Raw genomic sequence first — 72,089 nt, forward strand, 5'->3', positions numbered from 1 at the left:
ACTTCTAAGGTAGAAAGCCCTGATAAGATATATTAATGTAATTTTTATATGGAGCATTTAGGCAAAGATAAATTTCTAATTAGGTAGTTGGGAAAAATCAAACCAGAATTATATATAATTGACAGAACATCCTGATACTTTAGCATTCTGGCTAAGTGAAGTTTGAAATTTGTAATTTACTTTTCACATTAAAAAAGAAGAGGGTGACGAGAGTGTCAGAGGGCCAATGACCTGGGTGTGTGTCTTTAACACTAAAATAAGACAACTATCTTACCCTCACTTGCAAAATGCCTAGAAACACTTTGGATTTAAGAAATATGATCATCTGTAAAACCACAGTGCAACTTGGTTTTTCTTTTTTCAATATTTATTTTTTTAGTTGTAGCTGGACCAAATACCTTATTTTATTTATTTTTATGTGGTACTGAGGATCGAACCCAGGACCTTGCACATGCTAGGCAAACACTCTACTGCTGAGCCACAATTCTAGCCCTGCAACTTGGTTTCTGATTGACTACACTGAAGAAAAAAAAAATCTTCTTGTTTGTGAATAGTAATGGACCAAAATACCTGTTTCAAGTTATTCAGAGTCAAAAATCTAATAATAACGATAGCTACCATTTGTTAAATATTTACAGTACTCCAGGCAGTCTTCTGTGGTTAATAATTAATGGATTCTAGTATTCATGTGTTTAAATTCCACAGTAACTCTGCCAGCTAGACTTGCGCATGCTCACTTTCAGTGGAGGATACTGAGGCTTGGAGACATTGAGTACCTTGCTGCCGTCACTCACCTGGTAGTTATCGGTGGTGAGCTCTAAACCCAGAGCATTTTGCTTCCAAGTGCTTTCCATGACACTGTTCCTTAAGATTTGTTATAGAGATTGATTTTAAAAAGTACATGTTCCTATTCTGTGAAGAAATTGGGCAACCTGTTTCTTTATGTTTAACTTTTCCAAGTAAAAAGAGAGTTTCAGTCCCCACCCTCACCCCTTCTAGTTCTCTCACCGATTGGAATCCTTTATTAAACACTCTTATGAATGAAAAGCTGTTCTTAATGGATTTAAGTGTTTCAGTGATCTTTATCACTTATCTTGGAAGGTTGCTGCCTTAATCCATCCTCACTGTTAAACATTCTTTCTTGGTATTTAGCCTAAATTTACTTCTCTTGATTATACTCATTATTCCTAGTTACCTCCCTTATTGTATGTGTCAGTAATGATCTATCTTTAGCCAACTGGCCTTGTTTACAGTCCTTCCCGCAAGATTGAGGCTGATGCTGTAATGATGCTTAGAGATGATATAATATAGATGTGGGTAATTTGGCAATCAAATTCAAAGTACATTCTAAACCTAGAATTAGTAGGAAAGTAATAAATGGCACTCAGTGTTGGTTTTCTGCATCATCTGTACTTGGGTTTGCATTTAAAGACATCTGTATTTGATGCTTTAAGATTATTCACATACAGTTACTTTATATGGCTTGTAATATTAGAGTGTACGAGCTTAATGAATAGCTTAAAAGTTTATTAATTATATATACTTTATTTGATATGACACCACTTTGTTTTTATTATTTTGCACTAAATCAGCATCTCATACAGTATAATCTTTGATCATATTTGCTTATTGCTTCCTGCCCCCAAGTCCTTGATTTCCATTTCCTTTTCAGTAGTAATGAGACAAATTATCAAACAAGCTCATTTGAGGAGACTCCAATTGTAATCAGTTAGCCTGATGGAGGAAAGAGTTTTGGTATGAAGCCTTCATCCTCCCTGTGGATACACAGTATAGTAATTTAAAGCTTATTGTAGTTTATTGGGCACTCACCAAGTGAACCTTACAAAGTAAAACCAGATTTCTTCGTTCCTCAGAGAATAGATATCTATTCATAAGTTGTGTGGGTTTGGGGATTTCTGTTTTGTTTTGTTGTTTATCATTCTCATAAAGAGCTAACCTGGGGCATTGCAGAGGGTGGTTCATTTTGTTTTTTTTGTACAGACTTGAAGCTCCAAAGGCTCAAGTTAAATAAAAAGACTCACAAAGTTGTAAATCTAGATGATACGAGTGCAGAAGGGGGAGAAACCCAAATATATAAGCCAGGTAGAGGACCCTGGAATGTGACTCAGTAACCAAAGATGAAAATAATGGAAGGGAAGTTTCAAGAACAAAATTCAAGGTGGAAATAGACATGATGGTGTTCAAATCAGAAACAATTTGTCTCTTTTGAAAATGTCAAAGAATCCCTGAAGGTCAAGAAAATATAAATATGAGGCAAGAAATATGGATATTTTCAAATAAGACATTTAAAAGTTGTCGAGTTTACAATTTATGAAATAAGCATTGAAAGATGAGACACGGCACATGTAAAAACTAATACAAAACTTAAGAAGAGAACTAGAAGTGAACACCTAAAGAACTGCCTTTTGGGGGCTTTTTGATGAAATCCTCTTAACTTGTGAGCATGTGGGGAAGTTCTGGATTCTCTGAGGCCTAGGGTCCATCTTCAGTGTTTCTAATGCTGGTGCTGTAAGCTGGCACTATTCTCTAAGTACTGTTCTTTACACTTTACCTATTGTTTCTGAGCTAATTTTATCCTCATAACGACCTTAGGAGGAAGGAATACCACTGTTGCCTCCCTGTTTTACAGATGCTGTGGCAGACACACAGATTAAATAATTTGCCAAGTTCATACAGCAAGACAAGGGCAGAGAAGGCTTTGACTCTAAGTAACCCTGCAAAGTGCCATGCTATCTTACTCCTTTCCAGAACCTTGGAAGGCCCAGGATGTCTTGTTGCTTTTCTATACTCCTTCTAATCAGTCCAAGTCCTGACAACTCAAGTTTTTTAGTGTCTAGAAAATCTCCTTCCTCATTTCCCAGTGTCACGATCTACCACTCCAGTGCCCTTTTCCTGCAGTGTCACCTCTTTCAAAACCTGCTACTTACTCTTGATGAGATGTCTCTAAATGTATATCTGAGCATATAACACTCTCCATTAAAATTGTCCCAGGATTCTCCATTATATCCAGGATAAAATCCAAACTTGCCAACTGTGATGGAAAAGACCCTGGTGATCTGATCCCAGGCCCATTCCCCTCATTTACCCCAACAAACTTCTGCTCCAGAAAGAGTTCATTGTTTTTGGTTCTCATACATATGATTTTTTTTTTCTCGGCCTCTCTGCATTTTGCACCTGTTGTTTTATCTGCCCACAGTTTCCTTCCTCCTTTCTTGGTCAGGCTAAGTGAGACCCATTCTTAAAGATTCAGCAGAAGCCACACATATTCCAGGAAGTTCTCCCTGATCCTGCAGGAGTGTTCAGTCCCTGCCTCTGTATTCTCATTGTGTTCTGTGCACAGCTTCAGCATAACACAAACACTGAGTTGTGTTCATTGGCTTCTGCCAAAGTGTGCTCTGCTCAAGTGTTGGGCTCATGTGTTCATTGCTGAATCTTTCCTGGCTCTCACAGGGACTGACACAGAGTAGGTGCTCAATCAAAGCTTATTGAATGAAGGGCCAAAAAAAAAAAAAAAAACAAAAGAAAAGAAAAGAAAAAAGAAAAAAAAGTGAATGGATATATCTGATGGTGCTAATACTTTTGTCTTTGGAGTGCTTTCTTTTGGATTGTGGGAAAAAACTGTCAGATATTCTGGAGCAGAGTCTCCTTCTGATTGTGTGTCTTATTACATGGGCAGCTTTAAAATGTATAGTTCCTTGGTCTCCATCATTAAATATTCAAATAAGTTACACATCGCATTTTTGGGGACAGGAGTAGATCTGAGTAACTCTGATGTCTGGCTATGGTGGAGCTTGTCTTCAGAAAGTGTGGTGGGCTAGCTGTCTGCTGTTCGGTGCAGTAGGAAGGTCTTTAGGATGTAATACTGGGTTTTTTAAACCTATGGCCACATTGGACCACAGATGCTACTTCTGCTCTCTGCCAACCAGTGGGCTGCGCCATGGCATCTGGATCCCAGGAAGAAACTCACCAGTGTGTTTTACTAACTTGTGCCTATGTCAGGATCCTTAGAGGATCAAGCTAATGTGTTAAGTAATGAGAATTTCACGAGGGAAGTATTCCAAATGCTCATGTAGAGATTTGTGCTATTGCGATGTGATCTCTTAATTACTATGTGTTCTCTCCCTCCCTCTTTTTCTTACTTCTTTCCTTTCTTTCTCCCTTCCAAGGTATGGAAAAGGTATGGGGAAAAAAAAGATGATGCAAGGCTTAAATACACTTATGTACACAGAAACATTTGCCTGGTGTGTGGTACAGTATTAAATGTGTTATGATGTCTTAGTAGCATTAGTAGAGGAAGGAAGTAACCTAAGAGGATGTTTCCTATCTGTGACAAAGTGTTGTTGCACATGCCTCTGGTCTTCAATAGTTCTTTGTATTGGAGGAACTTGTGAAAACTCTTTGGATCTTTTGTGGAGCTGGTATGGCAGACTAGGAATGATCTGTGTTTCACACTTACCTGTTTTTACCAGAATTCTTGGTCCTATTTGCCAAGTTGATCTGTATCTTAAATTTATTTGGCCCCTGACTGATAAAATTTCATTTTGCTGTTGAATTCTTTGCCTAGGCTTTCCTACACTCTTGTGACAATGATATAGATATGTAAAAAAGAAATACAATTTGAATTTTGCCTGAGTTTAGATCTCCTATATGCCAGTCAGCTGTTTTGTGACTGGGTAGGCTGACTCTCCCTGCTGGCCTTTATGACACACTTGATTGTTAGCACCATGGGGCAAGAACCTAGTCTGTCTTTTCTCACTATTCTGTCTTTAGCATTCCAAACAGAACCTGCATTGCCTGTGCTCAGTGAAATGGTTGATGGAAGGAATAAGTGAAACTGAATTTTCAATATAGTACAGTTTATTTCATAGTTGTGAATAAGAAAATGAAATAATGTGTAAAGACACTTGGAACAATATATGACACACATAAATATTCAGTATTAGGTATTTTTAATAATTCAAAGGCAACACACCATAACCATTAGGAGCAAAGGCACTAAAGTTAGAGAGTTGGTGTTTAATTCTTGCTCTGTCATTTATTAATTGGGTGACTTTGGGTCAGCTGTTCATATTAACTGAACTTCAATTTTTCCCTTTACCTCCCAGAGTTGTTGGGTCCTGAATGAGCTATAAAGCCCACATCACAATTACTCATATGTGGTATTCATTTAATAGCAGATATTATCATATTTATCATCAGCAGCACCATCAACACATCTCTATCAATATCACCACACTACCTGCCACTTTTACTGTCATGCAGCTCCTGCGTTTATAGCAGAACGCTTGCAGAATGCTCTTATCTAACTGTTTGTCCATACAAAGTCAGAAACCATATTTTCTATACACTCCTTATTGCAGGGTTCTCTTTGAAAGAACCTACATTACTAACCCCTTTACTAGCTGTGGGACTTTGACGAGTGATTTAAATTCTTTGTGCCTCAGTTTCTTCATCTTGGGGCTAATAATAGTTTCTGTTGCATGGGTTTTTATTAATACATCTAAAGTGCTTAAAGAGTGCCTGTACTAGGAAGTTATCAAAAACATTAATGCTAGCTAGAAGCAGTATTACTAGTAAAAGATAAAATAGTAGGCACATTTTTAAAACCCTGAGTATTAGTGCCTATGTACTTATATTAACACATCATATAAATACACATAAACAGACATACTTAGGTATATTTTTTATAGTCACTGACTTTTTTCCTCATCATTTCCCAGGGTCCAAATTTCAAATCCCACCACAGGGAGGCCCAAAACTGCAATATGTCTGAATTACCCCTTAATGAATGCATGACTACTAAGTAGGTAACCCCTATTTGCTAACATACTTTTAAACTTAGGAAAATTCAGAATAGTTACTAAGATTTTATTTCTTTAAAAAAGTCAGCAAACACAGAAGCACATTTAAAGAGAAGAATTCCTTTCAGAGGAGTGAATGAGGACAGAAAGGTTTGTGTTTCTTGTCATGTAAGGAAAAAATAGCTGAGAGTATAGATTTCAGTGTTCCAAAATAAAAAATTACGTCTGACCAGGATTGGAAGCTTCAGATCAAAAGGGCAATTTTAGAAAATTGTGGTGAGTGAATGAGAGCACTAGTTTATTGAAGAAATCAATTTGCTATCTTAACCAATGGCACCAGTTCCATCCCTATAATCTCTGAAAATAGATAGGCACTTTGCGGTTCACCAATCCGTAGATCGCATCTGCTTCCTTACACCTGGCAAGCTCACACCCTTTTCAAATAAGATAGTATCGCGGGAGCTTTGTGGGTTTATGAAGCCACAAGTTTATTAGTTAGATAAAATCTCTAAGCGTTTAGAAGTTTAAAACTGTGCTGTCAAACTGTATTTCAGTTATAATGGCAATTTCCAAAGTAAATATGACACAGTAACTTTTAAATCTTGTCATTCTGTTTCCTTGATAGTGTGTGATTTGTGATCATCCCTGGCAGTCCTTCCTGTCTTTGTTTTCAAATTCAGCTGCACATAGAGAGTAGCAATTGAAATACTGAAACATAGAATCTCATGTCAATGAAATACCTCCATTTTTCCCCAAATGCTTCCTTGGATAAAGGTGAGACAGAATTTCTAAAAGGAAAACAAATGGCTTTGGATGTGTATAATGCAGTAGTGAAAGGAGAAGGCAGTCCTGGGGGTAGGGGGTCCTTGGGAGTAGGGGTCTGTCTCACTTAAATTGTCAAAAAGATAGAATACGATAAAAACTTACTGAATTTACTATTAAACTTAGGCTTTTCCTAAGTTTAAATTTCCTAAGTTTAAAGACCTACATAAAACCATTTTTTTTCTCTCCTAACATCCAACTCTTTAGGAATAGGTGCAAATCCTAAGGAGATAACCTAATATGAAGTAATTATTTTGGGAAAGCAAATTTCAGGATGTTCATTTATGTCATTGTATTTTCTAACAAATCTTATATAAAAATTGTTTATTGAGAATTAATTTTCACTAGGAACTACAGGTAAAGAGTTAGGAAAGTTGAAGCCTTTGAGTTAATCCAATGTTTACTATATTACCAAAGTATTTAGTATATTTAGCTATCTTCTTAACATGACAAAAAAATGTTCTCTCTGAAATAACAATGTCTTTTCAATATAATTCTGATGGCATTATGGTGCATATTGCTGGAACCTGTCCAGAGCTCTTCCATATATGTTATATTCTTGCTTTCACAAATAATTCTGTGAGGTGAGAAGGACCAGTAGAATTAGCTTCATTTTGCAGTGGAGGATATTGGCAAGAGAGAGGTAAATAACTAGCCCAAAATGCTATTAATAAATAACATGGTTGGGATTACAGTTGGCAGGACCAGAGCATATTCCATTATATTAAACTGAAGTATAATTTTATGGGATGGTAATATGAAGCAGAATGCTTTTGTGGTTATTATAAACCTTAAAATATGGGTGCTATAAGGAGTAAGATGTCTCAAATAACATCAGGTTGTTATTTTGAACAGCCATCATCACTGCCAGAGTTATTTTGAAAAATTACTAAACATGACACCCAAATCAAAGTAATTAGGAGTACTGAAAAAAATAGTGATAATTTGTGATATATTTTTGGTAAAGGATGCTTGTTAACTTTGGGGAACAAGGTTATTAATGTTTTCACCATTTAAAGGGATGAGTTCTCTCTAGACATGAATTCACTGGTGTGCATTGGAATTTAAAGCAGAGTGGAGTATATGACCTATGATTTTATGCATTTGAGAAAAGACATATCAAATTGTCACCCTTCCATTTCTCTCACATAAAATACAATAGTTGATAACAGTTGGTATCTTTCATATTTCATATTGATATTTGTTGAAATGTTTTCACATTGACAACATCACTAGCAAAATTCAAATCTAATATGTTACTCATAGAAATATGATCTAAATGATTGGTTCAGAGCATGTCAAACGATGTGAAGAATTGTCCTAAGAAACAGCATTTCTTCTTGTTCAGCTCAAATGGTAAATGCAGGATCTATTACTAGGTGAGCCTGGCAGATGTTTATCTTTATTGTTTCTTCTGTAAATGTCCCATCACTTAGTAGAGGACACCCAAACCACAGGACACACATATATAAAATCCTGGGAATTTATGCTCTTATTGGAGAGCAAGTCCCTAATGGTTATTTAATTACAAGGGAAGTGTGTTTGGTCCTATCAGTTTACTTTCTCCAACAAAATAGTGTTTACAAGAGTCACAGTTACCCAAGTTTGGATTACCTATGTGTAACAATAGAATGTCGAAAAACATGAGTTAGGGGCTTCTGGAAGAGTCTGTGTGGGGGAAACTACCAGAAAAGAGCTATTACCACTGCTGCTATCTTGCCATTACAGTTCAGTGCTGCATTCTCAGAACCCTACAATCCTTCTGTTCTTAACACACCCTTACAAAAGGGGGAAATGTATCTCTGATGGAGTGTTCGAGAAAAGAAACCTGAATGGTCAGTTACAACTCCCTACAAATGATTCCTTATGATGTGAAAAGGCTTTTACAGGGAATGGGGAGATTTCTGAACTGAATAAGTCCAAGTAAAAACAATTCTGGAAAACATTGCAGTTTGAACCTAATCCACTTAGCTGAATCTGTCCTTGAGTTGCCCACTTATTTAGCGTTCATTCTTTCAGAAGTTGAGCATCTCTGTTGTTGAGTAGTGGGCAGATGAACTGTGCTGTTCTGCTTACTCGCTAGCAGAAGTCCTTTTTGTTACTTCTGGTGTAAGCTTTTAGAAAGCTACAAAGTACAGTGACAGACACTATCATATTCAATTGGACATGCTTTCTGCAGATTTGTTAAGGATTTACTCTACACTTTTGTAGCATTTAGTTACCATGGAGATGACCTCAGTGGTAAGAGGAACAGCCTTTAGGTTGGACCTCAGATTTTCCTTTCATTTCCATTTAATTTGATTTGACTGCAAAATGTCACTTCCATTGCATTGATTAAGCTTCATTGCTGCCACCGGCACTGTTAGAGAGGTGAAAGGGCAGGCCAGCTGCTGTCATTTTGCACCCCTACCCTTTTCTGATATCAATACAGATAGGCTTTTGAGATGAGAAACTCCTTCACTACATTGATGCAGATGCAATTTTCTCTTGCTCACTTCATGAAATATAATAAAACTGAAATTATGCTCAGAAATCTTTATTCACAAGATTCACTCTATAAGCCTCAATTTTTCTCTACTTTAGTTCTATGCTCTCCTTGTAAGGTATGATATATAATGTATGAAAACTAAAAATTAGTATGCCTTAATGTTTTCCTCTAAAATTTTTTTTCTCTTAGAAAACTCAGCAGTTAGCTACTTTCTTGAAATAGTTCTTTTATGGTTCACATGTATTAGAAATTGCAAGATGATGTTGATATACAACTATGAAGCATTAGCTCTTGCAAATGTGGTTTGGAAGAGCCATCTTCAGGTATTAATCAAGGGAGGATGAAAGTTATATGATGTTGTAAACAAAGTTTTTCTTTGGTAACCTCTACTGCTCTGTCCACTACATTTCTTTATTACCTTCTCTGACTCTTAATGTCTTGAGGGACCAGAATTCATCCATATTTCCTTTTATGTTAATAGTAACAATAATAATAATGCAATTTATAAATTAATTCAACACTAAGATTTGAGAAAATAAACACACTAACTTTTTAGTAGCATAGCAATTACCAAGTAGAGAAGTAAAGGGTTGGGATTAGGGGGAAAAAGAAAGCAGTATTTGCTACATGAGTGTTGGTTTCTTGGTTTTAGAGGTTTTGGCCAGGATCAGATGTGTTGTCTTTTGGGGATTGATATCAGCATTCCATCCAGGACTGCTTTAGATAGTTCGTATTATTTGGGTTAGAAGTCTAAAGTAATGTACATTGGGAGAATATTATTGTACTTAATTTGACAAGTTTTGCTGAGTTAGAATGCTCTAGAATTCCAGTTAATAATGCAATGAAAGTCACAGCATGGCTCCATTTAGTTGTTATTTCTAAATGACATAGAATGTGCATGTGAATCACTTAGATATGTTGCTGAAATGCATGTTTAGATTGATAAGGCCTAGGGTAGGGCCTGAGATTCTGTGTTTCTAACAAGTTGCCAACTGAGGCTGTTGTTGCTGCTTCCTGGGCTCCACTTTGTCAGTAAGGACTTAGGGAGAGTTCTCAATCTTGGCTAAACATTGGAATCTCTTGATGCTATAGTTGGGATCTTGAATGCCCCCCGATGTTCATGTGTTGAAGGCTTGGTCCCCAGCCTGTGGTGCTAGTGAGAGGTGGTAGAACTTTAGGAGTAGGTGCCAATGGGGAGGAAGTTAGTCCCTGGAGGATGGCCTTGAAGGTGATATTGGGACTCTGCCCTCCTTTTTCTCTCCTTTGCTTTCCTAGCCGCCTTGAGGGGAACAACTTTTGTTCTATCACACACCCTAACATGATGTTCTACCTCACCCACAGACTCCAAAGCAAAGGGGCCAACTAACCATGGATCGAAACCTCTGAAACTGTGAGCCCAGATAAAATTTTCCACTTTTTAAGTTGACTTATCTCATCTCAGGTGTCACCCCCCACCCCACCCCCAGTATCAGAAAGCTGATTTAACACATTTGGAAAGATGAAAACCACCTATGTCTGGGTCCCAGTCTACCCTAAAGTTTTGTATTTAATTGAGAGAAATGTGACTGGTATCAGCATTTTGTCAGCTCTCTTGAGGATCTCAGAATGCTATGATGGATTAGAGAATGAATCCATAAAGATGGAGGGGAAAAATAGCCAAAGATGATAATTTTATCAATAAAACTCAGCTCAGTGTTTTTATTTTGCTATCTTCCTGGAATTTTTCAAGAATATAGTGAACCAAATATGGAAATAAAAACCAATTCATCATTCCACTCATTAATAGCAAATATTAGTTCACTAATTGAACATTTAATGATATTATCTTTAGCACTTTCTGCTTTTAAAAATAATGTGGGACAGGGTGCCAGAATAGCAAATAAGACCCAAAATCTTGAAGTATCATCCAGTCCTGCAGAATCAGACTCACCATTTTATTAATATATTCAGGTGATATGCACAATGCAAATAGAGCTTGGGACATACTTACACTAGAAAAGGTGTTTTTGAACATTGGAATTTACACCCAAGTAAACTCAAATTGACTTGGGTGTCCTGTATTCTAGCTCAAAACACTAGGAAAGAATTAATTTAATCAAAAATAAAAATACAATGTAGTATTATGAATTTATATAATACTTTCAATATCTTACCTATTATATTACCTCTTCTTCTTATGTCTTTAATATCCACTGATTTTTAACCTAAACTAAAATAAGAACTGCTAATAGCCCTTAAGATATCATGTTGTTTATTAAAAATAAATAAGATACTTTTGTTCTTTGCAAGGATGAGAGACAACTCTATCACTTTTAGGGCAATAATCAGCTTATGTGAAATTTCTTTTACATTTTTTTCTTAAATTTATTTATTTAGAAAGTTGTCATATATTTTTAAATCCTTGAATTTATGGAGTCTAGAAGCTGTCTTGTTATAACTCAAGTGTGACAATTGGTGCTCATAAAACTATAAATTACCAGAATTGGCCTGAAAGAGAATTATCCAAAGGCTTATCTGACTATGAAAACATAGTCCCACAAGGCTGGCAATGTTATGTCTATATACCCAAATAAGAAATGCTAATCTTTTAAAAAAATTACTTAGATTAACTAAAATGTCAAAGTGTAGCATTGGTTAAAGCAACACCCATTGTTGTAAGCTCACATGTCACTCTGCCTCCTGCTGACTGGTCTCCAACAAACCACAGACATCTAAAAACAAGTTATGAAAGTTTAGTCACAAAAATTAATTTTCAGGTTAAGGTAAAAAATACACCATTGACATTATGAGATTTTTCTTTTAACGGTCTCCCCTTTTGGAGTCTTTGTCACACCTCTGGTACTCTATTAAGACAACGACATTCTTATGCTGGTATTGAATACAGTGATTTGCGCTTTAAAATGGAGTGTTGAGAACTCTATTTGGAATGTGTTGCTGTATATAAGATCGAGCTTTAATAGTGTTATATTTCAATCTATAAATAACTTTTGCTTCCTATTTGACATTAAAACAATGTATGGCATTTGGCAAAAAGTAAACTGCCAAATGATTTCTTAAGTGCCCAGTTAAGGGATGTCATTGTAAATTTTTTATACTGGCTAAACCACTGTAAAAGTGTGTCTTAGGTTTACTAATCCTTCTAAATAAATGATTTATTTGGGCACTATGAAATCATAAATGTTAATCACATTCTGAAAAAGTGTGGCATTGTTGATTTTTATTTATAGTGAGGCAAGTTAACGGGTATATTATGTAGCGAAGCTGTATTTAATTAGTGAGAATCAGGAAGGTAAATGATAATGAAGCTCTCCCATGTGCAAACATGATGAGGAAAGAGTGTTTCTTTGTAGTCCCAGTGAGTCACGGAGGCTTTGTTGTCAGAGCCCACATGACCTAACTGAAACAGAGTTCCTTCATTTGTTAAATGAAGATAGGAATATTGTCTTTGTTGAGTTCTAGTGAAGAATAAATAAGCTAACGTTTAAAGATCCTGGCCCAGTACCAAAAGATATTTAGAAAAAATTTAGTTTCTACCTGTTGTGGTTTGGATCTTGAATGTCCCCCAAAGTCCATGTGTTGAAGCCTTGGTCCTCAGTCTGTGGTACTGTTGGGAGGCGATGGAACCTTTAAGAGGTGGGGCCTAGTTAGAGGAAGTGTGGGTGTGTCTTGAAGACAATATAAGAACCCTGACCCCCTTTGCTTTGTTTCCTGTCTGTGATGAGGTGAGCAGCTTTGCTCCTTGCCATGGTGTCCTGCCTCACTACAGTCACAAGAGCAACAGAACCACCTGACCATGGACTGAAATCATGAGCCCGAATAAATATCTCCTTATTGGTTGTTTGTCTGGTAATTTGTCACAGTAATGAAAAACTGACTCACATGTCACCTCCACCACTCTGATTCCTTAACTCCCTCAAATCCACACCCACCATTCTCCTTCCTTAGTAGAGTTTCAAGAAATATATGTGGGAAAAGAGGAACCATTAACTGTTAATTAGCCAGATTTAAACTCAATTGTGATTTTGTTATATTTAAGCAAAGTCCCATGAAATAAACAATTGCCAAATAAATAAATAAGAACACCCATCTGTAAAACTATGGACAGAGGGTTTGTTCTTGGGACAAACCAGGCATTTCATTCTGTGGAAATTATTGAATTGTTCTTGGCTGAAGTATTTTTCTACTTTGACAAAAGAAAAGTCACTAATTGTTTTGCATTGCCTTCTATTCTTTGTATTGTCTCCTTTCAGCAGTGTTCTGAGGTGCTGAAAAGGTTGGGAGTGCTCTGAGGATTAACACCCATGGGACCTGGGAATAAAGGCCCCAGGACCAGGTAGAGGGCAGAATTGGTCTGAGATGTAACCACAATCAGTCAATATTGTGGGGGCAGGTGCTTTAGGGCTGCCTGGTCTTTCCAAGAGGCAAGACTGCTGGACCTCTTTGCCCCTGCCTCCCCACATCCTTCATAGAACAGCCCTTAGATGCTGCCATCCTTCCAAGAGAGACATACCACCAGGTAAGGCAAGAATCCTGCTCCTGTTGGGGAAAGTTCTAGGGAGTATTCACTTGCATTTAGCAGCAGTCAGCACTCCTGGCAACTAAATGAGTGTCTCATTCTGGAGGGGAATCCAGGTGGCATAACACAATCAGTATTGCCAGAGGTTAGTTTTATTTACTAGCATCTCAGGGTCACAGGCTCAATCGGATACCAGTCTCTGGATGTTGTCATTTTCAGAGATGTCTTGGGGAAATGCTGAACTTCAGAATCTCTCGGTGTACTTGGGGATGTGTTATTTTGAGAATGGGCCCCATGAATGCATTTTCTGAACTGACATTAGAAAATTCTCTCATGTGAAGTCTGAGCTGAACTTTGCAGGACGAACTTTTTGGTGCTATTTTTAAGGGATCTCTCTCACGCATCTCTCCAAGGGCGTCTTTCAGGAAGCATCTTTTTATTAGCTGATTATCTGTCAAAATTTAGGATAGCCCTTTAGGGCTTGGGATCCTGCATGAAGGTATTTTATGTTAATTGATTCAAAGGGGGCTAAATGGATGAGACCATGAAAAATATAAAGATAACTTTATCCAGTATCTAAAGATTTTCAGTGTATTTAGATACCAGTGGATTCTTGCTGTGGTTGTATTCAGAGGGATAAATGATGTGCGTGCCTCTGTATCCCCTTATTTGGCCTGGTATAGAATATCAAACAGCATATGATCTTTATTTGAAGCCAGGAAAAAAAAGTGAGAGCGATTTTTATTTGTGTCAGATTTTAGATGTCTTAATATTCTTTCCCGTCTAATTTTGCAGAAAGTGATAATAGAGTTCTTGTCAAATTAGAGGCTGCAGACTTTTAACCTATGTGGTGAAAAAACATTAGTTATTATTATCATAAAAATAATTCAAGTAAAAATTTAGTTATAATGCCATTATGTTGAAGGGTGCATTCCAAGTATATAATTTTGCTCATTATAAATATTTAAAATGCAGATGAGCATGGCAGCAACTCCAGAGGCCACAGAAGGAGGATTGCAAGTTCAAGGCTAGCCTCAGCAACTTAGTGAGACCCTGTCTCATAACAAAAAATGAAAAGGACTGAGGATGTAGCTCAGTGGTAGAACGCCCCTTGGGTTCAATCCCCAGTACTCAAATAAATAAAATATATGAATAATCTTTTTCTGCTTAAATGGAAGTGAAATACCAATTGCTAATTGGAAAAATCAGTATGAGAATGATGTCCATAAACATTTGGGTGTCTCTTCTACTATAGAATGCAAATTATTTATTAAAATACTGTAACCAGCCACATTTTTTTTTTAAATCTGTGAGGCAGAGACCAAATTCAGTAGTATCAAGAGTGAGGGATAAAAGTGAGGTAAGAAAGAAACAAGTAAAAAATTCATGGTGCACAATTTTATGGGAAAAGGTGAGACTTCTGATCTGTGATGAACCAGTAGTTGAATTTGTTTGATGTGTCTCCTGAAAAATCACTTGGTTGAGTGGAATTGCTAAATGGGAAAATGATGCTGGATCAATTCTTAGAAATTTCAGACCTTTATTGAAAACTCATGACAATTTCAATTCTTTCCTCATTAGACTTTCCAAATAGTGGTAGACAGAGCACAGTTTTTCAATAGTTCAAGTTTATGCATGGAATACCAAAGCAGGTACATTTGGGGTGTGAAAGGGCATTCTCAGCCAAATTAATAAAATGAAAATGAACGAGAAAACAAAGGGCATAACTGGAGAGGAGTTAACATTGCTTTTAGCAGTACTGTCAAAGGGGGTCACAGATAATTAGATTAATTTGACTACCCTATGGTTTCATTTGGAGAAATGTAATGTGGCAACTCTTTTGCTCTTGGATATCTATAACATACAAGAAAATGGAAACACTCGGCCTTCCAAAATGGAAGAGCTATTATGTCATGCTGAATCAGAGGTAGATGCTGATGGAGTATCAACACCTGATGCTACTCTGGTAAAGCAGTCCTTGGTATTGCAAGCAAAAGTCACAGAAGATTGGCTCATGTTTTGCCTTCTAAGCTTGTTACCAGTTGGTTTCCTTTACTTGGCAATCATGTCCATTTGCCAGAAATTGGCTATTTCCTACCTGCTGGATGTAGCAGTGATTTCCTGGCATGAATGTGCTCAGATCACACCAGCCAGAGAGTTATTTCAAACCCTCATTCTTCTTAGAACAATTACTAACCATGAGTGTCTGAATCTGCATATTATAGAAGAAATATAAAGCCTAGAACCTGAGAGGCTTTTCTGAATGGGCCCTAGTCTATAAGTATTACTAAGTATAATTTAAAGATAGTATAAAAAGAATAAATAGAATAGTGCCGTGCTTAGTTTAGGTATTGTACCTAATACATGATTAACTTATAAACCCACATCTTAATGCTGCTTTGAGTAGATTGCTTTCATGTGTGGAGAATAACCACTTAAGCATGCACTTTTGCTTAACTTCTTAAGATATCAGTTAGATTATTTTATTAGTTATTTCAAATCATAGTGGCCTCTTTTTTGAAAGAAAAAAACATTCCAGCACTTAGCTCTGCTTTTCTGAACTCGCAGGCATTTATGGTTATCTAATTACTTTAACCACATGTTTCCTGAATGTGGTTGTCCACCAGTAGTTTTAACCACAAATGCAGAGCTCTAATTTCTACTCTTTTATAGATTTTTCTGAATTAGGTCCACTGCTATTATCAGGGGAGAGTTAATGTAAATCTGGAGTAAATATTTTAAAAAATATATGAAGAGGGTATTTTAAATACAAAGGAAAATAAATTTAACATCCTTCTGAAACATGTCTAGTAAGGATTTTAAGTTTTTAAGACTTTCTATTTAATTACTTTGCATTGAAGCCAGCTGGTTTGCTAACTTTCATGACCTTATATTCCCTGAATGTTCTCATAAATCAAAGGAAGAATATGCTCAATTCTAACATTAGTTCTGGAGAAAATTCCATATTTGAAAACAAAAGAAAGAAAGGTAGAATCGAGGTTGCCTTGGGAATTTTGAGGTCCTTGGTAAGGTTAATTGGGAGGGCATAAATTCCTTTATCCTCAGATTTTTCTTTTCCTTTCTCTTCTCTCCCCCTAAGCATTTTTGCCCTCTAACCCATCAATTTCTCTTGCAGCTTGAGCCTTCACACTTCAACATTGAACCTGGAGATATAGATATATTCTAACAGGTAGGGAGATGGCCTTGATGATCTCTGTAAATTCCTTTAAGTGCTTTATTTTAAATTCCAATGATTTCATAGAAATTCTAGGGTGAATGGCCCCCTGAGTTCATTAGTCTAGGCTTCTCCATGTACGAATACCCTCTACCCTTTAGGAGTTGGCTTTAGAGGCCAGTCCTGGGGGACCCATTCCCACTCTAAATTTCATGAGCAACTGTAGACCACCTCAGTGATGAAGTGGAGGAAAAGGGGTGCACATTAGATTAGAGGATTTTTTTAGATAACTTTTAATTTTCCATTATGATGTAGGTTTTTAAATGCATAAATCATTGCATTGGCGAGTCACTCTTTCTAAATAGATGGTGTTAAATATCTAGGTATGGGGGTGATTCTGGTGGATAAGAATTGAACCCAGTCAGAATCCATTGAGATCCAGAAATTCAATGAGCATTAATTGAGGACTTCTAAGGAACTGCAAGTTTTAATGCCCCAGAGGACCAAGGCCAATGACAAACCTATTAGTTGCACCTTACACAGGGCTATGGGGATAGTGTGGGGCCTGAAACACTAACCTTGTGCTGTCCAACTGGAAGGTGTGTGGGCTGCTTTGTTTGCAAACCCTTAAGATTTCATGATAAATTCTAGACCTTGTGTGAGATTCACAAGTAAATACCTAAGACTCCTGATCTCACTAAGGTACAAAATTAATACAAATTGTTATTCTAATGGCACCTATCATTTACTGAGTGCTAGCAAGGTCCCAGACACCCTAGCATCTTTAATCCTTATACTGATCCTCTGCAGTAGTCATATTCAACTCTAAATCAAACATGGGAATATGGAGGGAAATATAATTTCTGTAATAAATGTTGGAGCCCAGGTTACAATTCAAGTCTGATGACTAGCTAACTTCTAAAATCTATGTTTTTTAACCACTAATCAGGTATATTTTGGCTTATCTTACCTGAGTTGTTTATGTATATCTGTGTTTTTGAAAAGATGATTGAGGATTTTGTGGTCAAATATTAGAAAACAAGTAGATTTGCATTATAAAAAGTTAAACCCTGCATCTTACTTATTACGGGACTTTTTCAAAGACTGTAATATTGTGCCCTGTGAAGCTTCAAAAGTGGGTATATTTTTCAGTGTTTCTCAAGGTAATGTGAGCTTCACAAATTACCTCAAGTGCTTGTGATCTAAGAAACTTTGAGAAACTCTCATTTGTAATATTCAGCTTCCTGGTGACATGTGTGGTTGTGAAGGAGCATTGTTGTGGATGCACATGATACATAATAATTTTGCAATCAGAGTGTCTCAAAGGAAAGATAGTATTTGTGACTGGGCCTTTAAAAGAGGATAGCATTTCACAGATGATGAGATTCACACAGATGATGCTGGAGGTTAGAGAAAACTCCAGAAGAAATTATTTCACAGAGCAACAACAAGGGTCAGCATGGTGAATGTAGGATTGGGAGGTGATTGTATTTTGATGCCTACGATGTGTTAACTTACTTGTTAATATTTTAGAATATTGGTCCTAGTTCCCCAATTTGTGAAGATCACATTAAAGAAGATTTCACATCATATGCCAAAGATGTCATCTTGGCTCATGTTAAGATGATCAACTTATTGAACAAATACTGACTCTCTGTTGTATTCCAGGCTCTGTTTTGGGTTCTGAGGCTACAGCTATGAATAAGCTGCACAAGGTTCCTGTTCTCAGAAAACTCAGACAAGCAACACAAACATAAGCAATACCAACCAGGAAAATGTCAGGTACAGAATGTTAAAATAGGCTAAAGTGATGAAGAGTGCCCTTTTGGCCATTTTAGAATAACAAGGCATTTGAAGATCGTGGTGAAAACATTAGGATGAAGGAACAGCTGGAGCCAGATCCCTGAGGGAAAGGCAAACCCGAGGTTATGGAGGGACACAGAGGAGGCTCATGTGGTTGGAGTCCTGGCAAGCAAGAGACTGGTAAGGAGGGCTCAGAGAAGTTGAAAAGAACCAGAATACAGTAAGGGACTGGAATTCTTTTCCTGAATGCTATGGTTAGGTTTTGGAGGTTTGTGTGTTGTGTAATCCCCCCTCCAGCTGCTTTGTGGATCATTAATTAAAAGGAAAAGAGCAGAAGCAGAAGGGCCAGTTAGAGTGACTACAGAAGTTTGAAAGTCTGAGTTTTGATGAGCAGTGGTGGTTGTGCCGGTGAGAAATGGACATTTAATCAAACAGAATGTGCTAATGAAATGGGTATGGAGGTAGAGGAAAGGACATTGGGTGCCATTTGGTGGTGGTTCTTGAGCTTGAAGATTGAGGGAGGTCCAAGTTTGGGTGGAAAATCAGAAGATTTGGAGGATGCATATGAAGTTTGAATGGCTATTAGACATGCAGGTGGAGAGCTGAGAAAGCAATTGGACGGGGGGTCTTGAACTTGAGAGAGGGGCTGAGCTGATAGTACTGGGACAAATTATTCCACATGATTTTATTAGTAGATTTGAGAGGGTTCACGTGTTGTTAAAATACATTTCAGAAAAGCAAGATAATCAGTAAATAAAAGTTAATAATGAAAAGTGAAAAGTGAATGTAGTCTAGAGTGTGGAAGTGCAACGTGGATTTGGGGCATACCCAGTTTTCTCTTGTCATTTACTAAGTGCTGGTGGAGAAGCAGGGAAGTTTGAAGTTTTAGTACTTTAAGCCTAATAATTCAAATACCCTTCTTCCCATCACCTTCCTGGTCAAGGTGTCCAGGCGGGGCCTGCCTGCTCATTATCAGAAAGGCTCCTTGTTGCCTCCCAGGACAGCTGATTTCAGATTTATTACAAGCTCTTTCTTGACTTCATTAGAAATTTTCCAGAGGTAGTTTGCTCTTCATTTTTACCAAATACTACAGATATTCAGGACAAAACTCCATTCCTCATTCTTTATAATAATCCCTCACATTTTGAGATAGTTATAGTGTCTTTTATGTTTTCTACATGAGCATAGCTAGAACTTTTATTTGCTACTCATATGACATGACATTAAACTCTCTGTGCATTCTGTTTCCAGAACATTCCTTTGCTTCCTCCTCCAAGTGTAGCAGTGTGTGTGTGTGTGTGTGTGTGTGTGTGTGGTAGTGGGCATGGTACCCAAGGCACTGTACTATGGAGCTACATTCTCAGAATTTTCTATATTTTATTTTGAGACAGAGTCCTACTAAATTCTGAAGTTGGCCTGACACTTGCAATCCTCTTGCATCAATCCCCTGAGTCACTGGGTTTGTAGATGTGTCCCACCATGGTGGGCCAAGCAGCAGGCCTCTGCAGCTGAGAAAGCCCAGTTAGTTCTAGAAGCTAATCACAGCAGGGAATGCCTGCTGGTGTCAGCTCCAAGGGTCACCAGCAAAGCCCAGGTCTTCTCCACTACCATTGAGAGGCATCTGCAGCTCTCAGGGTTGCAGCTCAAAATGGGGGTCGTGCATTCCAGTGTTTCGACAGACCCCAGCATCTCGCTGCCAACTTCTTTCTGGGTTCTTGTCTCACAAATCTGAAGAATGAAATTCACTGGGCAACAGAAGGCAAGATTGAAAGGAGTAGAACTTTTTCAAGTGCAAAGAATAGAAACAGAATCCTCACAGGTGTAAGAGGGGACCCCCATAGGTGTTGCTACTTGCGTGTACTAGTCTATGGTTTTATATAGCACTCAAAAATTTATATAGCACTCAGGCCAATACTATTGGTCCAAATTTCTGCTAATTGGGATTTGGAAAAGTACCAATGACTATTGGTTAGTCTTGAAATCCCATTCAAGGCTGTACTACTTCAGTTTTCCAGCTTCTCTGGGTAAAGCGGGAGGTCGAGGTCTTCAGAACGTGGATGCGGGGGCAGGGTTTGGTGCTATGTGGAGCCAGTGTCTGCACTGGGCCTGAGTTGAGCTGCTTTGGCCCTGGCTTGACACCTCAGAACTGCACTGACATGGCAGGCTTCACACAGCCACAGCCTGTATTCTTCATCTGTGCTCCATGTTACCCGGGCCACCACTTTGCCACTCCAGGACAAGGGCATGGCTTCAATATTACTATTAGTATGTTTGACACAATTAATGAACCAATGTTTGTGCACAACTGTTAATCAAATATTATATTTGTTCTGATTTCTTTAGCCCTCTCCCATGTGCTTTTTCTCATCCAGGATCCCTCTTGGGTTACCATATTGCATTTAGTTGTCATGTCTCATTAGTCTCATCCAAATTGTGGTAGTTTCTCGGGTTTTCCTAGTTCTCTATGACTTTGGCAGTTAGGTATTTTGAAGAATGTCCTTGGTTCATGTTTTTCTTGTGATTGTATCAGGGTTTTGGGGAGGAAGATCACAAAGGTGAAATTCCATTCTCATCCAGTTATAATTTACAGGGCTCTCACCTGATGACACATTATTGATGACACTAATCTTCATCACCTGGCCAGGTTTCTCCACATGAAGCTACTGTGTTCTCCTTTCCTTTGAAAGAGCAGTCCAGGCTCCAGAGCTGTGGAATTAACTGCACCTGCTTGAGGGGGGAATATCTACACCAATTATTTAGATCCTATACAGAAATTGTCTCTTCTGCCCCATTTATTTTTCTCCCAGTTATTTATTTATATAAGTATGGACTCATGGGTATTTATTTGATGCTTCAGATTATAATCCAATAGTATGATATTGTTCACAGTACCCACTTTGGCTAACGGGGACTATTTCAGGTCAACTCTGTGCCTCTTTGACATTCCCCTGTCATTAAATTTTATCCTGTGCTTTTGAATCTGTGATGCAACTAACTCAGAAATCTTTCATCTTAACACTGTGCTTGTTTTGTAAAAGATAGGTCTTATGTTTATCCTTATTACATTTCTTCTCTTTTGAGTCTCCATAACTGGCATCTCTTACCTAGACAGTGATCACCACTTACCTGGTGTCTGAGCTTCCATTCTAACCACCTGCCTTGTAGTCAGTTTCTGTATTCCTGCCCAAGTGTCTCCTATACAGATCAGTTATGCCATTCTTCCCTGTATCAGTGCATAAAGCACCACATGATCTGACTCTTGCTTACCTCTCTGTCTCATCTCTTAGGCTTTATATTCCCTGATTGGTATATTTTAATTATATGGTTTTCATTCCTTGGAAGCACCAAGCTTCTCACATGGGTCCTTTCTAACATTGGGCTTCTCTGACAGGAAAGTTCTTCCTTTATACCTTCAAATAGCTGGGTTTTGTTTTTTTTATGTTCAGATCTTCACTCAAATGACACTTTGTTGAGAAAGTCTTTTCTTTCCAGCCAATCAAGAGTAGGCTAAGTCTTTTCTATCAAATCACCATGTCTTATTTTCTCTGTAGCTGTTATCCTATGAGACATTAATAATTTGTTAATTATTTGTTTGCCTGCTTCTCTCCCCATTAGGATATCCCATTTCGCTTGTTCATAGATGTATCTGCTATAAATAAGTACCTTTTCAATTGCTGGAACATAGGACATGCTCAATAAATATTTATTACATGTTGGTTGCTATAGGCCCAGTGATATCTTCTGAGTAACACTTTTCTCTGGGGATTCTATAATCTGTTGGCCCTCATGTTATGATACCTTTGTGAATTCATGTTATTGTCTTTTATAGGAATATAATGTGTAGTAATTCTTCAGACAGTGTGTTCTGCCTGCTGGGGTAAATTTCTTCCCTAGAAAATAAAGCCAACCCTAATTCCATCAACACTTGCTTGTATCCTGTAAGTAAGTCCAGTGCCTTCCCTGTATCCCCTGCCATTGCCAATCACCAGGTCATGCTGAGTTAAAGGCAGAACTTAAGACACCAAATTTTTCCTTCAGACTACTATCAGTTAAGGTAGCAGATCTCTCTTGATATGGTTGTTCAATATTTTTTTTTAAGAGAGAGTGAGAGAGGAGAGAGAGAGAATTTTTAATATTTATTTTTCAGTTCTTGGCGGACACAACATCTTTGTTTGTATGTGGTGCTGAGGATCGAACCCGGGCCGCACGCATGCCAGGCGAGCGCGCTACCACTTGAGCCACATCTCCAGCCCTGGTTGTTCAATATTTTATACCCTCACCTATTTATATTTTTATCCAGCCTATATTCTGTCTAGATCACAAGAAGATCAGTCTGATGTCAATATCTTAAAGCACAGAAATAGTGTATTTGATATATTTCTTGCATTAGTTTAATGCATTCTCACTCCTTATGATCTCTATTTTCTGGTCTTAGTGTTAAAAAGTCATCTCTTTAATCATACATTATAGAGTATTTCTTTGGATCTATATGACATGTAATAGTCTTGTCACAAAATTTACATTTTCCCCTTTTACCACCATTTTTACACTCTTTGGACTCATACATAACTACATAATTAAAAAGCAAGTGAGCTTTTCTAGCAGACTTGATATTTTAACTTGTCAAGGAGCATGCAATTATATATGTGTGATAGTGGGCAGATTTGGCCATCACATAGCTTACATGAGCCACACAGCACTTTATAGTCACCATAAAATCACTAATTGACTACTCTTCACTTGATTGGTTTAACATTTTAACTAACTTACAAAATAAGCACTTCATAAATGTATTTGTGACTTGCTTCAAGTTATGTGAATTTCCTTAGAAACTAGCATTAGTCCATGATTCTACCAATTCCAGTAGAATCAGTTACTCTGCTTCTGTCTCAGTTCTTTCAGACAGTTCAAAACCTTTCATTTGGTATTTATTCTTACTGTCATGTTGTTTGGGTCAACTTTTTTTGGAGACATATACTGCATTTCCAATAATTGCATCTCTGAGTTTTGTATGTCCTTGGGAACACTACCTGTCAGGGATCTGGGGTGCAGGATGGGCAGATGGAGAGGTTGAATTGAAATAGTTACAGTACAGGCCTCAGACAATCCTACTGGGAATTCTGGTCTTGGGATGGCCCTGACTAGGTGTCCTGGATCAAGGTGGGGGTTGTCCTTTGTATCTCCCCATTTAATGGTCATAAGATATTTGCTGTCCCCAGGGTGTAGTGTAGCCTTGGACAAGGCAGTTCCCTACAGCCCAGCCAGTGCCTAGGGAGGGGCTCAGTTGTGAGCTATTATCAGAGGGGTGTTGCTGGCAGCTGGGGCAGTGAGTGCTTTATTACCATGGAGAGCACATGACAGCATCTCCTACAGATGAATTCAATCAGACTTCAGGTTCCATTCTTAACTTCCTACTAATGATGAGTGTCTTTGCATTCACCAGGGCATCATTACACCCAGTTTCTTGCCCAAGGTCCTGCATCTACCCTGACTATCTACTTATGGGATCGCACACACATCCAGGGGCTGACACCTACCTGAGTGCTTAATAGTTTCTTCTATTCAGACATTTAAGTGTACCTGTAAGTATCTTAACTAAGACCTTAACAATAAGGTTTTGCAGATCCCCATTCTTCCTTCAAAATAGAATGATTCCCTCATCTTTCATCCTGTAAGAATGTGGGGAAGGATTTAGAATTAAAGTATAAAATGTGTTTAGGGAACTTTAAAATATCAACAACACCTGTTCCAAAAACCAGATCACCCCCTCCCTTCTTTCCACATCTACCTCCTTGGTAAACACCAGTTTCAAGACTACAATTTTTAAGACAAGGAATATAAGTTCAGTGGTAGATCAGGTCTAGCTTGTAAAACCCTGGATTCCATCTCCAGCACCAAATTAATGAATTAATTCTATAAGTTTCTAGTAGTGTCTTAAACTTTTGACTATTAGCATTTAGTGGAATAATAAATAAGGATTTACTGATCAAATCTTTTATTCACATGTTACCAAAAAATCATTGCATTTTTCTTTGCATCCATTATATGAAGTATACTATTGAATTGGTGTTGGAAAGCAGGCAGCTTTCCTTGTTCTTTCAAAACAGGTTTTCCTGCAAAGGAAATGCAAGTCTCAACCTGCTACATTGATCATGCACTATAACATCTGATTTGAGTCAATACTGATTATTGCACAATGTGGCCTGCCAGGAGATATTATCCTTCCTACAGCTAACCAGCCTCAGTGCTTCCTTATCAAACATCTCTCAAAGGGTGACAACTCATTCTCCTCTGGCATCTTACATGTGTGGAACAAAACAGATACTTGACTGATGTCAATAGTGCCTGAACCATTTTTCTTTGTAGGGACCTAGTGTATGTAAACAAGTAAATAGTCTCTTTAAGATATGGGAGAATTAAGAGGGCGTGGATGCAAAAACTTTACATTAATTTGCTGGTACCATGGGTTCAATCAGTTATTTTCAACAAGGGATGATGGCCATCCCTGAATTTGTGAGGCATCCTTAGGTGTTCATGGAAAGAAGATGAAGTCAAAGTAAACATATTTTAGTATTCTCATTTTTATCTTTACTTTCTGGGCATGTCCTATTGCTGTACCTGGGTTTTGAAACTTTAAAATGTTTTTGAATAGGTTCCATAACCTTAAGAAATTATACATTGTAACAACTTTTGGAAAGAAAGGGTTAGCATGTGTCATACCATGTTTAATTCTTCCATGGCTTCCCACCTCCTTCAGACTAAAAGCTAATGGCCTTCTCCCAGTCTGTTCTGCTCCCTGAGTGGCTCTTTAACTCATTGTGAATTGCCTTATCTCTTTCTTGCTCTTCACCAACCACATTGACTTTCTTGGTACTTGTCTAACATGCTGATCCTCCCATCCCAGGATATTTACATTTTTTTTCTCTTCACCATCCCTATATTGGTTTGTTGGGGCTTCCATGACAAAATATAGCAGATGGAGCAACTTTAACAACAAAGAATTATTTCATCACAGTTTTGTAGTATGAAAGTACAAGTCGAAGATGTCATCAGGTTTGGTATCTTCTGAGACCTCTCTTCTTGGCTTGCAGGTGGCCGTCTTCTCCCCAGGACCTCTGAATTGCATCTTTCATCATACTCTTCTGCAACATAAACAATGCTTCCTTATATCCCATAATGCTGATCAAATCTGACCTTCAAATTAATGTTTCCTCTTACAACTTTGAGACAGCTGATCCTCCTCCCAACCCTGTAACAATCTACCTCTTTGCTTGATTTTCCTCCTTTTGTGGACAACCTTCTAATATACCATTATTTATTATGTTCTTTGTCTTTTCACTAGAATATAATGGTTACACACACACACACACACACACACACACACACACATACATATATAGTTTTGCATCAACTATCTCAGGAATTCCTTATACCTAAGTAATGCCTCCAAAGTAAATGTTTGCTGAATGAGAAGTACAAATAAGATAAAAGTGTTTAATGTGTATGGGAATTAACCTAACAAGACATCAAATCTAGACTGCACTCTGAGTTAGTATTGCAGTCTAGCAATAGAAAAAAATTTTGTCTTTTACAATCTCAGTAACTCAGATCATTTTTCATAAGTACCTTTAAACACGTACCTATAGAGTATTTAACCATTTTCTCTTGGCTGCTTTTCTTTTACATCTTGCTTCGCCTGTTGCTGCTCACAGTCCAATTTTTCACACCTTGTTTAGACTTTTGTGTTTATTGTTACTCTACTGTTTTAAGTTTCCTACCTCCTTAAATCCACAAAGCACTTCAAGAAAGGATTTCCATGTATTATATTTTGTTCAGAAAGTCTTATCTCAGGCAGACATATTTGCCCATTTTCTTTTTTTATTTTAAAAAAGTTTTATAATCATTACACATGCAGAGTGCTGTTCCAACAGACTGGCTTAGTATCTCTCCATGAAACCACACACAATAAAAGTTTCCAAAAAAAAGTTAACAATGCATAAAATGCTGATATAGTGCTTTAGAACACTTAATTATTTCTTTTTTCCCTCTATTGTTTATCATTGTTTTGTCAACTTTCCATATCACTACCCACAATGCTTCGAGTTCAGTTTTCTTTGAACATTCCTTTCCTCTGAACTTACCATGAACTTGTGCTGTAGTATGCAGCCACGGAATGCCACAGCCACTTTATAAAGGGGGAAAAAACCAACACTGGTTGTAAAAGGTGCTAGAAGCAAGTTCAGATAATGTAAAATAGTTAAAACACTTTTCAATTGCTGTTTTAGGCTGCAGTGTGATGCTTGCTTTAAAAGAAGGTCAGTGTAGTAATTTGTACATACTTGGAGAGAGTCAGGAATTAAGTTTGTGTAGGGAGGAGGAAAAAAAAGGAATTATGTTTTACAAGATTAGGTGGATTGTAGGAGGAGAAGGATTTCTTAAATACCATATGTGATCTGAGAGAGGATGAGGCCCATTACCACAAATGCAGAGTAGGATGATGTAGAGGATTATTTGCATTTGCAGAAGGATAGCAGGAAGGATTTTTTTCATTTCTGATTATTTCTCTGTATAGAGTATTCTAGTAGGAAATTATTGTTCCTTCTGAGCAAAGTGTCAATGAGAGGGACTTTGGGCTGGGGAAATGAATCGTAGGTTCTCATCCTACTCTTTTAGTAGATAAAAGTATAAGAATATCCTGCCATAATAATTACCAAACTGAGCCAGGCACAGTGGCATATGGCTGTAATTCCTGCCATTTGAGAAGCTGAGGTAGGAGGATCACAAGTTGGAGGCCAGCCTCAGCAATTTATTGAGCCGATATCTCAAAATAAAAAAAAATAAAAATAAAAATGATTGGGCCTATAGATGTGATAATGCCCCTGGATTCAATTCCCAGTACCCAAAACAAAACAAAACAAAACAAACAAACAAAAAAGCTTGACTTGAACCTCAGGTGATTATTTGGCAAAAGGGGATGTGCTTGAACCCTGATAGTAGGATGTGATCCAAGTCATAGCAAAGTTATGTTTTCATAAAAAAAATGGATTTTTCACATTTTCCTTATATAGTACTCCCCTCCTACCTTGGGAGATTTGTTTCATGATATCCAGGGAATGCCTGAAACAGCAGATAATACAAACCCTTTGTGTACTGATTTTTCCTCTACTGTGTGTGTCTTTGTGTGTATGTGTGTATAAAATATATGTAACATATATGTATATCTATGATAAAGTTTAATTTTTAAATCAGACACAGTAAGAGAGCAACAATAACTTGCCATGGATCTTAGCAATCTCAGCCTATGAGTAATTTTTTCAAGAACTTCCACCTTTTCACTTAAAGGAAACACTTCAGGGCTTTTGGCATATCCAAATTGCCAGCATTACTTCTTTTGTTCTTTGGGCTCATTATGAAGTAAAATAAGAGTTGCTTGAATACAAGCACCATGATACCTCAGCCATTGCTTTAATTACCTAGTTGGCTATTAAATAACTAGCATGTGGGTAGTGTATATAGCATGGATACACTGAACAAAGACTGATTAATGTCCCAGGCAGGACAATGTGGGACTGTGTGAAATTTCATCATATTGGTCCAAAGAGCAAGCAATTTGAAACTTACAAATTGTTTATTTTTGGAACTTTTTGTTAAATATTTTCAGACTACATTTGAAAATACCAAAACTACATTTGAAAAAACCAAAACTACATTTGAAAAAACCAAAACTACATTTAAAAAACCAAAACTGTAGAAAATAAAACTACAGATAAGGGGAGACCACTGCATGATATGTTAAATTTGACTTACCCGGTGGCATTAGAGCTGCAGGAAGCTATAAAGGACCAAGAATATAATGTGGGTCAAAACATGTGTTTAGGCTATGCTAGGAGCCTGAAAAATCTCATTTGTTCATTTTATGTCCTTTTCCTCCCACTCACCTTGAGAGAGCATGTGAGGAATGAGGAGGAACAATTGTCATGGTTTGGTGAAGACCATGATAATAAAATGAAGAGAATTAAAGAGTGTCCAGTTATTTCTCTTGTTTCCACTGCCACTCAAATGTAATGGTGCATCTAATGGGGTGGAAGGGACCTGGGTCAGGTTGTCATATGCATCCTGGTGTTTGGAAGTTGCAGGTTTGGGACCTGACCTAAGTTTGCAGAGGTCATCAAGCAAGAGACTATGATGAGAAGACCTCAAAAGTGTGATGAGAAGCCACATTTTGACAACCATTGCAGAAGGACAGAGCTAGGATCTCTTGGAGATCATATGTGGGTCTTGTAGAAGAAATTGGATTACAACCCTTTCTACTGCCTCCCTTCCCTATTCCTACCTGCCACACTAAAGAATTTCCCCTCAGGAAGAAGAACACCTCAGCAGGAAGAGACTGGAGTTGACTTAGAAGTCAAAGGGGTCCGGTGACCACAATCTGCAAGACTATACAAGATGAATCTCTGAGGGACTTATAGAAGCACACACCTCAAGAAGAGCCACTGCAGGGACATTGGTCACTTCAGGATGTAACCGTTCCAGCCAAGGAAGAAAGATCTGTTTTATCTTCTTTCCTTATCCCCATTTTTCACTTACTTGGCCGTTAAATTTTTGACTCAGAATTATACTGACTAAAATTTCCAATCAAGATGTTTATTTCTTTAGGAGAGGTTTTTTTAAGTAAAGGCAGTATGTGTCATGCACTATGCACATATGTATTTCCTAATCTTAAGAGAATTGTCTACCAATGAGATTTCTCTTTTTAAATGCAGTTTCAGCCTTCTCTCCTTCCAAATTGACAGTTGCGTAGATAATTTCTAGGCCTGTAGTCATAGTTTATGATGTAGTATTCTACTTCCGCTTGAGTGAATGAGATGAAAAGGAGATTGAATTGGGAAGACTGGGGCAGGAATCATCACACATAGGGGAGTCTCCTCAGGTAGATGGATAGTAAATCAGATAACTACATTTTACTCGATGTGATCTTCTCATTTAGTAATTGAGTTGCATAATTTTAGTTCTTGATTATAAAACAATTGTTTTTTCTCATTTGCTTCTTAGGAAACATTTATTGAACCAGGTACTAAGTGCAAGTCATTGTGCTAGACATTTATCTTTCTTGTTCTCCAGAAATGTGTAATCTACTAGAAGAGAGAAATTTCATTTCTGCAATTACTACAATAGTTAGAAGCATGTGATTATTGAATTAGTGAGAAATCTTTCATTGCAAATTATAGAGACCCAATGAGTCACTTTGCTTTTGACCTCTCCTGAATGTCTCCTTTCCCAGGAGTCAATCTGAGTCTGTTCGCATTCTATATGTTCTTTTCTGGTTAGTCCCATTCCTTTATGGCATTCATGACCACCTGTCTGTTCTCGTCTACACCAATGGCCCTATCAGAGTTCTAATTCGCGTTCACTCAAATTCTATGATCCATGAAGATCACACATTGAACACTGCTCAAATAATATTTTTAATCTAATCTATTTTTACCATTTATCACCAATTCTAACTTTTAGTTCAAATCTTTCCAACACTTAACAAAGCTCAGGTAGATACCAAAGAAGCCTGCTACATTTTCAAGGTTAGGCTTACAAAAAGAAACTTAGTTCCCACTGCTGTAATTTTGCCCCTCAGTTTTCTCAGCATAGTTTACAGTTAAAACTTCAGATAATTCAAAATAATTACCACACAGTTACCTTCAATCAAGTGTCTCATCTGAGCACTCTACAGCGCCCAACCCAAGATGAACATAGTTTACCCTTAATCAAGTAAGTGCTCTTATCAAGTTAACACCCATCATTTTCATCAAAAGGAATATCACTTATTGACTGCTTCCAAAAGCATGTTTCACAGGTCTATTTAGCATTACTGTTTCTTTAGTCAAACTGACAACAATTTTAGAAATTTTTTAAAGTATTTTTTTATTTGTTAATGGAGATTTATTTATTTTCAGTGCTGAGAATCGAACCCTGTGCCTCATACATACTAGGTAAGTGCTCTACCACTGAGCCACAACCCCAGCTCCATTTTAGAAATTCTGAAAATAATTGGCACAGAAATTTTTGTCCACTGTGGCCAACTTCATTGTCATTTATTTTTGTGAATATAAGTCGTAAGCATCATTTCTACACCTGAGAAAACTGTCTCTTCCATTTTCAGCCCTCCCTTATTTACACAGCAAGTCATAAAATCATATCGGACATTTAATGTCTGATCTTTTATTACTAAGATTCTGCCCTCTTATCGTTTGGTTTTAGTTTTTCTTAATTTTTGAAACATATAAAATAAAATTTTTTTATAAAATATATGATCATTGTATAAGATTTAGAAAAGGTGAGCCAAAAAGCAAATAAAACCTTTCTTACAAATAGCCACTGTTAAATGCATCTAGACTATCCAAGATTTATTTAAGAATATAAATAACCCCCTTCTTTTAAAGAAAATAATAATCATAGTACATTTCTCCTCTATAAATATTATGCATATTCCTGGATCTCATACAACTTATTGGAGTTTTCAACTACTTCAAAAAATTATTACTAGGAGTACTGTCCTAACATCAGAATTGCCATAAAATATAAGGGTTCTCATATCCTATTACTTTTGGATACTAATAATAGCAGCTAACATTTATTTGGGCTTCTCTTGCCATAGGAATTGGGCTGGGTGCTTTACAAACATTGATTCCTCACACACATCATGAGCTTACAAGCAATATCCATCTATCAAGAACCTGAGGCACAGAGATTTCCTATTTTGACTAGACTTGTATCTCTGCTAAGTGGTAGAACCCACATTCTAGTCCTGTTTTGGGGGCTCCACTCTACTAAAAACCACAATGCAGGACAGAGGACATTTGGAATACATAAACTGAAGTGTTATGCTGAGTGCACTTGCTTGCTCAGTGTCCTCAATCTGCCAATCTTTGGGATTCCTAAGATGGAGTAGCATTGTCCTGTGACTACAAGGAAACCTTAAACCAAGTGGAAAGAGTGGAATAATTTCCTCCTGATGATTCAGAGATAAGTGGTGAGGTTCTGTTAGGAAATCTTTATAAGGGGTTTGTTCTCTTTCTTCTCTCTTGTTTACTGTTACCAAAAGCCATATTCCTTGCTGACTAATTTTCAAGAGGTGCCATTATCATCAAGAAATGTATTATGCACTACCAAGTTACATAGTTCTTGTCTCTTTATCCAGGCTTTCATAGAATCTTTGATTTTTACTAATCAATTAAGGACGTGTGCTCCTTTATTGGTTACCAAGTGATGTATAGAACTTGCAAAAGAAGTGTGATCAATGGGTGTAAAGTTTGTAATGTGAGATATGAAAGTTCTGGAGATTTCTGTAATATGCCACTGATGGTTCACAATATGGTATTGTGCATTTTAAAATATGCTGAGGATAAATGTCATGTTAAGTAGTTCTTACCAAAAATCAAAACACCACAGAAGAACACAAGGACATTTTTGGAAGTGACAGATATGTAGATTTTCTTGATTGTGATAATGATATCATGGGTCTATGCGTATGTCCAAACTCATCATGATTTATGTATCAAAAATGCATAATTTTTTCATAGAATTATACCTAAAAGAAGGGATGTAGAAAGTGATGGGATTTTAGGCCATCAGTGGACTGTTTACTAGATATTAGCAATAGAATTGTCTCTCATATTTCATGGTTCTCAAGGTTGTTTCTGGGATAGAAAGCACATAAGCCTCCTACTGGGGTCCGAGTTTGAACCCCAGTTATACTGTTAAGTAGGTCTATGATCTTGGGTTTATTATGTAACCTCTTAGCCTCAGTCTTACCTTTGGAGGTACATAGATGGATGTCTACTGGCTGGTCTTCAAAGAACAACCAATGAATATAAAGTCTTAAAAACCAGAACAGCCCCTGGTGTAGATGGGAGCACCTTTTGGCCATCTGTCCTATAATAAAACCATGTTTCAGTTATACTCCAATATGAAAAATGGTAATAGGATCATAAATTTTTTCAAGAATCAGAGACCTCAGATATAGTTCAGTTCAACTTTCCAATTCTAGCGATGAGTAGATTTGAAGTTTAGACTATGAGGTGAACTAATGGCAGAAGTAAGGCCCTACCAGCTTGCTCATTAGCAGTGAATTACTACTTGTGGTTGACAAAAGAGAGAAAATTTACATAGTTTGATTTTGGGAATGGTCCTTGAAAATAAGTTATTTAACAGATCAACCTCTGTAAACTAAATGGAAAGTTATTCCTGGAAAAGTAGTTGCTCATATATAAACAATAAAAATTTAAAAATTAGAAGATGATTTCTTAGCTTCTAGGACTAGGATCTTTGTGATGAATCACATTGTTGTCCTCAGAAGAAGACCATAACTGTGTGCATGTGGTATTTTTCATCCTGCTTTATGTCAAAGTGGGTTTTCTTTTTAATTGTACTGATGCTTTTCAGTTGAATGAATTTTACATATTACACATTGATTAACATCACACACATACCTTTAGAATCTCCTTAAACACTTGTTTTTGAAGAGGTACTTTCTAGTCTAATAATAAAAGTGAGGCTTTACCTCTTTTCATGACTGTATTCTGGAAATTTTATTGTCCTCTGGAGAGAGACTCTAGAAGCCTTGCCAGTCAGCAAACACCCGAGATTTAACATCATGAATGATTTGATGACTTTGACATCTTGCAAAACTCATACTAGGTTTTCTCTTCAGAAGTATTATATAGGTTCCCCACTTTCAATTCTTTAGCTTTTAGCTCAGGTTTCAAATAAGAGTATTGGTGTGTACTTAAATTGCACCTCTAAGATTTCCAAAAGTGATTTAAGAGTGATGATAATGTAAGTTTTAGAGTAAAACACATGGTTAAAAACTGTTAATGTGTTTGGATTTGGGGAAAAACATTGAATTTTCTGAAAAAAAAATTCACATTTAGTATTTGTTAATTTGATTACTAGTAATTTTGGTTTCAATTGCTGTACCTGTGGAACAGATACCAATGCCAAGGCAAGTGATCCTTTAGAGCATGGATGGATGTCCTATTGCCATACCTGTCACTTTAATTAAGTTGTCTTTTGTCACATTGTGAACATACACATGGAACTTGTTGGATTGGATGCTTCTTATGATCCTTTAACATTTTAAAATTTTTTTAATCAAATAAAAATAGATATACAGACAGAATCATATTTGTATGTTTATCTGCCATAGACATTGAGTGGAATATATTGTACAATCTAAACAAAATGCCTTTTTATAAAGACTCCAGTTTTAAATTGTAGGTCTTTGTGCTCAAGAAACATGTAAAAAATACATACGTTTCCCCCCAGGAAAATAGCTTGGTCAGAAAGCAACACACTAAATAAATAATCAGTTGTAATTTCCTTTATCAAGGCTTTTCTTGTATTAATCTTCTCCACCCCATCCTCACTTGGGAAATATTGTTGAAATCAACTAATTTTTATCATTAAGTAATGAGCACTTAATAAGTGCCATGGATTTTTTTTTTAGTACTAAAAATAAGTACCATTAATTGACCGTTCACCACATGGCAAGTATTCTTCCAGTAACTTTACATTCACTAGCTCAATTGTTCTTCACAACCACATGAATAAGGCCAGGTAGGCTATTTGTCTTGTCGAAGGTCACACAGCTAATAAGTGGTGGAGTGGATATTTTAACACTGGTTGTCTGGCTTCACATCTCTCACCTCCCATACTATTAACTGGTACACTGCCCTGCTTTGACGAAGCAAACTGCTTTTAGAATGATGGTGTTCATACTTATAAGGCCTATAACACAAGGAGCAAAATAGCTTTTTAAAGAGTTTCAATGACTTGTCAATTTTTTCCTAGGCCAGTTGATTCTTGCAATGAAAGTGCTGCTCTCTCTTCCTGTTATGTCTTGTTGGCACTTTGATTTTAAAAATGAACTTGAAGCTTGGTAAAAGCAGAAGAGTTTGTATCTTTTGAAATTTGGAGTAGAAGAGCTATTATAAGAATTTAAACTTTCCCCAGTTGTTCAGATGGGTCAGGAAGGCCAGTCCTAGATGTCCTTTTAAAGTCAGATTTTTTTTTTTTTTTTTGCCTCTTCTGATAATAGTTGTCAGTAAAATGAACAGTGGGTTTGTTCAGATGTATAATATGAAGAGTCACCGTAAATAGTTAACATGGTCAGATGTTTCTCCTCTTATTAAAGCCAAAAGACTCATTTTAAACTTCCCAAAAAGAAATCTGGATATAGTGTGGTACTTGGAAGGATTTTTAGCACACACCTCTGATGTTTGTTTTTCAGTCTGTGTCCAAAATCTCTACAGTCAGCAACAAAAGTCCTGAAAAATCAATATTTAGGTTCTGCGACTTCTGAATAGGGGTGTAAGGGCAGAGTTTTCTGCCTTTTTAATTTGCCCCCTGATGTTTTCTAGCTTTCTTGCCCTAGTCTTTCCTGAGATAGGAAAAGGAGGAAAGTTTTATCAACCCCCACTGGATAATCCCACCATTGTGGATTTGTGCCTGTTAGTCTTTTACTGTTACACACATTCACACCTCATATATTTTGCTCTAAAAGCAGAACATCTGAGATGATTCTGTGGTAGAAAAAGATCTCAAAGAGATGGAAGATGGATTTAATGTTTCCATTTTTAGATAATGCTGTAAATAGAATGGCAGCTGTCCTCAGATGCATAGCAGATATATAGTACATATGCTGAATAGAAACAGATAAAAGATTGCACTCAATTAATCCTCAGGAAAAGTAGCATTTTAGCCATGGATTCAGCCATCTAATTTTTAACCACAGTGCATTTATTCTACAACCTCATGGGATATAATCCCATGCTTTGAAGGTGACTCGGGAAGAGAGAAATTTGCTATTATCCACAACTGAGTTTAAAGCAACCTGTAATATTTTAGATAAGTGTGTCCCCTTTAATCCTGTAAGCAATTCAAATCTACAAAAATTTTTGGAACACTTATTATCTGTGAGGTGCCCTTCTTGGTGATGTGGGGAGAATAAGTCATGGTTATTTGAAAGAATTATTTCTTTTATAGAAAAGGCAAAAGCAGGAAGCAAGGTAAAACGTGGTATTTGCAGTAAGTGAGGTCTGGCAGATGTCTAGCTCAGTAGCAGCTGAACATTTATAAAATCTGTGTTTTAGGTGCTTTGCTGGCAGTACTGTGGATAACAATTTTAGTCAAACCTAGTCCAACAGAACCTTTCCTCAAGAGATATGGCTTATAAACTACCAATTGGATTTAATAAATTTAATACGTAGTTTAAAAGTTCTGGCATAACAGAGGAAGAGAAAATGAACTCCCCTGGAGGGTGGTTTGTCATGGTGCAAGGTTTTCCGGAAGAAGTAATGAGTGATGAGGGTTTTGAGGCATGAATAAGAGTTTACTTGATTAGTGATGGAAGGGGTAAACACAATAAAAGGAGATGAGGGCATCCCAGAGAGAACATCACACCTAGAGATAAGAAGGCATGAGACTTTGTAGTGTACTGGTGAATCTAAGTAGCCTGAGATCACCCTTGTCCTGTACATTTTCTGTGCATTAAGGAAGGATATCTGGACCATTTAGCAGAGATGATGTTCATCAACTCCAGACCAAAAACCAAGTAATTTGATGGTAGATTTTGTTTTAATGACAGCACCTGATAGGCTTTGTCTTGAAGATGGACATGGCTTTGAGTCCTGACTCTGGAGCTGGTTGCCTTGTGTTCTTGAGCCATATGCTAAACTTCTCAGAGTTTAGCTTCTTCAGGAGTCAGAGTGGGTTCTGATAAAGCATCACATTGATACCTAGTGTGTAACAATGATTTTAGTGATTGCTCTTTCGCTTTTTTCAGTGGGCCTTCTTGTGGTAGTATTCCTCCCTGAGGAATAAGACTTCCTTGAACTTGATCACTGTGGTCATGAAGCCTGGATTTGAAGTGATGAGGGAGGGTGAACTGAAGGAGCTCTGGAAAGGGAGTTTGGAGACCTGAATTCTAATCCTACCTTAGCCACATACTGAGCTCCATGATCTTGACTAAAAGTATGCCCTGCGAGCTCATTCTCTGAAAGATATGGGCTAAATGTCTATCTGACTCATGTCCTTGTTACTATGCATAGTTTCTCAGGAGCAGCCCTGTGGCTTGAGAGAGAGAAACCATACAATTTTATTCCAGTAAAAGGCTTACTAAATCAGAAATTTTATTTTACATTTTCTTCTGGCAGGGTTGGGGGGAGGAATAGTGTACAGCACCTAAACTCATCTTAAAGAATGGTGGTTTCCCAACTTGTGTAAAAAATGACAAAGCACAGAGTAAGTATCCCTTAACATTTATTTAACATGCGGATTGCCTTGACATCTCATTCAAAGACCAGGAGCAGAAAGGATAGAGTGTGGTCTGGTGGCCAGACAGTGCAATATGAGATTATGGTTAGGTGGCTCTTAGGAGCAGAATGCTTGTTGAGATTCTGTGGGTCAGAGCATTTTGAAAATGCCAGTCAATCATGTTGGTGACTGATGAAATTCACATCCTGAGCAGACTTAGTTGGTGTGGGGTAAGGAACCTAGTGCTTCTCCAGATGGTTGCATCCGTGAATGAGTATTCATTCATGAAGCATAAAGGGCCCCACACCCTGAAAGAATGGCGATCAGTAGGGTCACAGTGGAGCAGTGTCACCTCCAGACTTTAGACCATAGCCCTTTGATGTTATTTCCTTCTGACAAAATCTAACTGCTCTCTTCACCGTACATTAATTTGATATCATTTTGGAGTGATAACCTGTACAGCTCTGCAGTCTCTCAATGTTGACACTTCTCTCTCTCCCTGCTATTTCCTTGCTTTGTTTCTACCGTTAATCTGGTAACCAGCCACTTATCATACTGATTATCTTGTAATTGAAACTGTAAAAGCCCATGGCAGGTAAACCTATGGCAGGCAGATGGTCTCCCCAGCATGTCAGCTGTCTCAGAAGTTTTTTTTTTTTTTTTTTTTTTTAAGTACTACAATGTGGTCTGAGCACAGGGTGGGGGGTGGGGGGAGGACAAAAAACAACAACCCACGAAGAGAAGAATGGAGAGCATACAATTTGAAATTTAACAGAATGTATTTGCTAACACCTTCAAAGTTGCCTTAAGACCAAAATTCATTATGGAAGCATCTTTTGTGGAGCATGAAGTGAAAGAGGAGGAGGGACACTGTAGTGTTGGGAGGAGCATGGGGGTTGTTACAACAGATTTTCAGGGGCTGTGCTTGGAAGTTTGGTCTTTTGGTGGACTTATTTTGGGGGGGATGGTGGGAGAGGCAGAAATGCCCTCAAGCTATTGGTTGCTTTCACTTGTTCTCAGCAGCCTGAGGGGAAAAGTGCTTGTTTAAACACTAGTATACTCTCTAAAAACTAACAATTATGGCAAGGTTTTTCAAAAAGAAAATTACATTAAAGATGAATGAGGTTATATTGAAATAATTATGTTTTAAGGTGTGTAACATTAAAAGATATTGAATAGAATATCGACTGTTTTGTGGAAATAGCAATAATGAGATTCCTGTCACCTAATCTTACAATAATTGGGTTATTACTATGCAAATGAAGGTATTAGTTTAAAAAAAAGTAAGGGAGCAAGACAGATCCTTGAGGCAGTCCTTTATCTATTCTTAGAGCTGTGCTGTCAATTCTCCTTAGCAGAAGATCCTTGCCTAAACAATTTGGAGATGCTCATTTTATTATTTGCCCCTGGAATTGTGCTATAATATTTCTTAGCTGCCACAGCAGATTGGTGGTTGGAGGTTTTATATATTTTTTTGCTTTATGTAGAACCCAAAGGACTAATTAAGTCATACAATTATTGCCCACTGTCATTTTTAAAAAATGGAATGGAGTGAATTTTCCTGCCAAAAGAGGCATGCTCCAGTCCTTATCTCCAGGTCCCACACAGCTCCATCATTGCTGAGCAGTGTCAGGTGGTGACCATGTGTCTCAGAAGCCAACAGGTCATTTTGGGCTAGCAGACCTCCTAGGACACCTTTGTGAGCAAGGAAGTGATTTCATTAATCCTCAGTTGTCCTCAAATCAATAGTCCATACGTCGCTGTCACCATCATGTCTGTTTTGGATCCTGTGGCACCCATCACATGGAGAGAAATAGGAGGGACAATTGCCATTTAGTTCACGACCCAAGTAAATACCTGTGTGTTGAGCAGGGAACGAGATTTCAAGCTGTTGTCTGCTGAGGCTCTGGGTAAGAGACGATTGTGTTTCCTGGGAGGGCTGAGTTCTGCATACCACTTGCTAGATGAAATACTGTGTAGATATGGAATGATAGGGAATTTTACTTTACATGTTCTCCAGTATTCCTTCAGAGACAGCATCAAAAACAGTTGTAGCCTGAGCCTTACTGAAATCTCACAATGGAGTTTTTATAGTTTCCGTACTCTTTGATAGTATATTCTAGATTAATCAGAGCCAAGTCTATTTGAGGAAATCACAAAAGACAAATTTCATTTACCAAGTACTTTTGGTTCCAAGGATTAAGAGGTCAAGAAAATATAAGCCTTATCAGTTTATTTCAGAATCAGTTGAAGCTTGAGAGACTTTATAAATGTCATGGCAACTGCTCTTTACCTTGTGTCCTTCTGTCATTCTTAAGGTGGAACTAGGCATGGAGCAGCTACTATACTGCCATTCTATTTGGTATCTTAAAAATAAGATATTATATTATAAAATATAAGAATGAATTTGTGGGGTTTTTCTTGATATTAGGTATGATTTATCAAATATAGATGACATTTTCTAAGTATTTACAATCTTGAAAATGTCAATTCTGATTTTTTACATATTAATAATACAACTAATTTCATTGGCTTCAAAAAGGCATAACTTTTATTAGATATTTGTGGAAATAAGTTTTGGAAACATGCAAGACCAACACAACATTAAAGTTAGAATATAAGTTGTGATACTGTTTTAAACAGCCCTAAGATTTTACTGAAAATCTGTTGTGGGATTAGGTGATCCTGAAGGTCAACTCTGCTGTCAGACTCTGATATTAGGCATCTCCATCTTGATACCAGCTTTGGTGGCCTTGCAGGAGAAGGCTGCAGAGTTGAGCACCAGCAATTGAGTGCTTTATTCCAGAAGTGGTGAATGTCCCTGTGCCCACTTCATCACTAAAACCTTTCATAATTGTATCCTAATTTCTTGGGGCCAATAAGTGTAGAGGCACTCTCAATATTGATCAATATTAGTAATATTGATCATACCCAGTATTGATTCATTCTACTTAGAATGCCTTTGAAATGTGAGACACCACTCATATGATGTGTGGGTGAAGCTATAGCAAGGAGTGTGATGAATGGCTTTCCTTAAGAACAATGAGCATCTCACCCCCATCATTGATGTGCCCATTCGTCTAGACTTCCACAGACCTTGCTGTTCTTGGGTTTTATGGAACGGGTTTTACCTTGACGAAGGTCACTGTGCAGTCAACCTTTACAGATGGGATTATGGTGAGCTTTTAAGTTGCAGCTGTGACCAACCTGCAATAATGACAGTCATTGCAGAAAAATGTCCTTTGTCCAGGTTTGATGAGGATTGATGACATTAAATACAGCCCAAAGTTTCCCAGGTTGGAAAACTGTTGATTTGTGAAAGAAGGAAACATTAGAATAAGCATATCTTCTACTCATTCCTGTTGGTTCTGTAAATAAAAGGAGCACACTTTTAATACAGTGATTGTTCCGTTATCTTTTTAAACAAACCAGAATATTTACAGCTCATAGGGGTTTAGCAATAGTAATACAAGATTATGTCTTATGTACATGTGTTGGGTAGCACACTGAAAGACCGCAGGAGTGTGTTTGACCCGAAACATGGGAATATTTTTCCTTTAGATAGGACAGCATCAGAACTGTGTCCCCAAGAAAGAGTATAAAACCTACCAGAAGTGGTACCAGGCAAGCCAAGAAAGGATGGCACTAAAATTCTTCCCATTTAAATAGTGTGAGAGCTTCATTCTTAATATATGGAAACTACTGACAAGGGATATCATTTGTTTGGATTCTGTTAGAATTTACAATCAAGAAACTATTTTTAATTGATAATAACAAATGGATTGCTGATGCACAGGTGAATAGCATATCATTCTATTTTATAGTGTTTCATTTTTAATTTTCCTTTATATTGCAAATTAAAATTAAAGCACTAAAGACTCATACAAAAAAACAAAACAAAACAAAAACAAACTCCCAAACCAATGATTTATCATTAAGATGATAAATCTTAATTTATCATTAAGATGAACCATCTTGTGGGCCTGGGGCTATAAGTCAGTGATAGAGTGCTTGCCTAGCATGTGTGAGGCCTTGGGTTTGATCTTCAGCACCACATAAAAATAAATAAAATAAAGGCATTGTGTCCAATACCTTTAAATTTTTTTTAAAAGGAACTATCTTGTAACCACCACTTAGGTCAAAAGAATTTGCAAACAATTGCAGAATCTCCTCCATCTATTCCATCCTATTCATAGCCACAACTATGTCTCTGGAAGTAATCATCTGAACTTTCAAAGAAATCAGTTCCCTTGCATTTCATGTTTTATCATGTAATTATGCATCTATCTGTAGACACTATAATTAATTTTGCCTATTAAAAGTTCTTTAAAGTTCTTGAAGTAGCTTTAGATGTGTATATCTCCCTCCATTTCTTTCTTTTGCTTACCATATTTGTATGTGGAAGAATCTGGGTAGTTTATGAGAATTTCCCTCATTGTGGGTTTTGTTGATTGCATGGTTACGGTACAGTTTAATATGTTCCTCTATCCTTTGTATTTTCTGAAGAGAGCAACTGGCTCCAGAGACTTGATCAGACAGGGCTGATCCGTCTGCAGAATTTTAAGAGGTGCTGTGATTTTTCATCAGGAGAAACATCATGTTTGGTTATCATTTCTTTTTGATGTTAACAACCACTGATGTTCAATGCTCAGACCCATTAGGCCTTTGGGATAGTAATGTGGATATAGCTTGCTCATATCATCTTGTTTTTCATTGATTAACTATAGTAATTTTGTGCAATCATATTTCCAACTACTATTTGGGTACCAAGTTGCACAGTTCATATAGAAAAGCCAAACTAAATATTTGATTATACCTTCTTATTTACTCCATTCTCAAGATAATGGATCAGTTTCTAGGCATACTCAGAAAGTAACTTAATAGTCATTAAATATCATTGTGCATTTGTGAATTTAGGCATATTTGATGCAATTCTTATCCTTTGAAGCTCAAATTATCTCATCGCTTGCCAAGGGAAACCTCCTCAAGTTGGTTCCTGCATACTTTGTTACAACTGTACTTGTCTTTGATAGCTTCGTTTTTATTGGGTACATCAAGAAGTTTTTTGAAAATCTCATCTTGTGCATAACCTGCCCCATCCATTTCTCCACGAATCCCCGTGTGTTTTGTGCAGTAGGTATGTTCATTGGTACTAGCTTGCTCAGTATTTACCGTCCTAACTAGAGATATTGTATATAATCAAAGTTTTTAATGCCAGTGCTCAAGTATTAATTTTGGACTGTCAAACTCCTTTTCAAAACCAATGCATTTCAAATTGTCCTGGTATATGTGAAGAAAGACTGTCCAAAGTTTTCCTAATCCTTTCAGAGAACCACACTTAAAGCATGGAAAGCTGTCATCCTCTATCTACCATAACGTATACACTTAAAATATTTCAGGTCTTAGTATTTCTTTCACTTAATACTATGGCAAAGCTGCTTTTCATAACTTATATTTATCTTTGACTTTCTTTGGACTACTGGTGATCATATCTTCTGCAAGTCACTATCTCTGTAGCATCTTGTCCATAGAGCTCGCCTTGTAATTTTTAGTGTGACATTGGTTTGTTGTTTCTGATATTTCAGTTTGGTACATATTGCCTCAGCTTGATGATTTACAATGTTTATGTGCTACAGGGATTCCCTCAGCAGTTATCAATGATATTATATTACTTTTATATACATGTATATATTCTATTGTTAAATATTTACAAATTATTTTTGAAAAAAATAAAGGAGTAAATACCAGCACAATTATCCTCATTTTACAAAGTGAATATGGCCCAAATCAGAGTTAAATGGTTCCTTGCATTCTGTAAGAGTGATATTTAGTGATGAAGTATAGAAAATTTTATTATCTGTAACATTTGCTTGTTCACAAATCCCTTTGGAGGCTGGTCCTAATCTATAAGGCACTCTTTTCACTAATGTGACCAGAAAGGCCTGGTGTGGTGGCACACACATGTAATCCCAGCTACTTTTGGAGGCTGAAGCAGGAAGATTGCAAATTTGAGGCTAGCCTGGGTAAGCCTCACACTCATCTCAGTTTCATACTGATACTGTCTCAATATGAAAAAGGGGTGGGGCTATAACTCAGGGGTAGAGTGCTTGCCTATCATGTATAATATACTGGGTTCAATCCCCAGTATGGTAAGGAAAAAAAAAAGTGTGACCAGGGAGTGAAATACCCCTACTCTTAGCTGTTGTGGTCGGGGAGGGAAGTCATGTTGAAGTTGTGGGGTCCAATGTTTCTTTTCATGAGAACCTTGATGGTGCTATAATTTTGGCAGCTCTAATTTGACAAGAATGCCTGGGCTTTCTGAGCTGAGTGATTCTGACAGCTATTCCATCTTTTCAGAGGATGGCATTTAATTATCTCAAGTTGATCATGTAGACTAGTGCTTTCAGATATGCATAGATCTTTCATCTCACCTGTTAACCTGTCCTGATGCTCACTTTTTGGCATCTCCTGGAAACTAAGACTAATCAGAGAACCATGATGAAATTAGGTATATTATTGCAAATGACAGGTATACTGACTCAGTAGGGAAATTTAAGGAAAAAAATAAGGGGTGTTTTGAAAATAAGAGTCCAACTACATTTAACAGTAAAGCAAGATACTATCTCACATAGACATTAGAGAGGGGTAGGTTATGGGCTGCCTTTCTCCAGTGTTAGCTCCTTATCTCTGCAGTTCCCTGAGCGTTGTCCTCCTACTCGTGTCAGCATTATATAAAGTTGGATACAGATGGCATTTGCAGTTCCAGGATTGACAACCACAGACTATGAGAAAAAGACCAACTCTTCTAGTGGCTCTTTTAACAGGCAACGTTTTCCCAGAAGCAAATCTTGCTCCTGTTTCATTGGTGCACATTGTACCGTATCTCATTCTTATTTTTGAGAGAATGATCTTGAGTTCAGGGACCAGTCGCAGGCCTAGAGGATGGGATTACCATGGCTGCCTTAACCTTAGCAGGATCTACCCCAGAGTCTAGAATCAGTACCTCAAACTATATAGAGAAAACCACAGTGTCTGTTATACCATGGCTTTGCACTCATCTGTGTGTGTATATGTTCATTTGCTTGGCTATAGCATGCGAGTAAATAATGAGCAATTGCAATTGGAGTAAGGAAAAGGGGAAAAAATAATAAAATAAGTAAGCATCCAAGATTATATGATTTTATTATTTTTTTAAAATAATTTTACTGAGTGTGAATTACACGAGTAACCTAGTACCACCCCTTTATACCTCTGGAAAAGCACAGCAAAATCCAACTTTGTGAAATGTTATTGAAATTTCCCCTAAGGCATGTCTCTACTGAGCCTTTTGTTCTAGTTGTCCTAGCTTCTTCCTGTCATCTGTTATAGGGTGCCCTGGGCTCTTTTTCCAATGCTCATGTTCTTCTGGACCCATGACTGAAATATTGTTTGTCTTTCTTTCCAACTTACCAGATGTTTCCTATTCCTTAAAACCCTACTCAAACACTATCTCTGAGCCTTTACATGAACAGTTCAGCATCAAGGTCTTCTCTCTTTTCTCTGAAGACTTCTAAGTATTATTTTCTATTCATTTGTCAGTCAAATAATCTGTTGCCTTTTGAGCATTTTTCTATTTTATGTCTTTGAGCTGTTATTAGCATCTTCTATTATTGATTATGACCTTCTTCAAGGTAGAGACCTCTGATATCCTAAGGAGTTCCATGGAAATTATCTATTTTACATGTCATCATCTTGAAAGGGGAAGTATAAAGAGTCTCTCATTCCAGACATGAAAATAGCTCACATTTGTCAAGCAATCTCTATATGTCCAACACAGTAACATATCCTTTACAGTCATTATCTCAATTCTTCTCACATACAGAAACTCCATGCAGTAGGTTAGACAAAAGCAATCTCAAAATAGTTAAAGCAAGCTGTGAAATATCATTGTAATACTAGAAAAGTATTTAAGTTCACAGAATCTCCCCAGAAGTCCATCTCTCCCTGTGTCCCATCTCTTTGCTTTCCTTTCCCTTAGCTTTATTCAGGAAGAATCCCTCTGCAAGTGGAAAGTTTTAGGTTTGAGTGGGTACACAGAAACCTCAGAGAGAGGAGGGGAGCGAGAATGTGTTCCAGCAATGGCTGGGTGGGTGGGGGCACGGGGCATGTGGCCATGTAGATTCCCAGAAGTGGTCACCTGAGTGCTCAGACCTGAGCAGTGATCTCTAAAATGCAGTTAGGGCCCACTCCACCCGTACCATGAAGTCTAAAAGTCCACGTTATTTCTAATTTGCAGACAAAACCTAAGCTTAGAGATTAAGTATCGTACTCAAGTTCATTCAGATAGGAAGATTCAGTCCAGCTGAAAAGTTGGGAAAACTGAAGTTCAGAGTTTATGCTGGTAGCAACTTCAGAGTGTGTGCTTGTATCCACTTTGCAGTATTTTAGTATTTAATATATTAAAGTGAATTTGAATACAAATGCTCAAAATAAAAACAACTTCTGTTGTGCAGACTTGTGGTTGTCTTTCCAGTAGCAAACTCATTCATAGCCTCAATGTCTCCATTTCCTTTTCAAAATCTCACCTTTTCTAAAAATCAGGAATGAACCATGGTCTGAGATGAGTGCATGCTGGTTAGTGACTGGATTTACTTTCCTAAGACTGTGTTTGAGTCACCGTGTTTCCTTACCCAGGTCTTTGCATCTAAATATTTCCATATCTCCTCATGGATTCAAGGATGTCATACTCACAAAGCCATTTCAGATGCTGTTTTGTTTATTTGCAGAGAAAAAGTGGATTGGTCATTGAAATCGCCCTCCATTCTTTGAGAAGTAACTGGATATAAGGTAGAGAGATCCATGGGTATGCTTCTGGGATAGTCCATAATTGCTCAGTAAAAAGACATTTGAGCACTCTGGAAAGAATAAGCCAGCACCAACTGAGCTATGGTTCCATAGGCCTTGTTCTTAGAGCTCCTGAGATGAAAGTGTGTGAATCCTGTTATCTCTAGCTTCTGCCAGGCATCTGGGGCCTGCCCTGCTCTTGCTTGGGCCTGCCTGCAAGCCCTGTTCTTCAGGTTCTTCCTAGCCTCTCAGTGCCCAGGAGAGACCACCCACTGTCTCATGGCAATACCAAGTCTTCCAGTTTTCTCTCCATCTGACCCAGGAATTTCAGATGTCCAAGATGAGTTCTCTGTCATTTTTGACATTATCATATTTTAGGTGCTATTTAATTTTTTATATATCAATACACAAACTATGTTTTGCTGTAACACCCTATTTGTAACATTCTGGAATGCATTTCTCATTTTATATCTTTGTCTCCTAATGACTTATTCTAACTTTGAAGTAGTTAGATCACAGCCCTCTTTATTAGTAAGTTTTAATGACTTTGTTTTCTACACATCATCTAACAAAGTATGTTGCAGATATTGCTCAACAATATATGTATTTAATTTGACTTAATACCTGAAGATGGGCTGAGCATGTCTTTGACACTTATATTAAGGCCAGGAATTTTGTTTTATCCATAGATGGGGCTTGAATGCTGTTGCTTTGTAATGTTTGGATTAAGACATTGTAAATAAAGCCAAGTTTACCAGCTCAAACCACAGATTGATGTGTTGATCCTAATGTCATCATTCAGTCTTTAGTATGTCAGCTGAGGGGTTGATTTAGGATTACTTTTTGTTCGTAGAACATAGAATTTGGTGTATTCTCAGGATTTTTATTTCTAATCAGAAATAATATCTTTGTGTTATAAAAAGCATTAAAATATATGCTGTTGGGCCTGGGGTTGTAGCTCAGTTGTAGAGCGCTTGTCTAGCATGTGTGAGGCCCTGGGTTTGATCCCTAGCACCACATAAAACTAAATAAACATAATAAAGGTATTGTGTCCACCTACAACTAAAAATATTTTTAAAAATATGTGGGGCTGGGATTGTGGCTCAGCGGTAGATCGCCTGTCTAGCACGTGTGAGGCCCTGGGTTTGATCCTCAGCACCCCACAAAATAAAATAAATACAACAAAGATTTTGTGTCCAGTTACAACTAAAAAATAAATATTAAAAAATATGTGCTATCTTTGTCAAGCTAGGTGCCAATTATCTTCTAATTTCCATTTCATCTGTGGTGGTACTGTGGCTAAAAAGGGGAACAAGTCTTCTTACATTAAAGTGTGGCCTATTAACAATGAAAGGTGGAGTACTGGCCTGTGGTCCTGTTAACTGTTTATAGTCTGTAGAGGAATGTGATCTGCTCATCTATGGATTTCTTCTAACTGGTAAAGTCAGACTTTACTTATAGTCCATGGATACTAGCAGAGAGGCACATCTCTTTTACTTTTTAATGTTAAAGACCACAGAAGCTCTCTAAATTAGCAGGGGGATTTACACAGCAAACTAATGAAAAATGTTAAAGCTTTCATTAGCTGTGTGGTTTTTAGCTGGCACTTTGGGGCTTTTACACTCTGTTCCCTTCCTACCCTGACTCGTGGAAGCAAACAGAAACACAGTGAGCATTGGAACATTGGCTATAGAAATACTTGTGAGGTCTCTGCCTACCTGTGTTGGGGATCTGGAATAGAAGTTCTGAAAAAGATAAGGGAGTTTCATGGGCTTGTGGTGGCAGCAGAGCATTGGATGTGTGAATACAAATTCCACAAAGTTTCTCCCTTCTCTTAAAAATCTCTTTTAAAAAAACGAAGAAAGGAAAAAAAAAAAGCGGAGGAGTGTGGGAGTTCTGGAGTTCTGTCTTTTTCAAGAGTTGGACACAGTGGCAGCTAGCTTTGTTTTTCTTTCAGATTCAGGGACTTCCCTATTTGGAGTGGTTAGCATTTATGCCCCTTTTTTCCTGCCCCTCAGCACATGTGGCACCACTGGGTGAGGGAAGACACGTGACTTTCTCTGTACATGATGCAAATCAGTGCTTTATCATCTGAGAGAACGTAGGGCTGAAACACAAGGGCACTTGAACTCTCTCACTTGGGTACAGAGCATTAACACCTTCAGCCCTCTGCTGGCAATGAGTCAAGGAATCCAAGTTAGCTTCTGAACCAAGTTTTTCCCTGGAGTAAACACAATGCATGCACTTGGCTAGGAGGTCAACTATTAAATACTGATTTCTTTTTCCCAGTAGTATCCAGGTATTTGTTTGTATTTAGACAGCATTTAAGTGAAAGCAATTTAGACATTTAATCAAGTCAAACTCTATTATAAAAAAATAGGAAGATCTCATTATAGATTCACAGATCCATGTATTTGTGTGCTCAAGGATAATAATAATACTGGGATATGTTTCAGAGAAAAGAGATGAGTGAAAATAAGAAAAAAAATTAATGGATTTGAGCCCAAGTAAATGAAACTCTATTATTTAATTATAGTATCTGACTGTGAATATAAATGGGAGATGAGCAAGAATTTTTTCCTCCAGTTTGGATCATAGATTTCATGACTAAAAGGGAAAGTCTGTCACTTGAGCTATACTCTAGAGGTCTGATCCTTTGTAAAATGAATCAGGGAATATAGAAAATATTTTGGGAATTGAGGACAATCTCTTTTGCACACACTCAAGTATTTTTTAACATTTAAAGTGAGTTAAACTGCAAAATATGGATAAATGCCTGTGTCCATCAAATTTACAACTCTGTGGTAACCTGGGTAGAATGAGGAGAAAACTCATTGATACACAGAAGAAACAGACACACTATCTGAAAATTTCATGTGGAAACCTCTTGCAGGCTAGGGTCTGCAATATCGATTGGGCCATTTATTTGTTATCTATTGCTACTTTTGGCAAGCGGGTAAGTTTAAACCCCAGTGTCCTGGTTAAATTCCAATGTAGATGAGTGATGATATTCCATCTGCCATGTTCTTATTTTGCCTTCCTTAAGGAAATGAAGCATAACTGAATTCCAGCAGACTGTTGATATACTTTAGATAAAAAGTTAATATTTTTATCTTTTGTGATGCAGTTCAGTGTCATCAGACATTGGTTCTAGCTCAGCTTTGTCACTGATTCACCTGTGACCTTGTGAAAGTTACCTTCATCTCTCTGAAATTTATTTTCTGTGAAAGATGAAAACTAGCTTAGGTAATTGTTAAACCTACTTGCAATTTTAACAGGCTGTGAATTGTTGATGGTCCATGCCATGATAAATAAAATTAATGGAAAATTTTGTCTAGGACTTCAAAGACTTTTCAATTTCTATTCACTTTAATGAATTAGAAAAACATTATCCTAAACATTAAGAGTTGTCTATTACAGAATAGTATAAGTCAAACTAACATTATCCTTGGTGTTTCAAATCAAAGCCAGAATTTTTTTTTCCCATTGACTTAATCCCAAATCACTTCTCACTTTCATTTTTTTTTTAGGGGGTGTGGATACATGTGTATTTCTACTTGGGGGAAACCCAAGATAGTATTTCACATAGCTGTGTTTTTTGTGATATTTAAACTCCTCATTGATCAATCTCACCAATTTTCAGAAATACTCAATAGGGAATGATACCTTGATTCACATACTTCACTTATATTTGTAAAATAATCACAGTAGCAGACTATAAGTTGTGCATATGTAATATCACATACTTACAGTAACCACTGAAAAGATGATACAAAGCGATACTAAAAAATACAACAAGTAAGCTGAAATTGAGTTATAAAAAATGTTAAAAGTAAGGAAAAGAAAGCGGAAATAGAAAATGGGGGGGACAGAGAAAACAAACGCATAAAATTGCAGACTTCAGCCCTAATATATTAATAAACATATTAAATGTAAATGGTCTATATGTAACAATTAAAAGACATTGTGAGAGTGTATTATAAAACAGGTCTCAACTATGTTGCTTATACAAAACTCTGTTCAATGTAGTACTGTGGATAGGTTTGAAAGTGAAAGAATGGAAAAGAAGGTATATAAAAAGATTATAAAGAAAAATCAAGAGTTTCTATATTAAGAGTCATCTTGAAAGCAAATTAAGTGCTAGGGACAGAGGATATAGCACCTAAGAGTTATACCACCCAAAAGTAGCTATCCTGAAAATCTGTGTGTACTAAATAACTGAGCTGCATAATCTATGAAACAAAAACTGAAAAAAAATGAAAATAAAAAGACAAGATTCACCATTGTAGATGATGATCTACATCCTTTCAGCCTCACTCCTGTCCCGACACATGGTGTAGCCAGATACGTCTTGCTTTTTCTAGTCATACTTAACAAGCTCTCAGCATAGGTCTATTGTACTTGCTTTTTCCTTTGCCTGCAAAGGACGTCCCTCGCTTGGTCATTCATTTCATTCGGGTCTCTGCTCAAATGTCATCTTATCAAAGAAGTTTTTCTTGAAAAAACCGTCCCAGTCATCATCTGTTCCCTTCCTTGATTTTTCTTTTCCTTCTCTCATCAGAAATAAATTTGATGCTTTAAATATTCTGTATCTTGGGTAGGAACTTTATCATTCCCCGTTACGCTTTGCCACTTCGATAAGTTCTCCTGTGTATTTTATTTTAAAAAAATTAAACCAAACAATCTAATTTACTTTATTTATTTATTGCTTCTGCTAATCACTCTGTATCTGTTTAGATGATCTGACGATTCTTAAAGGGTTTTGGAGACATCGATGGACTATATTTTGTCGTGCCTGGTTTATTACAACCCTCTGGTATTTCCCCAGACAGATAAGATGTCAAAGACTTAAGCCCATCTTTGTATACCATTAATCTGCCTCTCAATGACTTGGCTCTAATTCTCTTCTAGGCCTTTTAACCAGTTTGTGGTACAAAGATACACGTCAGGAGGACCCTTAGGAGTCGTGGACAAGCCTCCCCGCATGTGGCAGGTAGGTTTCTTGTGTATGTGCCTGAGAAATGTAACTTAATTTCTTCTTCTATAGCTGAACTGAAATTTCATCTGGATCCTCCGTTTAACCCTGTGTTAGCAATCTGATGCTGCATGAGTTTATGAAATGCTCAATCCTTGAGCAAATCCCAGCTTCTCAGCTGTCATTTCCATTAGTTGTGTCCATCTTCCCAACCCTTGTGAGTAGCTGTGGACCACTGCTGAGGCACACCTTGATCTATCTTCAAGGATTTCTGTTCTCCTTCTTTTAGCATCTGTCAGGATCCCCTAGGTACCAAGAGGGCATGTTGTTGTTCCTGTAGAGCCAAAAGAAACTCTCTGGGATACTATAAACCTCTTTGTCCTTGCTTTGTTACTCTGAAGCACATGGTTCTTGTTCATGGCTTCTGTGCTGTCAGCTATGACACAGGGCCTTTTAAAAATCTGCTCAGGCCCATCTGCCTGAACATACTACCCAGCCCTTTCTAAGGTCCAGCCTTCATGCTGGAAAGGAGTCTTTCCTCCCCTGTTTTTATTCCCCCCTTTATTGATATATTTGGAGTTTGTTTCTCTTTGTATCAGTACTTAAAACAAGTACAACTTGGAAATCAAACACAATATATTTTTTAATCTCCAGCTTTTTTGTTTTGTTGTTTAATACGTTGAAGAATGGCAGATATCTCCTTGCCTTTGGGTGAAATGTAAATCTCAGGCAGGGTCTGTACTTAAGGTTCACTCTTAGCCTAAAAGACAATCCTCTGGGAATCTGTCACAAAAAATAATCTCCAGTTACAAACTAGAGTGTCCACTATCACCACAGACATAGCTTCAGATTTAATATCCAGTTGTCTTGCCTCCCCAGTCTGGGCCCCATTTTTAGGTTTGTCTATTGCAATGGGAGAGGGTCTGTCATTTTCTTTGTCTTCCATTGACCCCCCCCCCCCACTTCCTAGTTGCTATTATTGAAACCTTGGAGTTGGAACATGGGGAAGAGGGAAAAAAACGCAGGTCAGGGATCCTATTTGCATCAGTGCTGTGTGTAGCTGGCTCTTTGCTTTCTGGGCTTGGCAGATATTTAAATCTGACTTCTACTTGGCCCCTGATGGGGGACTTTGGTGGCTCCCCTGTTTAGGCCATCTGGCTTCAGCTCTCCTCACTTCAGCTGTTGGTTCCCTACTCAGCTGTTGGTTTTTAGACAGTCCATTCTCCAGGGACCTCACAGTTGTCTCTCAGATGCTTCCAGGTGGTCTTCTTAGATGTCATTCTGGCTGCTTTCATGTGGCCCCCACATGCTCTATGGAAACGTGAATCTTATGAACTCCACGTGCAGGAAGGGGTACAGGTACTTCTCAGATTCCAGAGCTTCTCCTTGCCCAACCTCTTGTCCTCCAGATTTCTAAGGTGGAAGCTAGTCTGAAGACCACTGGGTCTCCCAAACTCTAGAGAATACATCTAGACCTTCCAAATTATACCTCTGAAGCCTCTCTAAAGACTTAGGGAAAAAGTAGTCCCTTCCATCTCTCTTGCTTGGCACAAGGTGAACCCTGCCAGAGGGCATCAGCTGTATTCAAGAACTCCTCTGGAAAGCTTCTCCTCATCTCTTTTTATCCTTGACATAAATGATGTTAACTTTTAGAGCCATTCAACTAATTCTCAATTTCTTTTAAAATGGGTGTTTTGTTCTTTACTTTGGAATTCGTATCTGTTTGGTGAAGGTCCCTCAGTCGAATTTTCCAACCTAACATCTGATCATTCTACCCATTATAGGTTGGGGCAGAGGAGTGGAGAGTGACAGCCAATAAGGTTGTGACCACCCCATCCCCATGCTGATCCTGGATCCCACTAATGTCTGGACAAACTTAATTTTTTTTTTTTTTTACTTAGAGGGTCTATGTCTACTCTTAACTTGGTTCACACATGGGAAGATCTTTTCTGAGCCAGTTTTCTGTACATGGAAATCATCCCAAGTTCCCAGAGGGCACAATAATCAACCCTCCCCTTTGCTCCATGCTTCCTTCTCTGCCAGTAGTGTTCTATTGCTGTGAGGACAGACTGTAACTACTCTGCTGACTGTCGGGGAAAGAAGCAAGACCTAAGGAAATGTGACAAATACTTCCAATATCATGTTCCATGTGATGATAAAATATTGCTTACTCTTTTCAAGCACCTACCATGAGACTTTTTAATCTTTTTAATAGCACTGAACATTTTAGATTAAGAATTTAGCATTTGAGGAGACCAGATATATTAGTTTTTTAGGACTACCATAATAAAGTACCACAAATGGGGCGACTGAAACAACAGGAACTTATTGTCTCACAATTACAGAGGTTAGAACTCTGAAATCAGTATATCTACAAGTTTGGTTCATTCTACAGTCTGTGAGGGAAGGATCTGTACTTCCTTTTTTTTGGCTTGAAGATGACCATTTTCTCCTTATGTCTGTTTTAAAAATTTTTTTTTGTATTTGGACACAATAACTTTATTTATTCATTTTTATGTAGTGCTGAGAATCCTTAGTAGTTAATTGCCTCAGATATATTGTTATAGTGACATGTGCTTCACATGTGCCAGACAAGCATTCTACCATTGAGCCACAAAGCCAGCCCCTTGCTATGTCTCTTGACATCATTTCTTCTTATGTATGGGCTATGATTTGAATGAATGTTGCCCCCAAAGTATGTGTTAAAAGTCTTGATATCCAGGGGACACCGTTGAGAGGTGATAGAATCTTTGGAAGATGGGGACTTGTGGGAAGTCACTAAGGGCATGTCTCCAAAAGAGATAGTGGCACCCTGAAAGTCCTTTCTTTTTTATTTCTTGACTCATGATGTGAGCAGTTTGCTCCACTGTGTGCTTTTGCCACAATGTTCCACCCTTGACAGACGCCCAAAACAGTGTGACTGAATGATCTTGGACTGGAACCTCCAAAACCATGTGCCAAAATAAACTTTTTCTCTTTATTAGTGAATTGCCTCAGATATTTTGTTATAGCGACAAAAAGCTGACTAATGCACCATGTCTACCACTATGTCCAAATTCCCTGTTTTATAAGGACACCAGTTATATTGGATTAGAGTCCATACGAATGACCTCATTTTAACTAACTACATTTACTATGACCCTCGTTCCAAATTAGGATACATTTTGAGCTACTGGTATTAGATCTTCAACCTCTGAATTCTGGATATTGTTGAGGGGGACTATTCAATTCATAATACTGGGGCCCAGAGAGGCTCAGTCACTTCATGACTGCATAGACTTTGAAGTGTCAGTGCAGAGATTCTGTGCATAACTCTTTGACTTTAAAACTTGCATTGTATTCATGATACTATACTTCACCTTAGGCAACTGTACAGGCAGATAGACTTATGCACCAAGGAGGATGCTGTCTGTCCCATAAATAGCCACAAAGGCTGGGTGTGGCATAATCCTGCCCAGGAAAGGAGCTCTCACTTAGGTCATATGATGGATAGCCTCATGTCTAAAAAAAAAAAAAAAAAACAAAAAACAACAACAACAAAAAAACAAGCCCTCCATGTCTGTGGAGAGATCCAAACTAATACCATTGTACCAGTGGCTAGAGAATGAATTTATGCTTGAACTCAAGATACAGATCATGCAGGATCCCAGTGGTTCAGCTACTATAGTGGTACAGCTTGAATGTGGTGATGTGGTGGTATTATTCCTTTGGCCTGTGGTTTGCATTTTTGGTGCTCTTGACCTATATTCATATCTAAATATGCTGTGTGTGTGGTCTCTTTCACATAGGGCATATTTAAACAATGTGTGATAAAACAACATATCTAAATCATGCAAAAGAAAAGGAATAAACAGTTTGCAACGAAGTTCCTGCAGGCATTTTCTGGATAATGATAATGATAGCCTCACTAGAAAAGAGTAAAATATGTTCACTTCAGTGGGGATTATATTTAGGAGAATTATCAGATTGTTGTGAATATTTTCCTTTTAAAAACAACTCTTAGTTCATCCTAGGTGGGAGATAGGAATTACAACAGTGATTTGGAAACATGGCTTTATGCATATGAACATAATTTGAGTCTTGTAATATTTGTCACTGTTTTAATTCCAGATGGTAAAAAATTTTTATTATTCCTTTCAGTTAAGGCCTGAAGTATATGCCTACAGAAATGTCCATTATAATATTTTTCTTGCCAAAACTCTAATGGATGCTCACTTACTGAGAAATGTGTGTATTTTAGTGAAGCAGCACTAAGGATATTTAGCTAATTGTGTACAAGGATCTAAACATGATTTCAAGCAAGGGAGACTGTTGGACATGTAAAAAAGTCTGGCACAGGTGTGCGGGTTTTTAGAGAATTGGTTAGAAGATCTAGTAAAAATTAGAGTAGGTCTCAGAGAATTGTTTTATAATAAATTTTTCCAATTATAAAATAGATACAGTCATAAATATTTTTAAATAAGGGTCAAAAATAGCTTTTTTGTATACACTCATGTGCTGTATAAGGACATTTTGGTCAACGAAAGACTGCATATATGGCAGTAGTCCTATAATATTATAAAGTAGCAGAAAAATTTCTGTCACCTAATGAGATTGTAGTCATCCTAATGTCAAAACACAATGCATTACTTCCATGGTGGAGGTGATGTTTGTGTAAACGAACCCACTGCACTATTAACTGTGTAAAAGTGTACAGCACGTGCAGTTAGATACAGCATGTCATACTTGATGATAAGAGACTATGTTACTAGTTTATGTACTTACCGTACTATTCTTTTAATCATTATTTTAGAGTGTACTCTTTCTACTTAAAATAAAAACTATTATGTCTTGTTATATGGGCTGACGCCTCATAGATATATGTTTACCATATCGAGACCCCCATCGAGTGATTGACTTACACCATCTAGATTTGTATAAGCATACTCTATGATGTTCACACACGGGCAAAATCATCTAATGATCAGAACATATTCCTATCGTTAAGCAGTGTAACTGCATTTGCTTCTCTTCCTTCTTCATTCATACCTACAACTGAGAATTACTTAGCACTTACTCCATGTAGCACTTAGGAACTAGAGATGGCTAGGACAAAGTTTCTGCCCTTAAGCAGCTTTTAATTTATCAGGAGAAACAATGAATGAGTTCTTATATTAACTGATAAATGCAGTACTGTGGGTGGCTGGTCAAAGAAGTTGCTCTTAACTCTATTGTCAGGTCTGGGAACACTTTAAAAGGTAAGTTGGGATAGAAACTCCAGTAGAAATCTGTTAGCCAGAAAAGAGGAGAAAATATATTTCACTTAGAGAGAAGGACATCTGCTAAGGTATGGGAAGATGGAAATAACATTACAAGGAACTGTAAATAAAGCAGCATGTCTGTAACAACAGAGAATGAGATTGGAGAAGTAGGTGGGGGTGATATCATGGGAGGATTTGTGCCAATTATCCTATTGGCAAGAAAGGTTTTCAAGTAGGGAAGGAATATGTTTAGAATTTCATTTTAGAAAAATTAATCTGCAGCAATATGATTAGATGGAGAACTTAGAAGTTAAAAACTTCAGGAACTAAGAGATTGGTAAGGAGCCAGATATACCAAAAATCTGTTATAATACTTAAATAAATGAAGCTTGCGTGGGCCCCTAGCAATATTTTGGTAGGGACCCTAAAATATGCTCTCATGATGCATGTTTTTATAAATTTGCAAAGATCCAAGTTTTGAACCTCAGTCAGTTATGAGTTTCTCTTTCCATACTGCCTCTTCCTTCTATTATCTTTCATTAATGAGTGACATTGTAATCCCCACACTAATTTCATATTGACTATTTTGTATTATTGTTTTTTGACTCCAAAATTGTATAAGCATAAAGCCTCACAAATGTAAATCCAGCCCTAAGCTGGTATTGTAATGATGACAGTTTCTTAAAAGAGAATTAGAGCTGTGGAGATGCAAAAAGAAAAAGGTAGGAAGACTAAATGGAAGGAATTATTGGCTAGGCTGGTGAGATGCTGAATATTTTAATGAAAGGCTAGAAAAGGATAGTGCCAGGATACCTCATTTCTATAATTTGGTGAGTGGTAGGTCCATTAATAAGAAAAAGGAAAAAAATAAGGCAGGTCACCATTGTAAATAACATTTTATTGAACATCTTTGTGTTTTTAAAAATATTTTTCTATTTACAGAAGTGGATTTACTATGTCAAAATGTGTAAATATTTTAACACATTTTGTTATCTATTATCAAAGTGCTTTCCAGAAAAGTTGTGCCATTTAAAACTGTTGCAATTAATGTCGAAATAACTTTTCTTGTCCATATTACTACTAGCACTGAGCATTATAATTTAAATTTTTTCAGACTAAATTATTAGATAAAAGTGGTACCTCCTTTTCATTTTACTTGAAGTGAGATAAAGACCATTCATTATTGTGAGTTCTCTGAAAGAGTCATTTTTCTGAATGCAGATTCTGTGGTCTTTTCCTGGAAATGGTTTAGGAAGCATTAGGAGGCAGTAATAAGTCTTCCATGTAAGACTTATGTACTCTAAATGCATATACACTACATGTGTATATTATAAAGGCTAGAAATGGATAGAGCTAAAGCAATTATTGAAAATCCAGATTGTTTTAGACCAGGTATAGGCAAACTTTTTCTGAAAAGGGCTAGAGTAAATATTTCAGACTTTGTAGGCTATGGGCAAAATTGAAGATATTGTGTACTTTAAGAATTAAAAACAATTTGAATCAATTTTTTTATTGATGTAGTTCAAAACATTATAATAATTGAACAAGTTAATTTTTATACTAAAAGTCCATTAATGAGAAAAGTTGATTATTTTAATGAAATGTTGACTTTTGGGGGAGAGGTATATTTTACTTAATTGGGGTTCAATCTCTCATCAGATTATAAATGTTCATCTGTTAGAAACCTTCTGATTTCAAAGAGGATGAACTGGATTTGGAGTCTAGGCCATTCTTTGCCACCTTATGTTTTAGGCAATGACATTTACAAATCATTTACCTATTAGGCTTTTGAATCTGTCAGCTTTCCAACACTTGCTAAATACCTGAGACATAATCAACTTATGAAAAGAAGACTTATTTTTGTTCTCAGTTTTAGAAGTTTTCATCCATGATTGGGGGGGAGGCTATTGATTTTAGATCTCTGGTTGGGGAGTAGCACATCATGGTGGGAGTACTTGGCAAAACAAAATCCCTTACTTCAAGATCAGGAAGTGAAAGAGAGGAGAGGTCTGATGTTCTGGTATCCCTTTTAAGGACTTGCCCCCAAAGACCTAAAGATTGTCTTCTAGTAGAGTCACAGTGGGGACCAAGCCTATTACCACAAGTAATATTAGCTATTACTAAAGTTTGTATCTTAAGATAAGAACACTTAAGATACAAACTTTAGTAGCTTTGTGAAAACACTTTGTTTGGTAGTAAGTTTTAGATCTGTTGCAAACTGTATTTGAACCTACTTGGGAACCAACTTGTAGACACATGTGCAATGCATGTGCAATGTGTGGGGAGTGGGGGAGATTGCTTCTTCATTGCTAGTGGAATTTAGTATCTATCTGGAAACACTATTACCTTGAAGCATTTTGTCTATTTAGATAGGGACTCAGGAAATCAAACAGAAAACCAACTTTGTTGGTCCAGTTTTGGTCTGTTGGTATAAGCATTGGAATGATTTTGAATGTTTTCAGTTGTTCACTTCAAGTTGACTATGAATTGGTTCCTTTCACTAATTTCTGCTAACTTTGGGGGAATTTGTGCTTTTACTTAATCTTTGTTTTACTGTTACTCAATAACTTTTCTGAAAGTCATAATTCTTTCCTTACCCTTCTTTAAGAACTTTGATGTGTCAGATAATTTATGTACTAATTATTAATGTTTTTGTGGCAAGGCCACTCAATTCCTATAGTTTCAAGAAAGAAAGGGAGGAAGAAAAAAGATAGGAAATAAAATGAAAAAACAGGAAAATCTTTAATAAGTCACTACACCCACTTCAGAGATTTGGCCATTTACCTTTAAGTTTCATCTAGAATTTGATTCCTAAATATAAGACCTCTTTTCATTTAAACTCTTAATGAATTGTTGGGAATATCAAATCTTCAATAAGTTTACCTTCTTTTATGAGTATGCTGAATTATAAATTGGACATAAGATTAAATATTGGATTGAAAATTCAGATTTTATCTTTTTTAATCAGTATGAGCACAAAGAATATTTTTTTATATACATGATCAAATATTAAAATAGAACAAACATATAATGAAAACCTTACTTTAAATAATTTAGCAGACTTTCCCTATATCACTAGTGTATAGAAAATTATGATTTAATATTTTGTTTAATGGAAAATGTCATGATGTTTCTATATATACAATATATGCTACATGCCTTTTTTTAGAGATAATGTGTTGTTAGATTGCCATTTGTATGTTGTTCAGAAAAAATTACATCACCATTAATTTTGGAGTTATTTGCTTATTTATTTCCATAGACTCTTTGAAAATAATGTTCCAAATTTATGCCTCCATAGTCTTCCTGTCAGTGGCCAATCTAATATAACCACAATCATATGTGTGTTTTTCTCAATCATTTTTTTTTATTATTTTAGCTGCTGACATATATGGCCATTTAAAATTTGTTTAATTTCACATTTCATCTGTACTTCAGATGTGGAAGATCTTTGTGTGTTTAGAAAATTTGTACTAACAGTTTTATAATTCCAGGAACAAAATTTACTCCAAATGTTGTTCTTTTACATTTTCCATTGAATTCTCCAATTACTATTAATTGCCAGTGGGACTCTGTGTCTTTGTGTTAGTCAGCTTTCCATTACATAATAACTACCTGGAGATAATCAACTTATAAAGAAAAAATGATTTATTTGGGCTCACAGTTTTAGAGGTTTCAGTCTGTGATCAATTGCTTTGGGCCTGTAGTGAGGCAGCACATCATGACTGGAGCACATAATGGAGCAAAGATGCTCATCTCATGACCAGAAAGTGAAAAAAGGAAAAAGAGGAAGAGATCAGGATCCCACAGACTCCGTCAACGGCATGCCTCCAATGACCTAAAGCCTCCCAGTGGGTCCCATCTCTTAAAATGTTTACCACCTCTCAATTGGGCCAAACTAGAAAATAAGCCTTGACAAATGAGCCTTTGGAGGACATTCCAGATCCTAACAATAGCAGGCTTGGAACAGCTCTCCATCAGTTGATGTTTTTAATCACAATTATTGAAAAGCATCTGACATTCCTAGAAAATTTGCTGAATTAGAGAAGGAATAAATTCTTTCACTAGAGATGAAACTAAATATCTGGGCCCTTCTTCCTGTGGGTCATTTCCTAGGTCTGGAGTAAAGTACCAGGCAGTGTGTTCATATGGCTGCATAATTTTTGTAAAATCTGAAAAATAAGCTATTTTTATGTAGCCATTTGAGATTGGTGCCTCTACTTCAATCTCCCTTCTGTAGCTCTCCTGAGTGGGGATGACATTGGTGGAACGTCTAACAAACTGGGGATACAGTGATTTTAAATGAAGTGAGGTATATTTACATTGTTTACAAACACTTCTGTGTATAGTGATGCTGTTGATATCTGTCTGCCTTGGCAAAATTTAGATGTGGGGCCAGAGGTCATATTGCCCTAGAAACATTGCCTGCAGCACTGGCAGCTCATGTGTGCATGCAGTGGGAGAGAAACTAGGTTTGAAATACAGAGTCATAATTCACAGTAGCTAAACTATGGAACCTGCCCTTCAGCAGATAAATAGGTAAAGAAAATATGGTATATATACACAATGGAATAAAAAGAAATGAAATTATGGCATTTGCTGGTAAATGGATGAAACTGGAGAACATCATGCTAAGTGAAATAAGCCAATTCCAAAAAACCCAAAAGCCCAATGTTCTCTCTGATCTGCGCTAACTCACAATAAGGAGTGGGGGCTGAGGGTGGAGATAAGGAAGAATAGAAGTGCTTTGGATTAGACAAAGGGAAAGGGAGGGAGAATAGGAATAGGAAAGATAGTAGAATGAATCAGACATTACTTTCCTATGTTCGTGTATGAATACATGATCAATGTAATTCCACATCATGTACAACCAGAAGGGAAAGTTGTACTCCATGTATGTATAATATGTCAAAATACACTCTACTGTCGTGCATAACTAAAAATAACAAACAAAATATACACATACATTATCAAATTATAACTTTACAGGCATACAATTTACTATTTGTCACTAACACCTTAATTAAGCTCTTAGAAATAATTCAAAAACAAAATCATACAGAGGCAAAAGCTATTCAGTGTAAAAATCTTTCCTTTTATTAGATGTGCAATGTTATCAGCAGAGAATTTGGGTTTGTCAGTGCCTGGTCAACATAGAAGTATTTAATGCTTTTTATACTATTATTAATGATCATGTATGTTTTTCTTCCTTGATATATATTTCACAAATAGAATTTTTCAAAATTTAGGGGTACAAATTCATAGCAGTAATACAAACATTAGGGGTACTGTGTGTGCACTTGCGTGTTTTCTGAATCTCAGTTATGAATAGTTAAAAATCAAACTTGATTAAACTTACTGAATAAAAGGATAAAACTGGATAAAAGGATGAAAACTTTCCTTCTTATCTCTATAAAAAAATGATACTTGGAAGAGGCAATCAGTATGCAGTCAACAACTGTAGGGAAAGAGGCATTGTAAGACGCCTGGTTAGGGAGCTAGTCAATGTGAGTATTGTGGGGTTTGTGCTTTTTTTCTAAATGTGGTGATGTTTGTGGGATATCTCAGAACTTTAAAGTTCTTTGTTTTTTTTTTCCATGATAAATATTCACTTTATGTTTGTAATTTGTAGTCTTTCTAAAATTGCATGAGCTTTGGGTCTCCATAAAAACCTGGATCCACAGAATAAACATTTATTAAATGTTTGGACACCATGAAGGTAAAGGTCAATTTCAGACTACCACAGAGTCTAAGATGTATTTATTACTTGTTAGGTTTAGAGTTGAGTATGTCTTTGTCATAGCACATAGTTTTGTTCAGTGATGATTGGTACTTTACGTAGACATTAAATAACGTCTGTAAATTGTAGCTAAGAATAATTTCTATCTTTTCAGGATCTTGAGGTGATAAAAAGCATTCCTGCCACAAAGCATTTTCTTACAGGGAAAAAAAACATGAAAAGTCTTTGATTTAATCTGGGATTTGATATATGGAAATAATACTTAATCATTTCCCTTAATTCTTTTATCTCATTTGACTTATCAAAGAAAGTGGAAGGAAGGAAGGAAAGACGGAAAGAGGGAAGGAAGAAATGAAGAGAGAAATGGAAGGAGTGAAAAGCAAATAAGCCTTAGAAGTCAGATTTGATCATATTGAACCATGGTAGACTGGTAGGAAAGTCTAAACAGATGCCTCAATTTCTGAAAAGTGATTAGGACATAATTAGTCAGTGATACCTTTGGGAAGGTCGCAAGGAACCATCACGGCATCCATTCATTCACTTGGATGAAAATCACTAAATCATCCAGATAGCTAGATTCCAATGGAAATTTATATAACTAGTATCCTTCAGTGCATTAATTATGGGTTGATGGTCTTCAACCCCTGTTTTAAACAACTCCTGGTTCCAGAGTCATACTGAAAACATCTCAGAGTATCAAGCCCACTGTAGACACAGTTTACACTTTAACATTTTAGTAGTCATCTCAAAAAGTACTGTGTCTTCAGCATCTCTGTGCTCACCATCTGCAGGTTATACCTGAAGACCAGGCATACTCCACACACATGCAGACAATCCCTTTGAAAGCAATCATTTTAATCACACAAATGGAGAGGAGATCACAAAGACACATCTAGAGCAAAGTGTTCCTCCATGATTCACCTGATTACCTCTAGGTGTGTGGACTGATGGTGAGAAGAGGGTCAGCTAAAGGAAGTCTGTGCCCAGAGCTGGTGCGTGAGCCAGTGGGAGTGGCTGCTGGGACAGCACTGACAGGGTTAACCAGCCTTGCCAGCATGAACAATGGAAACTGGGCAGCTCTAAATGAAATGAGCTGAATATTTCATTCGGCCACTCAGCTGCCTGCTCCAATTGCCTCCTTTACTAAAATAAGAGCTTAATCTAAAGTGACAACAACATCAGTTTCTGTGTGCTCCAGTCACACTGAACATGACTTCCTTAACATAAACACTATTTACATGGACCGTCTGGATATAGCAGGGAATCAGGAGCGTGCCCAGCTAAGACACAGGGTACAATGAAGGACGAGGAGCAGGCAGCTGAGAATTAACATCAGCAAATGAAAGCCTGACCCTCAGAGGGCATGTCCCTGATACGTTTTAAAATGAGAGAGCATTGCACCAGTAACCTCAGCCTTTGTAAAGACTATGCCATTTAAAATAAAATAGCACCTTTTCAGTTTAGATACTTAACCAAATGCATTATGTCTGACCCATTTTCCAACTTCTGTGTCACGAGAGGATGGATCCCTAGCTGCAATTATTAGAATCTTTCAAACAATTGCAACCAATAACCTTCCTCCCCAGACTCCTTCTCATAGCAGCATGTACTTCTTAGAGATAAAGAGGGCATTCCATTCTGGGAGGGCAGGCCAGCCAGAGATGTCAGGGGAGTAGGAGAGAAGATGTGACCTTTGAACTGAAGGCTTTGATGTAGCTGTTAGCAGTACCCAGGAAATCCCAGGTTGAAAGTGGCTTTTAGCTGGAGAGTCTGGAAGATTAGAAATCAGGGTATGATGAGATACTAACCAGTCAGGGACCAGAAACTACCACAAGTTACTTATTTCCAGCACCCTAGAGTAGATATCGAGGTAGACATCAATCCTGAATATGCATCTTTGATGGTTTCTTTTCATGAATAGAATGCTTTTCACTGTACTAGCAACCTCTGGAATTTTAAGGATCATAACATGTAGAAATAGTTAACTTAGCTGCATTAGAATTATTGCCATTTATTGAAATTTAATGATTTTCATCCAAGTTCATGGATAAGAAAAGTAAAGCATACAGAACTTGCCCACATACTTGAAACCATGCAGCAAATCAGAGAGTAGCAATAAGGGAAGAGAATATGTAGGTTGTTTTTTTGTTTTGTTTTATTTTTTTTGTTTTGTTTTGTTTTGTTTTGGTCAATTATTTCAGCTTTAAGTCACCATAATGCTCTCCTTTCTAAAATGGCTATTAAAATTTCTTTCAGTTAAACCTTCTAAAAGACTTATACCCATTGCAGATTTGTGATTTCTGGGCCCTAAAGACCGCTACAGACAAATAGTAGCTTTTTTTTTTTTTTTTTTTGTACAGGACAATGATATTTGTCCTTGTCCTCACACTCTGTGTCTGAGTAAGTGTCCTTGCAGTTTGGTTATGTATGTGTACTGGGGGTGGATTTCACCCAGAAAGCATGGACTCCCTGGGTGGGGTGGGATAGGAGTGTGTCCCGCTAGGATGGGAGAAATATGGAGTGGCTGCTGGTTTAGCAGCGAATCAATATGCACTGGAGAGTACAGACCAAGTAAAAGAGGCCTTAGATTGTATTTTTGGTTCTTCATTGATAGTGGAGTAGAAGTGGATTCCTCCTAAGAAGAAGAATTCCTTCCACACTTATTTTCCCAAGCCCTGAGCCAAGCAGACAGATGACAAGCCTTCACAAGCTCTCCTCATTCGGGAGGTTTTTGGATCTTTGTAGTTCCCATGCCTGCAGTGGTATAGGGATGTGATGGAAGTTTTTAGATAAAATTCTTATTCACAAAAGAATAAATGGACTAATTGTTTCCTACTGGTAATTTTTTTCTAAGAAAAAGGATAGTGAGTGATGGGAAGAAAAATAGGATCATCAATATCTAGCTGGCCTTTGTAGGATGCCCATTAATCAACAACCATCTACTGAGAATCTAAGAAATCATCAAGCATTAGGTTTAGAAGAGAGAAATTTTTCTTTGGCCTCTTGAAGCCCGCCATTTAGTGACAATATTTATAAGAATTTTAAAAAGGAAAAAAAAAAGAAAAAAATTTGACTTATGTGGAAGGCCCAGTATCATGAGTGTGAAAAAGTACCATTTTTATTGTTTAAGGGCACACCTGTCTACTGTGTTGTCATCTTCATTTTAACCTAAGGAGAATGTGAACATGAAGATAGAGGAGCAAAAACCCTTTCCCACCACTTACTGAACAGCTTTCAGGTACTATTCTTGGTGTGCTCCCCAGAGAATTAAACACATTTCCTCACAATCTAAAGGGGATGCAAACACTTGTAAAAACAATAGTCATACAACTTGATAAGTGCTTTGATAATAAGGTCAAAATCAAATGCTTAGATCGGAAGAGTTGGGATATAACCCCACCTGTCCTGTGAGACCTTTTGAAATGGCAACGACCTTGACACCTACCCCCAGTAGTGGCAGGTACTTTCCTCAGCCTGCTCTGAGCTTCAGTAGGGAACAGAAGCAGCAGTGGTGGGGGTCACTTCTGGCACAAGTTAGGCTTAGGAGAGAGCCTCTGCTCTGAGGACCAGAATCCGTGGGATTTGCTGAAGAGCTTTGGGAGGCAGTTCTGTATCTCATCTTTGCTTCTCTCTGCTGAGATTCTTGATGATCTCTGTTTTTCCTGCTCAGGTAAGGATGGGCTTGCCTTCCCTAAGTGGGAAGGGGCAAAAGTAGCTAGAGAGTGAGTTGCAGGCTTTCTTTTAATGTAACCCATTCTGAAGAATTTCAGGGCTTTGATGAGAAAATGCTTGAAACAGGCTCAGGCAGCCTGCAAAGTCTCTTGCATATTCTTTCAGTCACCTTTCCCCTAATTAATTAATAGTGTGGTCAGGTCTCAGTGCCGGGTACTATTGTGAAGCCATTCATAGTTATAAGTTTTCCCAGTGCAGGATGTTTTGAGAACATTTTGCCATCCTTATCTTCATGTAGGTACCTTCCCTGTAAAATTAATCATAAAAAAAGCCCTTTCTGTTGTCTGTTGCTCTTTTTATGTTAAACTTTTGGAAAAAGATATATCTGTTATGTATGTTGTATTTGGTTTTACTTTCTTCTCTCATCTTTGAAAATTGGGAGACAAAGGGTTTTTCATTTATTTTTTAACTAAATCATACATGGTAATGAAGGAGACATGTAATGTTTTGACACATGTATATGTTGCATGATGTTTACATCTGGCTAAACATATTTATCTCCTCAAACATTTGTCATCTCTTTATGGTGAAAACTTTCAAAATTCTTTCTGTTAGCTGTTTGAAATTTAAAGTACATTTTTTGTTATCTACAGTCACCCTACCGTGTAAAGCACAAAGTTTCTTATAACTAAAATTGAAGATAGTGTCATCCCATTATTTTTTTTTAAAGAATAGAAGAGTTTTTGCCATTTTTAAAAGTGTCATTTTCAAGCTGAGCACTAGTTTTCATGAAAAGGACCATGTTTTAAAGCATGAAACTTATATAAGATTATGTGTCTTTTAAGTTTCTGCTTAATCACTTAATTTTTTTTAGTATAAATTTTACATAGTAAATTACTAGCAGAAAAATCAACTGTACACATCTCATCATTCAAGTATCTAGTTTTTTGGAGAGGGTTGAAGTGGGTGATAGATTCAGTACAGATGATCCTAAAGCTGTTTATCCTCCAATCCCTTGCAGAACCCTTCCTTATAATACTGGGTTGTCATTCTGTTATCTCCGACCCTGATTGGCCTGCAATTGCATCCCATTGGCAGGACCACAACCCAAAAAGTCAGCATCGTGATTTTGCAGCAGCTGTTTCTGCAGAAGGTAAATGCCGTGCAGATATTGATGAGCTGGCTAATTTGTTTAGTAGACAGAATTTAGAATGGGGAACAGGATTTGTCTGCTAGCTGTCATCATCCATCAGCCCCAGGCTGCCCCAGGCAGTAGGTTTGCTTTTTGCCAGCTTCTAATTTTGCTTTATTTTTCCTTCGCTTCAATCTACTTTATTCATTTATTATAATTGGGAGAGTGTTGGTTGAGATAGAAAAGGGAAAAAAAATACTCGTGTTCTACTCTCGAGCTTGAAGGTTCTCATATGCTGCTGTTATTTGATAACAGAGGATTCAGACTGGACCTGTTGGTCTGTTGATTGATGTAGTTAGGGGAGAATACCGAGCTCTCACAGGGGGCTATAAAGCACAGTGTGACTGGAGGACTTGTAAAAGCTATTCTCAGTCCTGCAGGTTTCTCCCTGGTCTCCACCAAGACCACAATATATCATTAGATTTGTTCTTTTGAGATATTCAATTCATTTAAAAATTATTTCTGAGTGCCCATACCCACTATGTGTTTGATGTTATTATAAATATCAGAAATATAATGAAGAACAAGGAAGAAAAAAGTTGCTGCTCTGAAAGAGTATAGATTCTAGGGGTGAATACAGAAAGAGGCAAATAAATACACAACACATCAAGACAGCAATCAATCCAATGAAGGAACCAAAGCAGAGAAAGGGTTGGGTTGGGGATGTCATTTTAGATAATGAAATCTCCAGGGAAAGTTCTTTGAGTAGGGGTTCTGATACCTGAACCATGAGAGACGAGTCCTGTGAAGATCTGTGGGGAGACTTGCAGAAGAGGGAATGACAAAGATAAAGACACAGAAGAGACACTGAGCTGTTGAGTTCTAGGAACAGCAAGAAAGTCAGTGTAGCTGAAGTAGGTGATGGTCATGGCGAGCTCTAGAGAGAGGTTAGAGAGGAAGATGGTCAAATCACTGGAATTTTCATTGTAAGTGTGGTGGGAAGCTGGTCACAAGTGAGAGAGTGACTTGGTCAGGTGTGCATTCTTTAAAGTTTCATTTTAGTTTTGATTAAAGCATAATTATACATACTTATTGGACAGAATGTGATGTCTTATATATGCATATGTCATGTGCACGTTTTTAAAAATTTAACTCTGACTACTGTGTGAAGAGCAGGCTGTAGGGGGACAAGAGAAGAAACAGGGGATTAGTGTGTAAACCATTGCAGTAATCCAGTGAGAGGTGCCTTGGGTTTGCACTAGGTTGACAGTAGTGGAGCTGGAGAATTGTTCAAATGGTACCTACTTCATGCATTTTTGTATACTCTAAACTAAAAATTTGACAATAAGGGGTAAGGAGAGGGGAATCATGAAAGGTGATGTGTGTTTTAAGTTCAAGTATCAAAGATGAGAGTGTCCATAATTAACTCCTATATTTTGGGAAAAGATATAGGATGGGATGAGATGGTGACTAACTTAACAATGATGTTTTTTAAACATCATTGTTGACAAATTTGAAATAACATGTAGAAGAAAGGTTCATGAGACTCAAAATAAATAATGATACCCTGCACTTAAAGCAGGAGAATCATTTCTATTTTTTCAAAGTTATATTTTAAGGAAGCTGGTAAAATCCTAGCTGGTGTTATTATGCAGTTCATTTCTGAATGCTGAGAAGGAAATCAGTGCTCACCAGAAGCTAATATGTGTTCTTAAACATCTAATCATACAGAATTACCTACTTTCTTCTTAACAGGCCTCTCTATTACCAGAGAGCATGATTTATGAAAGGTTGTTTTATAATATATTATAAAATTCTTGTGAACTTTGATTTAGTTGCCCATGTGTTAATATAGATTAATAGCTTAAGAACCATACCTAAAGGAGATGGTGTATGGTTACCAATCGAAAGAGACCTGCAGACAGTGGCATTCTTTCTATTCATGGGGTTATACTTTTTTTTTCTTAGAGAGAGAGAGAGAGAGAGAGAGAATTTTTTTAATATTTATTTTTTAGTTTTCGGCAGACACAACATCTTTGTTTGTATGTGGTGCTGAGGATCGAACCGGGGCCGCCCACATGCCAGGCAAATGCACTACCGCTTGAGTCACATCCCCAGCCCAGGGTTATACTTTTGATTACTTTTATTAAGAGCTTGGATGAAGTGGAAGAAATCAATGGCAGTAACAACTAACTTTTTTCTTTTGGAGAACTCATACTTTGTGCTTTGACCTATTTTGACTCATGTAATGCACAAAATTTCTGATAGGCTCAGTGTTAGCCAAGATTTAATGAGGTAAAATTTAGTAGTGTTGAAATAATTCTACATGTATTGTAAGAATCAGTTAGACATTTACAGGTAGGGAGTATCTGAATTAACATTTTGTCAAAATATTCTGGTTAATTTTATAATCAGTATTAATCAACTGTAAAAAATAGTTGCTGAAGCCAAAGGTAGTTGTCACCTTTTATATCATCAGTAGCAGAGTAGCCTTAGCCAATGATGCAATCACCCAGTGGAATGTATACTGGTTAGTTTGCATGTGTCAATTCAGGCTGAAATACTTCGAAGGATATTGACAATGTCTGAACATGGTGAAATAGGGGATAAATAATCTAGAAATTAATAGTTTATATATAGAGAGGAGTTGTTTCATCTGTTAAAAAAAGGAAAAAAAGAAAAGAAACTTGGGGAGGATTTCAAAACAATCCAGAAATAGGAAAAAGGATTGGCCTTTTAGTCAGTCAGGGTCTGACAAGAAGATGATGGGCTTAAATGATTTGAAAACAGTTTAATAAAAAGAATAGTTTCAAAGATATAGACATGGTTTAAAATCCAAGGCCACACTAAGATATCATCATAGGAGATCTATAATAAAAAAAGACAGAAAATAACAATTGTCAATGATGATATGGAGGAATTAGAACTATCATATACTGCTGATGGGAATGCCAAGTGGGAAGCTATTTGGAAAACAGTCTGGCAACTCCAGGAAAGATTTAATCTCATGAGTTACCTTATGATTCATTAGCTTATTTCTGGGAATCCAAGGGAAGTGAGAATGTAGGTCCACAGGAAAACTCATAGTATTCATAGCAGAATAATTCATGATACTCAAAAGTGGAAATAATCAAATATGCATCAACTGATCAGTAGATAACTGTGTAAAATAAGATAAATGTAAGATAAATGCATTATATCCTTGCACAGGAATATTATTCAGCAATTAAAAAATACTGATACATGCTATAACATATATGACCCTTGAAAACACCATACTGAGTAAAAAAAATCATTCACAAGAAAATGCATATTGTATGATTCCATTTGTTGAAATGGACATCCAGATAGCCAAATCTATGGGGGCAGAAGGTAAATTAGTAGCTACTTGAGGAACAGAGCTTATCAGTAAATAAGAAGTGACTGCTAATGGACATGGAATTTCTTTTTAGGATGATGAAAATGTACCAAATTTTATTGTGGTGATGATTGAACAATTCCATCAATATAGTAAGAGCATTGAATTCTACAATGGGTGTTTTATATTGTATGATAATTATATCTCGGTAAAGTTGTCACAAAGTAAACCAGTAAGGATTGGTGGAACACTCTAGGGTTAATAATGGCAGGAAGCTGTCACCATCCCTGGGTCTGAAGGAATTAGGATGGGGAGTAGTATGGAAAGGCCTATCTGAATGGAGAGTGTCACCAGACTCTAAATAGTCACCTGCAGAAGAATACACCCTGACATCATTCTTACTCTGTGCTCTGATCACCTGTGGATCACAGGGAATCTCTTTATGTGACTCAGAAAGCAACATCCTAGGGAACAGAGTTGGGTGAAAATTGAAGAAAGAATCTGGTACAAGTGATCCTATGTCTCTCTAGAACTAGGACTGGTAAAGAGTAGTTAGAACCAGGTGTTGCCCAAAAATGAAGTGGAATTTAATCTCTGAGAGCAGGATTGGATAAAATCTGCAATGATAGTGAAATTTTGTAGAGGATCCAGTTGTATTCCAATCACTGGCATACGGACACTGATTTTATTATCATTTGGCTAATTATGATTTTGGAAGTTCAAGATTTGGGCTTTGACTAATAGAACATAGAGTAGGTTCATTTTGATGAGTGGAAAAGCAAAGAAAATTCTGTGAGTATGCCTTGTTCACTTTGATTTCAACCCTAAGTGAACAATAAATTGGACTTCATTATAGCTACAGACAGTTCTGGAAGTGAAGTGGCAGAAGAAAATGTAAGCTGATCATCAAAGAAGATGTAGGATTTGGAGAAATAAAATTTGCCTGCTTATCAATTTTACTGATATATATATATATATATATATATATATATATATATATATATATATATATATTAGTACTGCTTTCCTTTTTAGCTTATAATGATAGCATAATGATGACAGTCAAATATTCCCTCTGAGAAAAGTTACTGTCCATTTTCTGACACGTGAAAGATGTGAAACAAGCTTGCGTGTAATCCTCCCTCATGTATGTTTTACAAGGACTCCTTCTGGAGGTGGGGAGATGATATGCCCACCCTGTACCCCTGAAACCCACATCTGACTGTGCTGCACCCAGAAGGCATGCTTTACACAACTCCACACTCCTCTGGCAGAGTTGGGGTCTGTGGGGATGGGATGAAAAAGAGGAGAAGATGGGAAAGTTACTCAAGTGACCATGTTCATGGAATTGCTGTATTCAGCAACCTCGTGGTTTGCAAGCTCCTCATATTGAAGACTTTAAAGAAGTTATTTGATGACTTTTAGGGTTTTCTAAAATTGGTACTTCTACTTTGTGCCATGTTTTATATCTACTACATTAAATATATACCAGTATAATCATTTACATGGTCCTGTGCCAGAATACAGAAACGAAGATGCTCATTTACAAATGTGGACAATATCCAAATAAACCACTGATATACCCTGCCAACTTAAATGGATGTAGGATTTGGAAGAAATACTTAAGACTATGGAATGTACTTTTCTATTTATCTTTATTCCTGGACATTCAGATATATTGCATAAATGCTTTAAAGATGTCTTAGATTTATAGAAATTACCTGATTTCACCCTCAATATTTTTACACCCTAATTTACTATTTACTAAAGGGTGAATAGTTTAGATTACTTTTTTCTTTCTGTAAGTACTGCTTTAGCTTTTTAAATTTGTGGCTCAAATAAATACATCATCAATTCATTTTAAGGATGCCTTTTCACTGGTGTTGGACATTGTGGAAGTAGAGATTCCCAGTTATATTATTAGTATCCAGAAGTATAGCTTTCTCACTGGTTTCTGAAACCATATATTTAATGGATCCACAATTTTATCTTTCACAATTTTTTTTTTGGTTCCAGGGGATTGAACTCAGGGGTACTCACCCACTGAGCTACATCCCCAGCCCTATTTTGTATTTTATTTAGAGATAGGGTCTCACTGATTTGCTTAGTACCTCACCATTGAAATCACTATTGTTTTTTGATTTCACCATGAGTGGGAAGCAATTTACCTATTTACATAGTATTTTTCATGAGGCATCCAACTTTAAGAAATCTTTA

The sequence above is a fragment of the Urocitellus parryii genome, chromosome 5 (assembly GCF_045843805.1).
Source record: "Urocitellus parryii isolate mUroPar1 chromosome 5, mUroPar1.hap1, whole genome shotgun sequence".
In the NCBI taxonomy this organism is placed as follows: domain Eukaryota; kingdom Metazoa; phylum Chordata; class Mammalia; order Rodentia; family Sciuridae; genus Urocitellus; species Urocitellus parryii.